Source organism: Schistocerca piceifrons, chromosome 3, assembly GCF_021461385.2.
Source record: "Schistocerca piceifrons isolate TAMUIC-IGC-003096 chromosome 3, iqSchPice1.1, whole genome shotgun sequence".
NCBI lineage: Eukaryota > Metazoa > Arthropoda > Insecta > Orthoptera > Acrididae > Schistocerca > Schistocerca piceifrons.
Window position 1 is genome coordinate 930,546,776 of NC_060140.1, and position 72,089 is coordinate 930,618,864.

Sequence of the window (72,089 nt, forward strand, 5' to 3'; positions counted from 1 at the left end):
TATTATTTGTAATCAAACTGATAGACCCTGAACTGAAGAGGGTTTCTCCAGTTGATGCAGGCTGTGAAAAGGACTGAGCTGTGGCTGTCCAGATTCACCCTCCTGGAGTGCCTGTTGATGATACAAACCCATCTAATGCTGATGGTTCATTCAGACCAAATGCAAATGATAGTCAATCACAACTTGAGCAGGGATGAGGAGTCATTGTGACAAATGATTTACGGATATATACTCGTGTGGTGCAGTCAGTTGCCCTCTATGGATATGAGCATGAATGAAAGACTCTTTTAAAACTGGCACAGTAGTTGTGATTGGTTACAAAGGGGGCATCTGTCTTATTGTTTGTAATGGCCACTGTGACCCTTAGTGGCCGCCCGTGGAGTCTGAGTGCTGGCAAGGTCCTATACATCTGTGTGCCTTCCATCAGAATTGTTAATGGTACCAGCACCAGTTATTGTGATCTTCCCATTTCTTGTCATCCTGTCCTTGAGGGAACAGTTTGTTGGGCCACTTGCATCAAGCTCTTGCAAGCTGTTTCTCATGAGTTTCATCACTGCTAACTGTGCGCTAATCTTGTTCACATGGGCTACCAGCTAATCTGTATTGGTTATGTGTGGTCTGATTCCAGTGAGCTGCTATGCCTCTGTTCTGTCCTTTCTGGGCGTGTCAGCTCTGTTGTTGTGTGCCTCCATGAAAGAAGCACTGTTTTGCTGGCTTCTGCAATGGTTTCAGCTTTATCCATAAGAACACTTAAAAGCATCTCCATGTTTGTCGCCAAAACTGTGTGAATGTTTGGGAGTAGCCGCTTAAGCCACAAGATGAAAATGGCATTCTCAGACAGAAACTCTGATCCTGCTAGTGCTTTAAGATCCGTCAAAAACTGTATGGGGGCCTTGCCCCTTAATTGTTCATAACTGACTAATTTGTGAACTCATAGCTCAGGCATCATTGTAAATTGTCAGATTAGACAATCTTTTACTTCTATATGAAACTGACTTTGCAACACTCCTTCAGCTTGCACAACCAGCATTTCATTTAAATTTTCTGCAACACATGAAATTTGTCTATGTTATCTCTGATGGCCTGCTACACAAAAATGCTTTCAGCTTGAGTGAACCACAATTCCGGTTTTGTTGGCCAGAATGGCAGCAATTTTAAATGGTTAAGAGTCCTACGTCATGTTGCTGCATGAAGTTACCAGAGATACTCTGATTCATTTGTTGAACTTTCTTCAGTTTGGTGTATACTTGGCATTCTTGGTGGCCATTGCTTCTGCTTGCAGCTGTTACTTGCTGCACAGGCTACTACTACAGAATCTTTGTTTGCTGAATGATTTGAGAGTAGTTAGAACATTACACTTTTACTGTACATTCAATTTATACCTTACAAAATGTGACATGGATGGAGTTCTACACTTAAAATAAGAGGACAAAGTATTGAAAGACTAAAGACATCACACACTGAATCAGATTTCACAGTTCATGACCAGTGTGTCGACTGCCAAAGTCATTAAATATTAGTCCTCACAATACCAGAAGGCTATAGTGTAATATAGGAAGTCACTATATACTTTAAAATTTCCAAAAAAGTGTTTATTGTTTTTTATAGAATTCTTCCCCCAGGTCCTATATATGTTTTAATCTTTTCAGTTAAACTTAACTCAAAAATTTAAGCTTAACCAGTATATGTCACATTACTCAATGAATGTCATATTCCTTACTTCCAGGTGCAGGGCCTTACTTACACATCAGTGTCACTTTCAAAAGTATGTTGAGAGTAAAATTTAACAACAGTGAATGAAATTTCCATTGTTTAAGCTTTTTATGGTCATCATACTTAGTATTACATGTTATTGAACATGCATCGATATTGCTGAGAGTGTGCTAAAAGCTATTGATTTTTTTTATGGCCCCTATTTATGCATCAGTACCTATTAAAATATGTTGTTAATATAATTCAGCAACAATAAATGTTTTTTTAATTTTAAATTTAGTGCTAGCATAAAGTACCCCACCTGGGTATTGCGTGTTATGGAAGATGCCTTGGTACTGCTAGGGTTAATGTTCACACACTGAATGAGATACCTTGCACAAAATTCCTTGGAGTCTGACTGGATAACATGCTAAAATGGAGTTAACATATAGATAAACTAATCAAGAAGTCCAGATCAGCATGTGCTGCCCTTAAAAGCATCTTTAATTTCAGACCTAAATACATGTGTGTTGGCTTATTTTATATATTTTAACGCTTTATAATGTTATGGAATCATCTTCTGTGGGAGCACAACTAATGTAAATGAAGTGTTTATTCAGCAAAAGTGAGCAGAAAGATTACCCTGCAAAGTACATAACTAATCTCAGAACTCGTATATTCAATTCCCAACATATTTTCTCCCTAAAAAGTGTTCTTGCTGGCAATAAAAAATCAGTTTCAGCTGAACATGATCTACTCAATCACAACAAAAGACATAAAAATAATTTTCATGTAGACTTTGCCTCCTTGTCTATGGTACTTTGGTGTAAATGCATTTGGCAAGCAAAGAAAAATCAAGAAATTGAAGAATGGAAAATCCAGAATGTTGTTAAAGTATGCAATTGGGAAGTCCAGTTACTTCAAAAGAAAATCTAAAACATATCTAATGATCTACTCTTTCTATGAAGTATCTAAATATCTAGCGTCATAGACTAAAATGTTCTGTTAGCTACATTGCAGATAGCAGCGATCGCTATAAACCTATGTGACAAGTAGCAATGCACTCACGAAGGGGAAGCAGTGTATAAAAATGTAGATAACTATTTTCTTTGAAATGTACCAGTGCAAGTAAGTAAATACTACGCTACAAAAATATATTTAGAATAATGGAGGATGCATCATTTTTTTCCAAAATGGCAGCTTTCTTCCTAATTCACTTTACTAAATTTAGCTAACATACACATTAGTAGCATTACACATTATAGTTACAGTTTATCGTTATTACGATATACAGATCAAGTTTCTGTGATAAGTTGATTTATAGAAATGAATGGTGGAAAATTACAGCAGGACTCTGATACCACAGGCTGGAGTCCATATAAAATGAAGAAAAAGTCTGGTTGACACAGAAAGAAAGACAAGAACTTTATGTTTTAATATCATAAATGGAACACAATAGCTCAGTTTCCTTTTAAAGGACACTGTAAGCTTACCCTCCCTCAGATCACCAACTGATGTTAGCTATTCTAAATAATTGACTCGTTTCATAAGCTTTGATGGGAGTAAGATGTACAAAAAGCTTTTTCACTTTTCTTCATTTTCTGCCAGTTCACTCCAGTTTGTCAAGTCTAGGGGTTGATTCCAGAGACTGAAATTTTTTGACTTTGTAGGTTCCAGATTACATGACAACTATTAAGTAGGCCTGCTGCAAAATTTCTGTTTTTGTACTTTTTTTATTCTATCACATTTTTCTATGTCACACTGTCCTTAAAAGTTCCACTTCCATGAATCCAAAAATTACATTGTTATTGCCAAACATAAAAGCATGTCTGATTCTATCAGAGGCATGCCCACTACTAACTCATTCTAACAATATTCCAAAGAGTTTAAACAAAAAGAGTTTACAAACTGTTTTGAGAAAAGAAGAATCTTCACCAAGTTATATCATCATTTTATAAATGAATTCAGAAACAAATTTAAAAAATATCATCAGATTGCACAATTAATAATAACAATTTTAAGTGTGCCAAATATTTCGTAATTTCAAATGTTCCTAAAAGAAAAGTAATTTTAACTGTATATACAGAGTTAATAGATATCAGTTGTAATAAAGTAATAAAATAATATCTTTCTATACATTTTAGCCAGAAATATAATACATTGTACACAAAATATAACATTCTTTTAGTGAAACAGGTGAGATAATATTAACCTAGTTAACAGGTAGAAAGTAAAAACTCTAGGATGTAAGGTCTGCCAGTTTGGCAAAACACTGTTTTGGTGGATCTTACACCCTACAATTATATTTGCAAACACGGTCAACACAAGGTGCTGCAAATCCAAATGATGAATAGGTAGAAAGTATTTTTGGTATCGATAACTTCTGTTGAACTCACAAAATTTAGAAACAGTGTGCTTACAATATTTTGGGACAGACTATAAGATTTGCCAATCAGTGTACAAAGTAATGCCTAAAGGTAGAATAAAGATTTATAGAAGTGTCTGATACATAACATACACTCCTGGAAATTGAAATAAGAACACCGTGAATTCATTGTCCCAGGAAGGGGAAACTTTATTGACACATTCCTGGGGTCAGATACATCACATGATCACACTGACAAAACCACAGGCACATAGACACAGGCAACAGAGCATGCACAATGTCGGCACTAGTACAGTGTATATCCACCTTTCGCAGCAATGCAGGCTGCTATTCTCCCATGGAGACGATCGTAGAGATGCTAGATGTAGTCCTGTGGAACGGCTTGCCATGCCATTTCCACCTGGCGCCTCAGTTATACCAGCGTTCGTGCTGGACGTGCAGACCGCGTGAGACGACGCTTCATCCAGTCCCAAACATGCTCGATGGGGGACAGATTCGGAGATCTTGCTGGCCAGGGTAGTTGACTTACACCTTCTAGAGCACGTTGGGTGGCACGGGATACATGCGGACGTGCATTGTCCTGTTGGAACAGCAAGTTCCCTTGCCGGTCTAGGAATGGTAGAACGATGGGTTCGATGACGGTTTGGATGTACCGTGCACTATTCAGTGTCCCCTCGACGATCACCAGTGGTGTACGGCCAGTGTAGGAGATCGCTCCCCACACCATGATGCCGGGTGTTGGCCCTGTGTGCCTCTGTCGTATGCAGTCCTGATTGTGGCGCTCACCTGCACGGCGCCAAACACGCATACGACCATCATTGGCACCAAGGCAGAAGCGACTCTCATCGCTGAAGACGACACGTCTCCATTCGTCCCTCCATTCACGCCTGTCGCGACACCACTGGAGGCGGGCTGCACGATGTTGGGGCGTGAGCGGAAGACGGCCTAACGGTGTGCGGGACCGTAGCCCAGCTTCATGCAGACGGTTGCAAATGGTCTTCGCCGATACCCCAGGAGCAACAGTGTCCCTAATTTGCTGGGAAGTGGCGGTGCGGTCCCCTACGGCACTGCGTAAGATCCTACGGACTTGGCGTGCATCCGTGCGTCGCTGCGGTCCGGTCCCAGGTCGACGGGCACGTGCACCTTCCGCCGACCACTGGCGACAACATCGATGTACTGTGGAGACCTCACGCCCCACGTGTTGAGCAATTCGGCGGTACGTCCACCCGGCCTCCCGCATGCCCACTATACGCCCTCGCTCAAAGTCCGTCAACTGCACATACGGTTCACGTCCACGCTGTCGCGGCATGCTACCAGTGTTAAAGACTGCGATGGAGCTCCGTATGCCACGGCAAACTGGCTGACACTGACGGCGGCGGTGCACAAATGCTGCGCAGCTAGCGCCATTCGACGGCCAACACCGCGGTTCCTGGTGTGTCCGCTGTGCCGTGCGTGTGATCATTGCTTGTACAGCCCTCTCGCAGTGTCCGGAGCAAGTATGGTGGGTCTGACACACCGGTGTCAATGTGTTCTTTTTTCCATTTCCAGGAGTGTATTACAGAAGACATATTGATTGATTGATTTTTATTGCCCAAAAACAAAACATTTACAGGGATGTAAGGCTTGCCCCCAGTGTAAAACCTGTCCAATACACCCTCCCCCCACTACCACCTACTCCAGTACTGTAACCCGGAAGGTGTACACTATCAAAGGCAGAGCCACATGTGAAAGCAGCCATGTGATTTACCAACTGACCTGCCTACACTGTGAAGCTTTCTATGTGGGAATGACCAGCAACAAAATGTCCATTTGCATGAATGGACACAGGCAGATAGTGTTTGTTGGTAATGAGGATCACCCTGTGGCTAAACATGCCTTGGTGCACGGCCAGCACATCTTGGCACAGTGTTACACCGTCCGGGTTATCTGGATACTTCCCACTTACACCAACCTGTCAGAACTCCAGAGATGGGAACTTGCCCTTCAGTATATCCTCTCTTCGCGTCACACACCAGGCCTCAACCTCCGCTAATTTCAAGTTGCCGCCGCTCATACCTCACCTGTCATTCAACAACATCTTTGCCTCTGTACTTCCGCCTCGACTGACATCTCTGCCCAAACTCTTTGCCTTTACAAATGTCTGCTTGCGTCTGTACATGTGTGGATGGATATGTGTGTGTGTGCGAGTGTATACCTGTCCTTTTTTCCCGTTAAGGTAAGTCTTTCCGCTCCCAGGATTGGAATGACTCCTTACCCTCTCCCTTAAAACCCACATCCTTTCGTCTTTCCCTCTCCTTCCCTCTTTCCTGATGAAGCAACCGTTGGTTGCGAAAGCTTGAAGTTTGTGTGTGTGTTTGTGTTTGTTTGTGTGTCTATCAACATGCCAACGCTTTCACTTGGTAAGTTACATCATGTTTGTTTTTAGATTTATTTTTCCCACGTGGAATGTTTCCCTCTATTATATTCATATCATTAATTTGAACCCAACAATTACGTTTGTTATTGTCACTGTTGCATTTCGAAATCTTTTCTGTCATGTTACTTTCTCTTTCTGTTTTTGTAAGTAGTTTCACTTTGTATTCACCTTCTCCTTTTTACCGTAATCTACCATACAATTTTATCCCGCCTATATATACTCAATAACACGTAACCCACTTCCAAACCATAATCAATAACAAAAATTTCCGCTTTCAACACTACCACTGCTATAAAATCCACCGTTTCCAGTTCACAAACAGTTCCTTTCACCTATTAAACAACCATTTTGGCTAGTTCTAACAACTTTCACTTTATTTCCATTTCCGTTTTTCCCACATCATTGATCATTTTTGGCCGCTTCCCACAGGTTTTAACGTCATTATTTCTCCGTCAGACAATTGTTAGCCTCATTTTCCTAATCTGCCACCACAAAACCACTCCTTTTAATACATTTACACGCTGTTTTTTCGAAATTTTCCCAAATTTCTCCACCCTTTAACGTGTTTTGGCGGCAACACAACCACCTAACACGTTGTGCACATCGTTGTTTTCCAACCCAAGTTCACCACAGGACCAACATAGCTCAACTTTAACCAACACTTTTTCGACTTTTTTCACACCAAATCTCCAGTTGCTTTCTAGTTCTCCTTTATCTCTCCCCATACATTTTCATTTTCATTTCAGCCTCATGTTACACTTTCCTCCTTCTAATACCATGTCACCCTCACAACATCCCCACAACGACCCCATTAAGTTTTTTTTTACATTCCCTCTGCAAACATGCCTTCGCCCTAGCCAGATTACGTTCCCATATTTTATTTACTCAGGCTTGTCTGACATTTGGCATTACCCCCAAAGGCCTCACACTTAAAGTTCCCATCTCTGGCTGTAACCCTTCTTTCCATCAGTCCCTATACCAGTTCCAAACTGAACAATCCATTGCCCTCACCCACCTAATCCTTCACCTACACATCAACTCAGCCAATGAACACACGCGTCAACTCCTATCCTTAATAAAAGTCCTCAATCTTTCCTCTCCCACACCCACACCGGCTGTTCAGAGCATCCTCCTACAGGCCAACCGCAAATTAGAACAGCATGCCACCCTCCACCTCAAAAAACTATCCAATCTCCTGGTTTCCCACCTCCGGAAAGGCAACTCACTGACCCTCCACAACCTTTCCAGCAAACCTCAACCTCCTCTCATTGCACACAGACACAGTCTCTCCCATCTACTCAATCTCCCACTTCCAGCTCCACTCCCCCCAAAACCTCAAAATTCTAATCAACACAATCTGGAACAACAACACCCTAATTCAGTAGTTAACCTTTCCTCCAAACCTCTCTCCCATTCCGAAACCTCTGTCCTATCCAAAGGCCTCACCATCAGTCCTACTCCCAGAATCAACCAAACAGCCCTTGTCAAAGATTTATTGTCCTACACTCGTTCTCTCTGCTGGAAATATCACTTTGCCACGAAGAAAAATAATCCTAATCCTAGTCCTAATGATCCAACTCCCCAAGATACTATCCAAATTGAACCCTGCCTAGAACAGTTCCGTCCTCCATCACAACAGGACCCACCTCCCCTTCCTCAAAATCACCCTCTCCAAACCTTCCAGGAATTTCTCACTTCCAGCCTTGCCTCTCAATCCTTCTTAAAAAAACCTTAATCCTACTCCCAACATCACCACTGCTGAAGCCCAGGCTATCCGTGATCTGAAGGCTGACCGATCCATCGTCATTCTTCCGGCGGACAAGGGTTCCACGACCGTGGTACTTGATCGTCGGGAGTATGTGGCTGAGGGACTGCATCAGCTTTCAGACAACACCACATACAAAGTTTGCCAAGATAATCCCATTCCTGATGTCCAGGCAGAGCTTCAAGGAATCCTCAGAACCTTAGGCCCCCTACAAAACCTTTCACCTGACTCCATCAACCTCCTGACCCCACCGACACCCTGCACCCCTACCTTCTACCTACTTCCTAAAATTCACAAACCCAATCATCCCGGCCACCCCATTGTAGCTGGTTACCAAGCCCCCACAGAACGTATCTCTGCCTACGTAGATCAACACCTTCAACTCATTACATGCAGTCTCCCATCCTTCATCAAAGACACCAACCACTTTCTCGAACGCCTGGAATCCTTACCCAATCTGTTACCCCCGGAAACCATCCTTGTAACCATTGATGCGACTTCCTTATACACAAATATTCCACACGTCCAGGGCCTCGCTGCGATGGAGCACTTCCTTTCACGCCGATCATCTGCCATCCTACCTAAACCTCTTTCCTCATTACCTTAGCCAGCTTCATCCTGACTCACAACTTCTTCACTTTCCAAAACCAGACATACCAACAATTAAAGGGAACAGCCATGGGTACCAGGATGGCCCCCTTGTACACCAACCTATTTATGGGTCGCTTAGAGGAAGCCTTCTTGGTTACCCAGGCTGGCCAACCCAAAGTTTGGTACAGATTTATTGATGACATCTTCATGATCTGGACTCACAGTGAAGAAGAACTCCAGAATTTCCTCTCCAACCTCAACTCCTTTGGTTTCATCAGATTCACCTGGTCCTACTCCAAATCCCATACCACTTTCCTTGATGTTGACCTCCATCTGTCCAATGGCCAGCTTCACACATCCGCCCACATCAAACCCACCAACAAGCAACAGTACCTCCATTATGACAGCTGCCACCCATTCCACATCAAACGGTCCCTTCCCTACAGCCTAGGTCTTCATGGCAAATGAATCTGCTCCAGTCCGGAATCCCTGAACCATTACACCAACAACCTGAAAACAGCTTTCGACCCCGCAACTATCCTCTCGACCTGGTACAGAAGCAAATTACCAGAGCCACTTCCTCATCCCCTCAAACCCAGAACCTCCCACAGAAGAACCCCAAAAGTGCCCCACTTGTGACAGGATACTTTCCGGGACTGGACCAGACTCTGAATGTGGCTCTCCAGCAGGTATACGACTTCCTCAAATCCTGCCCTGAAATGAGATCCATCCTTCATGAAATCCTCCCCACTCCACCAAGAGTGGCTTTCCGCCATCCACCTAACCTTCGTAACCTCTTGGTTCATCCCTATGAAATCCCCAAACCACCTTCCTACCATCTGGCTCCTACCCTTGTAACTGCCCCTGGTGTAAAACCTGTCCCATGCACCCTCCCACCACCACCTACTCCAGTCCTGTAACCCGGAAGGTGTACACGATCAAAGACAGAGCCACGTGTGAAAGCACCCACGTGATTTACCAACTGACATGCCTACACTGTGAATCGTTCTATGTGGGAATGACCAGCAACAAACTGTCCAATTGCATGAACGGACACAGGCAGACAGTGTTTGTTGGTAATGAGGATCACCCTGTGGCTAAACATGCCAGCACATCTTGGCACAGTGTTACACCATCCGGGTTATCTGGATACTTCCCACTGACACCAACCTATCAGAACTCCGGAGATGGGAACTTGTCCTTCAATGTATTCTCTCCTCCCGTTACCCACCAGGCCTCAACCTCCGCTAATTTCAAGTTGCCGCCACTCGTATCTCACCTGTCATTCAACACCATCTTTGCCTCTGCACTTCCACCTCGACTGACATCTCTGCCCAACCTCTTTGCGTTTACATATGTCTGCCTGTGTGTGTGTGTATATGTGTGGATGGATATGTGCGTGCGTGCGAGTGTATACCTGTCCTTTTTTCCCCCTAAGGTAAGTCTTTCCACTCTCGGTATTGGTATGACTCCTTACACTCTCCCAAAAACCCACATCCTTTCGTCTTTCCCTATCCTTCCCTCTTTCCTGATGAAGCAACCGTTGGTTGCGAAAGCTTGAATTTTGTGTGTATGTTTGTGTTTGTTTGTGTGTCTATCAACCTGCCAGCGCTTTCGTTTGGTAAGTCACATGATCTTTGTTTTTAGATACATTTTTCCCACATGGAACGTTTCCCTCTATATATATATATATATATATATATATATATATATATATATATATATATATATATATATATATAAAAAAAACAATGATGATGTGACTTACCAAACGAAAGCGCTGGCACGTCGATAGACACACAAACAAACACAAACATACACACAAAATTCAAGCTTTCGCAACAAACTGTTGCCTCATCAGGAAAGAGGGAAGGAGAGGGAAAGACGAAAGGATGTGGGTTTTAAGGGAGAGGGTAAGGAGTCATTCCAATCCCGGGAGCGGAAAGACTTACCTTAGGGGGAAAAAAGGACGGGTATACACTCGCACACACACACATATCCATAATGAATATTTGTTGCTGTTTATAAACAAACCTACACAAAAGTATACAACATTAACAAAATATTCATTTATGTTCAGAGAAAGAGAGAGAGAGAGAGAGAGAGAGAGAGAGAGAGAGAGAGCCTCTTTCTCCCATTCCTATGGCCACTGCATCTGCAGGATGTAATTTTTTGTGGTCTTAAACACTTACGCTATTATGGGTTTTCAAGTGTAATGATACATTTTTTTAATGATAATGGAAAGTATTCAAAAACAAATATATCGTGACAAAAATGATTAGTATTATTTTCAGAGCAGTTTTTCACAAAAAGAAGACCAGGAAATGTGCTAATTACAAGGATCGCCACTGGTACTGTGTAATGTCCTACGGAGCAAGCCCAATGTGTAATGTTTGCTGGCCATGGAAGTGAAACTGCACTGTGTCTTTAGACTATTCCTTAAATTTAGCACATTTCCCAGTTCATTTTGTGATATGTTTTGTTGCAAACATGTGAGACACATGTACAAGACACAACTTGTTGGGTACTGACCTGGTTAGCAATCCACCGCATGTGCCTCTGTGTAATGATCTGCAGACAAATATATTTCTGTAGCTACATTCAATTTTATTACACAAAAGTAGTACTTTCGCTGTGAATGATTAAAACTATGAATGTCATGTTTGTGGAAGGAGTATGGAAACTCCAAGAGTTGTATAACTACAAGGTGACTCAATACTGTATAGTGTGGATGATGATTTGTTTTAGAGTACTTATCATCATTATTAGCACCCTTGCAAAATTCTTGTTAGTCAAATGAGCTTCATATTGTTTGGTTAAATTGCAATTCAGTTTTTCTGGTAGATAAAACTTCCAGTTATTGACTTATATAAAATTTATTTAAAGTATATCCTAGGTTCCCCAATCATCCAAGGTGGCTGCTTGCATCAACACTAAGTTGGTGAAAGAGGCAAGGAGGACCATAATGTGTATTAGATTAATCTCTGCCATGAACTGTGTCCAGTATCAGTGACAGCTTTCTGCGTCATGACCAGTGGAGGGATAGCCACTCTACTTGGAGGTGAACAACGATTGTAAATACTGAGCAATCTCTAACTAAAACATACCCAAAGGTGTGTCACAATGGGAGGTGACATCATTACATGGATAAAGGTAGCTCATCAGCATCAATGTAAATTAAGTTAATAGAGCTTATCTTGTAAATACACTGTTGATAGACTCATACGTACATGATGCACTGCATCCATTGTTTGCAGGTGGAGGTTTGACATGATCCACAGATAGTGTACCTGCACACTAATCAGAACAGAAAGAACACTTTGTGAAATAGCTGTACACGCTTCCTGTCTCTAGTTGAAATCCTCCCACTAAGGCACTTTGTGATGTCTAGAATTTTCTTACATTTTACTTTACGGATACACTACTGTGGCAGGCAAGCAAGATTTTCATAAAAAATGTGACCCAGAGAGTGGAGTGACTCATTTATAATGGATTTCCGGTAGTTTAAATTATAACAGCCGTTATTACAATGTAAATAGTGTTTTTATATGTTGTCAATGTAAGACTTGGTATCTTTTTCTTTCCATTCACTCCTTCTATCTCTGAACGTCTCTTATAATTGACAAGTGAAGGTTGCAAGACTGGGAGGGAGGGGGCAGTGAATGATAAATCACAAAACCGCCTAAAAACAGAAAAAACTTCAATAGATGTCTTCATCACGTCTGTAATGGTGTACACAGCAATGCCAAAGAGGGTAATACTTGATTCAGTGGTTCATGGACATTGCATGGGATAGTGTTGTGAATGAAGCTGTCATACTCATTACAACTAACGACCTGATTAATAGAGACATGGGATTTCATGTTAGAAAGGCACGGGAACCAGCACTGGCAGACATGCGAACCTAACGAGTCAACATAGACAGGAAATGGAAGTTAGGACTCTTAAACTGGACGCCAACTCTCGCTGCACTCGCGCTTTAACTGCGTTGCACATGTGAAACTGTTTCCCGTTTTTTCTGCAGGGGGCTCTGTATGTCGAAGTGCAATATTATCCGATGCAATGCCCGTTAACCTCTGAAGCAGTTATTACAAGGGAGAGTCTGAAACAGCACAGGATAATATTTAATTTGCTTCCTTGAAGGACACCATTCTCTTGTTTATATTTGCCTTAGAGTGTGTCTCCTATTTAGTACTAAGACGACTTCTCTGCAAGGAAGAATTTCAATAAAACTAGCAGCCTCCCACAGAACCCTCTTCTGCGCAGGCTCACAATGTTATGCCTACACATATGGTCATAAGCTTCCTTATTATTCATGTTTTTAATTATATTATTATTTTTTAGCTTAAGATTGTAACACAGGTGATGTACACATATCGTTATTTATTTAAAAAATCATGGAGTAAAGCACTCCATGATTCCTGTAGTTAGGTACACAGGAGCCAATACGTCATTAGTAGCTGAGTGAAACTATTATTATTTAACGAAACTGGACTTCGAACGCTAGTTAAATAGCACAGTGGGGAAGTGAAATGAAGAATTATAACAGCCCAACCTTTTGAAACGCCACTTCCGGTAGTAAAAGTTTTTCTGATAACTGGCATCCACAACTGATAACTAAATGTCCTATGTCATGTTGTTAGGGCGAGTAAGGAGTAGAATGCCTATTCAGTGAACGACATATCTAATGAAACCTCCGATAGCTCACCTGATAAATCTACATTAAGACACAAAGGGTTAAAAAATTTCCACGGAGTTATAAAGTGGTGCACTTGCAGCGGTTCGTTACGGTGAGCAAATGTGATATGTGGCCATTACACAACAGGTGATGATGGCTGGAAAGACAGTGCCCAGTACGTAGCCTAGTTAAAATTACCTCTTCACGATGAGATTGGTAATAGGGAAACGCCCAAGTTGTATGGAAGTGTTTAATCTTGGTAAACTTGTTTCCATGGAGAGACAACCATCGCTGGTGCAAGAATGATAGAACGTTCCCGTGTACACAGCGGCGGCTCGAGAGTATACATTCTGGGTGTCCACAATATTTTTAGATTCAGATAAATTTGGGAGAGCGAAGTTCATAGCATCTACTGTAAAACAGTTACGCTTATCAACAAGTTTATATAACTACAGCCACTGCCAATAATAATATTAATATGCATAACTTATCTGAAAAAAAGAAAGAATTGTTTTTGTGGAATTTTGTTGTTTTGTACATAATGAAGGACAGTTAAAGGCAATAACGAAATAATGTGTAAGCTGTCGCAACTCTCCGTTTTGCATTTTTGTGTAAGTAGGAGTTTTCGTGCTTTTCCATTTTTTTCGGACAAATGTACAAGATCCCTAACAGATGTATTAGTTCACGAATTTACTTCCGGGCTGAAAATCAGATATTCTACGTTGCACCCACAGAACAATTTGTGCTAACTGTACAATTCCCTTGTTAGATGTTCGCTTGTAGCCACGCTTATTGATTTCGTCACTCTCTCAATCAAAGGAACTGTTCTCAGAGGCCCTAGTTCCTTTGCGGCTAACTTTTCCTGATAATTTACTTGTATGTTCCCTGAATGACATTTTCACTCTGCAGCGGAGTGTGCGCTGATATGAAACTTCCTAGCAGATTAAAGATATTTGCTGTACCGAGACTCGAACTCGGGACCTTTGCCTTTCGTGGGCAAATGTTCTACGGACAGAGCTACCCAAGCACGACTCGGGACGCGTCCTCACAGCTTTACTTTTCTCTTAGCATTTAAAATAGGTTCAACGTAGTTCATGTTTACACTGCACACGTAACAGCAAACAACCAAATCCAAACGCAAACTGCCGTTTGCGGAATAGATAAAAAACTGATGTTCTAGTAATGTCTACCAACATGGTCACTTTCCTAAGATACAAGTGATGCCTTGAGAGCCAGCTGGGGGGCCGAGTGGTTCTAGGCGCTACAGTCTGGAACCGCGCGACTGCTACGGTAGCAGGTTCGAATCCTGCCTCGGGCATGGGTGTGTGTGATGTCCTTAGGTTAGTTAGGTTTAAGTAGTTCTAAGTTCTAGGGGACTGATGACCTCAGATGTTAAGTCCCATAGTGCTCAGAGCCATTTGAACCATTTGATGCCTTGAGATCCATTGTTGAAAATTGTAACTACTGTTATTTCGAAAGTTTGTCTGCCTGAAAATGTACTGTTGACCCAAGCATATTGCAACAAACGGTGTATTTCTATCGCTGCTCGTTTAGTTTTTATTGCCGTTTCAAATATACCGGTCATTTTTGAAACACCCTGTATTTGACCCATAAGGCAATTACGTCACGTGAGTTGGGCATGCGCAAAAGTGCCTTAAAATGTGTACAACTGAAGGTGTGCTCGCGACCCTGATGCCAAGTTTCACGGAGTCTAGATGTTACGTTTAACAGCATTCAAAGAAAAACAACTAATAAATCCGCAACATGTCGAAAGTTGGGGTGCTCATGTGCTCTTGTGTTCTTACGTAGTAACTGCCACTGTGTGAACAGCAAGTTGAGAGCATCCGAAGCGACAATGTACCGAAAAGGCCTGGCTAGAAGAATTAATTGCAACTTTAACAGCAGTCTCATTCTGCAACACACTGTTGAGTCCAGGAACCTATACAGACAACACTGTACCAAAGAGTGGTACATGTACATCACACTGTCGCTATGGCAGCATCCTGGGAAGTTCCACCGATGCTGGAAACTATTTGAAATTTGAATCCATTCATTTCTTTTGCTGACACCTGAAAATAATTATAGTAATAATAGTAATTTGTTTCAGGAAATAAACTAATCGACAGAGGAATCTCGGGAATACGGTGACTATGAATGTAGTAGTAATGATTCACAACTGGAATCGTGTCTTGAAGCAGCAATTACATCAACTAAGAAATCACCAGAAAAAATGAAGTCCCCCAGAAATGCCAGCATGGAAAATGAAAAAGAAATCACCATCACTAATTGACGAGTCTTTAGAGAAGTTCACTAATATTGTTGACAAGGTGCAGAACGAAGACTCATTTTATCATTTCGAAAAATATGTAGCAGAGGCATTGAGGTAACTTTCGCACCGTTCCGCATTTAAACTTCAAAAAAAAAAAAAAAAAAAAAAAAAAAAAAAAGGTTCAAATGGCTCTGAGCACTATGGTACTTAACATCTGAGGTCATCAGTCCCCTAGACTTAGAACTACTTAAACCTAACTAACCTAAGGACATCACACACATCCATGCCCTAGGCAGGATTCAAACCTGCGACCGTAGCAGCAGCGCAGTTCCGGACTGAAGCGCCTAGAACCGCTCGGCCACCGCGGCCGTCTTAACTTAATTCTGAAGTCAGTTACGGATACCAAACTTACCCAGTAGAGAGAAAGAATGTAGTGAGAATCCTTCTATGTACATTCCATCCTCTCAAATAATGCAACTTGAAGCACATTCGTCAAATGTCCACTATTTTTCATTTGACAGCTTCTGCTCACAGTGACAACAGGACCCTTGATATTCTGAAATAAGTCGTTGCCGTTTCATTTGTAGACAAAAATGATGAGAGTATTTTATTCAAGCAAACACAGACAGTGTTAGCACAAACACTAATTTCAATTAATTTTTTTATTGCTCGAACAGTCCACGGGTATACTGCCGGTTCATAGTATCCAACGGGCAAAATATTTCGGCGATCAGACATGTCGCCATCGTCAGGTGCGCTGACGAACCGGCAGTATACCCGTGGACTGTTCGAGCAACAAATACGCCGAGAGAAACTAAAGAATCACAATTTTTTTATTCCCTTTGCTTGCTGTAAAATATAATTTGTAAAAAAATGTATTTTGATATTGTTCCTGAAAATCTTTTTGAAAATATTTAATAAATAAGTAAATAAGAAAATTTACATGTACAGGGTTTATCATAATTAATGGCATAAACGCATACAGTTGAAAGTATGTAATACTAGAAGCAAAACAGTCTCAGTAAACATAGGGTCGAAAATGCATACCTTAAGAGCTACGAGCAATTTTTCATCTCCGATACTGTGAAACAAATCTCTTCTAGTGTAAGTTCTTTGTTTTCCATATTTTGGAAACTGGTTGTATGGACCGACCCTATCTTCACTGAGACTTTTTGCTTCTAGTATTGTGTACTTTCAACTGTATGCGTTTATGCCATTAATTATGATACGCCCTGTAAATATGGTTTTAAAACCTCTTCAATTGCATCCAGGACTTGTGGATAGAACGTTGGAGATAGAACACTGAGGTATCACCCATTGCCAAATGCCACAGTATTACTTCCAGTTTTGGCGCTCTGTTTTCTTATTTTATCCTCTCCCGTTTGCAGTGTACGGTGGCAGAATAAATAAAGGTCAATTTCGCACCTTACATAAGAGTTTTATACATCACAATAGGAAGGTGAATTTGACACCTAACTTTCTTTGGCAGTAATGAGCTGATTTGCCTACAAGTATGTAATGCAAAAGGGATGACACTCAATCGACGGTATTAACACTCTGCTACTATATAATGCCTGTCAATGAACAGAAGGTGAAAACAAGCAGCAAGAGGAAACGTTTTGTGTGGAAGCAAGCACTGGCAGATGCAGAGGCCGCACCATGGAAGGCACTACAAAAAGCTCTTAATGGGGGGGGGGGGGGGAAGGGGGCAGCCTGCGGCAGGAATCAGCGACCTGATAGGTGACGCATACTGGAGAGCGAGTAACGGGCCAGCAGAAGTAGGACAGAAGGAAGCTTTAGAAAACTGCGTTTCGGAATTCCAAATGGACATGAACAAAACCAGTGACGCAGTTGATCATTCGTTGTTCGTTGTGGTCTTCAGTCCTGAGACTGGTTTGATGCAGCTCTCCATGCTACTCTATCCTGTGCAAGCTTCTTCATCTCCCAGTACTTACAGCAACCAACATACATCTGAATCTGTTTAGTGTATTCATCTCTTGGTCTACCTCTACGATTTTTACCCTCCACGCTGCCCTCCAATGCTAAATTAGTGATTCCTTGATGCCTCAAAACATGTCCTACCAACCGATCCCTTCTTCTAGTCAAGTTGTGCCACAAACTTCTCTTCTCCCCAATCCTATTCAATACCTCCTCATTAGTTACGTGATCTATACACCTTATCTTCAGCATTCTTCTGTAGCACCACATTTCGAAAGCTTCTATTCTCTTCTTGTCCAAACTAGTTATCGTCCATGTTTCACTTCCATTCATGGCTACACTCCATACAAATACTTTCAGAAACGACTTCCTGACACTTAAATCTATACTCGATGTTAACAAATTTCTCTTCTTCAGAAACGATTTCCTTGCCATCGCCAGTCTACATTTTATATCCTCTCTACTTCGACCATCACCAGTTATTTTACTCCCTAAATAGCAAAACTCCTTTACTACTTTAAGTGTCTCATTTCCTAATCTAATTCCCTCAGCATCACCCGATTTAATTTGACTACATTCCATTATCCTCGTTTTGCTTTTGTTGATGTTCATGTTATATCCTCCTTTCAAGGCACTGTCCATTCCGTTCAACAGCTCTTCCAAGTCCTTTGCTGTCTCTGACAGAATTACAATGTCATCGGCGAACCTCAAAGTTTTTACTTCTTCTCCATGAATTTTAATACCTACTCCGAATTTTTCTTTTGTTTCCTTTACTGCTTGCTCAATATACAGATTGAATAACATCGGGGAGAGGCTGCAACCCCGTCTCACTCCTTTCCCAACCACAGCTTCCCTTTCATGCCCCTCGACTCTTATAACTGCCATCTGGTTTCTGTACAAATTGTAAATAGCTTTTCGCCCACTGTATTTTACCCCTGCCACCTTCAGAATTTGAAAGAGAGTATTCCAGTTAACATTGTCAAAAGCTTTCTCTAAGTCTACAAATGCTAGAAACGTAGGTTTGCCTTTTCTTAATCTCTCTTCTAAGATAAGTCGTAATGTTAGTATTGCCTCACGTGTTCCAACATTTCTACGGAATCCAAACCGATCTTCCCCGAAGTCAGCTTCTACCAGTTTTTCCATTCGCCTGCAAAGAATTCGCGTTAGTATTTTGCAGCTGTGACTTATTCAACTGATAGTTCGGTAATTTTCACATCTGTCAACACCTGTTTTCTATGGGATTGGAATTACTATATTCTTCTTGAAGTCTGAGGGTATTTCGCCTGTCTCATACATCTTGCTCACCAGATGGTAGAGTTTTGTCAGGGCTGGCTGTCCCAAGGCCGTCAGTAGTTCCAATGGAATGTTGTCTACTCCGGGGGCCTTGTTTCGACTCAGGTCTTTCAGTGCACTGTCAAACTCTTCACGCAGTATCTTATCTCCCATTTCATCTTCATCTACATCCTCATCCATTTCCATAATATTGTCCACAAGTACATCGCCCTTGTATAAACCCTCTATATACTCCTTCCACCTATCTGCCTTCCTTTCTTTGCTTAGAACTGGGTTGCCATCTGAGCTCTTGATATTCGTACAAGCGGTTCTCTTCTCTCCAAAGATCTCCTTAATTTTCCTATAGGCAGTATCTATCTTACCCCTAGTGAGACAAGCCTCTACATCCATACATTTGTCCTCTAGCCATCCCTGCTTAGCCATTCTGCATTTCCTGTCGATCTCATTTTTGAGACGTTTGTATTCCTTTTTGCCTGCTTCATTTACTGCATTTTTATATTTTCTCCTTTCATCAATTAAATTCAAAATTTCTTCTGTTATCCAAGGATTTCTACTAACGCTCGTCTTTTTACCTACTTGATCCTCTGCTGCCTTCACTACTTCATCCCTCAAAGCTACCCATTCTTCTTCTACTGTATTTCTTTCCCCCATTCCTGTCAATTGTTCCCTTATGCTCTCCCTGAAACTCTCTACAACCTCTGGTTCTTTCAGTTTATCCAGGTCCCATCTCCTTAAATTCCCACCTTTTTGCAGTTTCTTCAGTTTCAATCTGCAGTTCATAACCAATAGATTGTGGTCAGAATCCACATCTGCCCCTGGAAATGTCTTACAATTTAAAACCTGGTTCCTAAATCTCTGTCTTACCATTATATAATCTATCTGATACCTTTTAGTATCTCCAGGATTCCTCCAGGCATAAAACCTTCTTTTATGATTCTTGAACCAAGTGTTAGTTATGATTAACTTATGCTCTGTGCAAAATTCTACAAGGCGACTTCCTCTTTCATTTCTTCCCCCCAATCCATATTCACCTACTATGTTTCCTTCTCTCCCTTTTCCTACTGATGAATTCCAGTCACCCATGACTATTAAATTTTCGTCTCCCTTCACTACCTGAATAATTTCTTTTATCTCGTCATACATTTCATCAATTTCTTCATCATCTGCAGAGCTAGTTGGCATACAAACTTGTACTACTGTAGTAGGCATGGGCTTTGTGTCTATCTTGGCCACAATAATGCGTTCACTATGCTGTTTGTAGTAGCTAACCCGCACTCCTATTTTTTTATTCATTATTAAACCTACTCCTGCATTACCCCTATTTGATTTTGTATTTATAACCCTGTAATCACCAGACCAAAAGTCTTGTTCCTCCTGCCACCGAACTTCACTAATTCCCACTATATCTAACTTCAACCTATCCATTTCGCTTTTTAAATTTTCTAACCTACCTGCCCGATTAAGGGATCTGTCATTCCACGCTCCGATCCGTAGAACGCCAGTTTTCTTTCTCCTGATCATGTGAAAGGCGAATGGTACACATGAGATGTACATATGTAACTTTCAGGCGTCTGGAGCGGGCACAAAACGTCCGATTGGCGGAAACGAACTAGGAAGGAGTAAAGTGCCGAGATTTCAATGCAGTTCAGTGGTAGGGCCCTTGCGACTGGCGGAGAGAGTTTCCACAAAATAAGAGGAACTCTGCTATTGGTCAAAAAAAGCTGTGACGTGGAGAACGAAAGAACCCAGGTGGGGAGACAGTTCGGCTACGAGAAAGACAAGAGTGAAATTTTCGAGGACTCTTCTCTGAACTGACGTGAAGTGCAGAACAGGGCGCAGACGCTCTGTAAGACGCAGAAGAGAAATTTGTGTGAACACTGCATTCACTGTGGCTGACATTCAGCTAGATATCAGCTGTAGCGTCGTTGAGCTCCAACTGTGGAGAAATGGTCCAGCCAGTTAGTTAATTCTTCTTGCAAGGACTGGGAGGGCATTTTAATACGCACGCTGCTCCAGCCATGTGCATGCATATGGCCATATTCCAAGACTAGGGATGAGTACATGTTTTCCCGAATCACGAGAAACATAGGGAGAATTTCTGCTGAAAAAATCAGCAAAGGCTTAATTAGTTTTTATAGGAATGTCAGAGGACGAGTGCAGCCATGCAGACGACAGATCATCGCAGGTAAGATAAATACCGCGAGCAGAGGTGTAGACTAGTTGGTTCACCAGCTTGCGCCCACTGTAAACTCGAGCGACCTTGGGTAATCTTCTGCTCAACTTGTCACAAAACTAACCATCCTCCGTAGACTTGATTGTCATCCTAAATAGTACCGAACTTTGAACCGAAATCGGGTGATTTATCGCAGCGCTGGCCAACATTATTGGATAGTCGTAAGAATAATTTTGTAAAGAAACTTCTAGTTGAAATTTACGATTGTTGTGTTTAGAATTATTTCACTTTCTGAGGACGAGATGCGTTTGTTTGACAACTGTCGTAACAATATGACATTGTTAACTGTGTAAATGCATGTATTTCTGTGATAAGATTGCAACAATAAACCAAAATATTTACAACTTACACAGTTGTTGTTCTGTCCTCAAAACCTTACACCAGTAACGTATCAAAGTTTTCTGTTGTCATCCTCATTATATTTCTGTGGGTAGAAGGACCTTTGCACGATAATTCCCTCAGATTTGCGGAAGCACCATATTTATCCCTTCGCTCTTATCCATTCTTTTTTTTTTTTTGCCAGTAACACAACGCCAGCATTTATGACTTCTTTCAACATTTTACACACTCAGATATATGATACAAGCCGACCAACACTAGGAGACAGAAAAAGAAGTCAGCGACCAGCGAATACAGTAGTGCACCCTCCAACTTTTGACGCGACTTTGTTCACAGTCCGTTATCACACGGAGTGAATTTAACAGCTACGTCCAAGTACGCCAGCGAATGCGAATAAATACGCCCCGTGCAAATATAGCCTTTGGATGAGTGATGAATAAATGAAGATTGCACTGCTTCTTCTGCGCCTGTGATACACTAATTACTCGTCTACCAACATGACACCATAAAGAGCCATTGTTACTTTGGCGGCCATAGCTCCAAAACTTTACAGCGTCACTAGCGTGGAAATTCTTGCATCAACGGTTCATAAATTTCAGAGACGACGTAATAGTGTACGTATTAACGACACACTACTTCATAATTGCAGCTGCTCAGTTTAAAGCCTCTCTGTCTTCCTTCCTGCTTGGTACTATTAACGAAGCCTCTGCGCGTCCCAGCTGCGCAGCCAATCAAAAATGTTCAAATGTGTGTGAAATCTTATTGGACTTAACTGCTAAGGTCATCAGTCCCTAAGCTTACACACTACTTAACCTAAATTATCCTAGGGACAAACACACACACCCATGCCCAAGGGAGGACTCGAACTTCCGCCGTGCAGCCAATCACAACACCGTACTCTCGTTGCTATGAATTTCAGATTTAAGTAGTTGCTTTATAAATCCTGGGAGTTGTGCGATAAAATACATTAACAAAAATAATTATTACAGCTCTGTCTCCTTATTAACAGATATACAGGGTGAGTCACCTAACGTTACCACTGGATATATTTCGTAAACCACATCAAATACTGACGAAACGATTCCACAGACCGAACGTGAGGAGAGGGGCTAGTGTAATTGTTTAATACAAACCATACAAAAATGCATGGAAGTATTTTTTTGAACACAAACCTACGGCTTTTTTAAAAATGGAACCACGTTAGTTTTGTTAGCACATCTGAACATATAAACAAATACGTAATCAGTGCTGTTTGTTGCATTGTAAAATGTTAATTACATCCGGAGATATTGTAACCTGAAGTTGACGCTTGAAACCTCCGACGTTCAGTTGCGTGTTGTAACAAACACGGGCCACGGTCGGCGAGCAGCATCTGCAGGGACATGTTTACGATGGCGACCGTGTTTGCGAGTGTGGCTGTAGTGCACTGTTGTGGTTTGGTCTAGCTGTCGCAGTGTCCGCATGTAGCGCTTGCTGCTATTGTTATTCTGCATTCGTCTCCGCACGCAGACCAATTGTAGTACACCGTGTTACCACACGTCTGTGATAGTGTAGTGTTGTAGGAACCGTGACCATGGCGTATTCGAACTCTGAAAAGGCGGAGATGATACTCATCTACGGCGAGTGTCGACGAAATGCAGCTGAAGCCTGCAGGGTGTATGCAGAACGGTACCCGGACAGAGAGCATCCAACGTGCCGCACATTGCAAAACATCTACCGCCAACTGTATGCAACAGGTATGGTCGTAGCACGCAAACGGGTCCGTAACAGGCCCGTCACAGGAGAAGCGGGTGCAGTTGGTGTGTTAACTGCTGTTGCCATGAACCCACGCATGAGTACACGGGACATTGCGAGAGCCGGTGGACTGAGTCAAAGTAGTGTCATGCGCATACTGCATCGTCACCGCTTTCACCCGTTTCATGTGTCGCTACATCAGCAATTACATGGTGATGACTTTAATCATCGAGTGCAATAATGTCAATGGACATTAACAGACAATGCGTTGCAGTTCTACCTGTTTACCATGAAGCGGGTTTCACAAACCACGGGGCAGTGAATCTACGGAACATGCATTACTGGTCCGTGGACAATCCTCGCTGGCTCAGACAGGTAGAGCGACAGCGACCATGGACTGTAAATGTATGGTGCGGAATCATTGGCGACCACCTCATTGATCCTCACTTCATTGCAGGGGCCCAAACAGCTGCAACATACATCGCGTTTCTACAGAATGATCTGCCAAAGTTGCTCGAAAATGTCCCACTGGAAACGCGTCGACGTTTGTGGTATCAGCATGACGGTGCACCTGCACATTTCGCAATTGACACTAGGCTGACCCTTGACAGGATGTTCGACGGACGTTTCATAGGACGTGGAGGACGCATAAATTGGCCAGCCCGTTCTCCTGATCTTACACCTCTGGACTTCTTTCTGTGGGGTACGTTAAAGGAGAATGTGTACCGTGATGTGCCTACAACCCCAGAGGATATGAAACAACGTATTGTGGCAGCCTGCGGCGACATTACACCAGATGTACTGCGGCGTGTACGACATTGATTACGCCAGAGATTGCAATTGTGTACAGCAAATGATGGCCACCACATTGAACATCTATTGGCCTGACATGTCGGGACACACTCTATTCCACTCCGTAATTGAAAACGGAAGCCACATGTGTACGTGTACCTCACCCCTCATGGTAATGTACATGTGCGTCAGTGAAAAAGATCAATAAAAAGGTGTTAGCATGTGGACGTAATGTGCTGTTACAGTCCCTTCTGTACCTAAGGTCCATCACCGTTCCCTACGTAATTCGGTGCTCTCCGATACACACGATCGAACAGCGGAGGAGTGGTACTCAGGCGTCAACTTTAGGTTACAATATCTCCGGATGTAATTAACATTTTACAATGCAACAAACGGCACTGATTACGTATTTATTTATATGTTCAGATGTGCTAACAAAACTAACGGAGTTCCATTTAAAAAAAACGTAGGTTTGTGTTAAAAAACATACTTCCGTGCATTTTTGTATGGTTTGTATTAAACAATTACACTAGCCCCTCTCCTCACGTTCGGTCTGTGGAATCGATTCGTCAGTATTTGATGTGGTTTACGAAATATATCCAGCGGAAATGTTAGGTGACTCACCCTGTATATTCAGAAACTCGTTACTTTCCTAAGCTTTAAGAAATCTTTGCTTATAGGTCCATATCGAAATTTATCAATCGATCAAAACACATCGAAAATATTTATGGCGAAAAACTTAATATTTTAAAATTTCGTTGTCAAGTATAGTTGTTCCGTTGCAAGACGGAGGCCGACTCTCTCCTGCTGTGGGAAGCATTCCATCAAAGGCAACATATGGAGTTGGGAACAATGCAGACCAACTAGCAAATGTGTGTAACGACGTCAACTCATACCGAAGAACTCCTACAATAACAGCAAGGGACACATCCTGAGATGATGTTGGTCAACCGTGTAGTACAGTCGCCGGTGAAAACGGACCAGTGCTGACCAACCAAGAAGCTCAGACTGATGAAGTGGTCACTAGAGCCGATTATCTGATAAACCGACGAAGTAGTCTGTGCAATTGCCGAAAGATACCAAGAAAGAGACACAACGTGGTCAAAAAGGGTGTCAACACCTGCAGTTTTAACCAGGGTTGTCAGAACTCTCCCCTGCAGCCTGTAAGCAGATAAAAATAAGAACCCACAAAGTATCACTGAGAAAATAAAGTTGCAAACAGAACAACGAAACACAAAGGCTGAAAAGGCACACAACAGGCCTTCAAACAGCATAACCTCTGTCATATGAGGAGCATGGGAAAAAATATCGTAATCTTATGCAGTCAGTCATTTTCATGTCGTTCGTTTTCGGTACTGTTTGTCAGATTTGGACTTGATCTCTAGAAGGCTATCCTGAGACACCATTCCAATATTTTAAAAATTTTACAGGTTAGACCCAGATGCTGTCACGTTGCTTTCGAGTGTTTTGTGTATTCTCGACTGGAAGATTTTAAATTTGCACTAGTGATAGTTCTATTTTTTGTTGAACTTGAACGAACAGTAAGTAGCATCACGGATTAACTTTAATATTATTCCATTTTCGGGACTTGTTTTATGGTTACACCTTCACTACAGCTGATATAAATTGTGAATCTCCGAAGCAAGTAGTTTTAACTAACAGCATTTACGCTCTTCAACACTAAACTTTGGCACAATCGAAGTAGTAGCAATTCAAAGCAAACTAAAGCTTTTTAACAAGTTTAAGATAATGTGCCTCTCTCTTTACCTGTGAAACAAATGATTTAACTAGCAACTTTTATATACTTTAAAACTGAAACTTAGGCACATTTAAATAGAAACAAATTAGTATCTCTTCATAAACAGGATACTCGGTCTTTAGCACATTTAGGATAGGACCCTGCTTAGTATTATGAAGAGAACAGTTTCAAAGTTCAAACACAAATTTTTCAACACTTGAATTATTATTACAAAGCACACACAAGTATTCTGGTTCATACTGGTTTACATATTTGACTTCTAAAGTTGGTGAAGCAGTGGCGCAGTAGTGGTGGCAAGCACGTGGTGACTATCTGGTCTCACCTCTGACGGATTTTAAGCTCTATTTAATTCTTCTTCGCTACGTATTCATCATCTTGAGAGCCTTTCTAAATTCGAGAGCACCATTTTACAGCCGGAACCACATCCGAGGCCATTCCATGACAGATTTGGTTTCAGAATGCTTCGCTTGGCACCTGAGGTGTTGACTGCACAACTGTTGGTCATTGACTGCCTAACGTCCTCTCTCTCTTGCCTCCCAGACTGATCGCCACTTCCACCTTTTATCGCACACGAAGCCCCTTCCGTAATGGAAGGGTTTCCCGACGTCTTTTCTATTTCACAATACAAGATCTGTAAGTAGGAACCAGTTTTCTACATGCAATTTTGCTCTCACAGACAGACATATTTAATAAAGTTTCATTATTTTAGTACTCTGTTAAGTTAAAACAAAATTTACATCACAAATTTCAATTTCCTTCCAACAATTCAAAGGACTTAATGCGCAAAGAATAAACACTTCAGAGTTATCTGCACATAATTACACTGTTCTAAAGTGCGCGTCATATATCTTGGCGGCCGAGTTTAGGTTCGTTCTGCGCACCTGACGTCACAAAACACAGTCAGCCAATGAACAGAGAACGACGTTGCCAGATCTCGACAGCAGTGCAGAGCACGGACGAGTGTCTTCAGTTTTAGAAACGTTCAGTCATAAATAAAGTAATAGAACAAAAGCAATGTCTTGATAGCAGACTTTCTTTTACAGAAAGTTTGGAAAAAGCATTCTTTACACCAATTGCTTCATATTCTATTAAATAATTAAACCAAACAAGCAATAAGACTCCTAATTCAGGCGATAGCAAGGAAAGGTCTTTGTTTCAATCTCACGAACTGCTTTTTCGCAATAAAGAACAGCGGTAATTGTTTATTTCGTATTGTACTTCGACGAAGGGCGAGTAATTCATAGTCATACCAACAGTGTTTATAAGTAGTTGCGTGAGGTGTTATACTCCTTATGGAGTTACACAGTTCGATGAGGTGAGGTAGCGGAACGGTTAAGGTGTTGTGCTGCAAAGTGAAAGGTTATGAGTTCAAACCTTGTGCGGTGCTTTATATTTTCTTTATTTAAAAACAATATTGGAGTGCCTTACTTCACGAATTTTATTCGTTTGAATGAAATTTCTAGTGCTTTGCCTCTTCATTAACTTTTTCACTGCTGCAGACACGTGCTCCCCGCATTCCGCGCTGTGCGCGATTTTGTCATCACTGCACTTCTCGCCTGTGCAGACACATGGTGTTCCCACTGTTTTGACACACTTATAATTCGATTTCACAAAAACTATTTGGCCAAGAAATTTGATTTTTACACGTCTTCTTGCCTGATACCTTCCCCCCATAAATGACTTAATTTTGTTTTGATGTGCAGCATTAAATGTAGTAAACCATTGAACGAAATTTTGAAGAGTTTGCAGAGGTAAAAGTCCATAGCGTATACTTTCCGTATGGTCGATTTTAGTTGCCACAATGTTGAGAATGAAATGTGGACAAGATACCTAAATTTCATATATATTTACTGTATAACAATATCTCATTTAATTTAAGTACCACATAGTTGTCGTATGTAATATTGAGAAATATTCCATCTTTCGCGACTGTAATAAAAGTTTTATATACACACGGCGCGTTTGGCTTTATTTTAAAGCACTTCCATCGGTGAAAGGTATGGCACATACACAATGGTATTCATGTTCTATTTCTTGTTTTTGTTCCACAGTCGCAGTTTTACCAATGGTATTGAAATATATCCCTCTTCTGCAACTGTAATAAGCGACTTATTTAGAACAGACGCGTTTCTCTCTTTTGAAGCATCATAAGAGGACTGTATTTTGTGTCCTCCATTGCCAAGTCACCTTTTGTAGTTTTGTGCTGCGGTAGCACAATATTCAACGTTTGTGTTGGCTCATCAGTGTTTTAGCAAATAAATGCTGTTTGTGTGTGCCACACACAAAATTATATTTGACATAGCTCTGAGCACTTCACTGACAGACGGTATATTCAAGTCCTAATGTTTTTGTAAGTCCACAGTTTTGTTTAATGTATTTTGTCTACTTCCTTTTGATTGATTGAAGTGCTTTAAAATAAAGCCAAACGTGCCCAGTGCAAGTAAAACTTTTGTTACAGTTGCGAAAGGTGGAATATTTCTCAATATTACATACGACACTTATGTGGTACTTAAATTAAATGAAATATATAGGTATCTTGTCCACATTTCATTCTCAACATTGTGGCAACTAAAATCGACTATACGGAAAGTATACTCTATGGACTTTTACCTATGCAAACTCTTCAAAATTTCGTGCAAAGGTTTACTATATTTAATGCTGCATAATAACTGCGTTGAACATTGAAACAAAATTAAGTCATTTATGGGGGGAAGGTATTAGTCAAGAACATAGGTAAAAATCTAATTTTTGAGCCAAATAGTTTTTGTGGAATCGAATGATAAAGAGTGTCAAAGCAGTCGGAACACAATGTGTCTGCACAGGCGAGCAGTGCAGTGACAAAATCGCCCACAGTGCGGAATGCAGGGAGCACGTCTTTGTAGCAGCGAAAGGGTTAATGCGGCCGTGGTGGCTTTATTTCATGAACTGCGCGCTCCCTCCTACACGTAAGCTTGCGAACTATGCTATACTATGGCGCTGCTTCTATTGGCGCGTGCGTCGTGTGCAACGCAGCAATCTCCCGCGTCTGGGCGGGCATGCGCGAGCCGCCAAGATAAAAGAATTGAACTATAACTACTCATAGTCAATAGCCACGCGGGATTAGCCGAGCGGTCAGGGGCGCTGCAGTCATGTACTGCGCGGCTGGTCCCGGCGGAGGTTCGTGTCCTCCCTCGGCCAAGAGTGTGTGTGTTTGTCCTTAGGATAATTTAGGTTACAGTAGTGTGTAAGCATAGGGACTGATGACCTTAGCAGTTAAGTCCCATAAGATTTCACACACATTTGAACATTTTTTGAACATAGTCGATAATGCTATTACAAAGTCTTCGAGCCACTTGTATGTTTGGGAACCTATTCCATATGCTTGTACATCTACATCTACATCATATTCATTCCGCAAGCCACCTAATGGTGTGTGGCAGCATCTACTTTCGGCACCACTATCTGATCCCTTCAACCCAATCCCACTCGTGAATAGTTCGTGCGAAGAATGATTGTCGGTAAGCCTCTGTATTGGCTCTTATTTCTCGAAATTTCTCCTCGTGGTCAATACGCGAGATGTATGTGGGGAGAAGTAATATGTTGTCCGACTCTTCCTGAAAAGTTCTGTCCCGAAATTTCAATAGTAAATCTCTTCGTGATGCGCAACGCCTCTCTTGTAAAACGATCCCCTGACGAAACGCTCCTCGTTGGACCTTCAGTATCTCCTCTATCTGTCCCACCTGACAGGCATCCCAAACAGATGAACAATATTCAAGAATCGGGCGAACAAATTACATGCCACTTCTTCGTGGATGAGCTACATTTCCTTCGTTAACAGTCGGCAGCGTCGAATGCTTTTCGGAAACCTAAAAATATGGAATCTGCTTGTTGCCTTCATCCATAGCTCGCAGTATATCATGTGAAAAAAAGGGCAAACTGAGTTTCATACGACCCATACATTGTGAAACCAGGCTGGATTCGAAGGCATAACTGGTATTGTTGATTTTTGGCTGTTGCAGTATTCCATTTGTGTCTCTTATATTGGGTGTACGCATCCACGGCTGTCTAACAAGTAATCGGGAATTTCATAGGCTGCCCACCATCACTACGCTTCGCCAGTGTCGATCTGTTTTGCTGCCCCAGTCGAACATAGTGCCCATGCTCTGCTATGCAGACGCTAACAGGCCTTCAGGCTTCTCCAGTCTACTTCACAAGCAGTAGGATACAACATAATGAGGAGGATACATGAGGGAACTGAGCAGTTAATTCAGTAGTTCTTCCAATCCCACGTGATTATTTGATTTTCTTACCTCGTTTTCAAACTAAATTAGTAGCAGGGAAAGGAATAAAAGACAGAGAATGAGGACTCAGTAGAAGGAATAAGAGAGGAGAAAATCTCCTTGAAATCTGCAACGAATTTCGGCCAGTAATATCAAATACATTGTTAAAAACTTCACAAAAGGAAGAGATATAGCTGAAAAAGGCTTGGTGACTGCGTTTCATTCTGAGACAGAGATTATGGATTCAGCTACTGGACTGAGCCATTCTCAGGAGTAAGTGTAGACACAGATCACGATTTATATGTGATGAAGAGAGCGACACTGAAACAGTGATGAACTATGGTGTGTATTCGGAGATTTGCGTGGCTGGAGATACTACGATAATGAACACCACAGTACGTAGTCAACTGAAGAGGAGTAACCATTCAGAAAAAAGGTAATCACAAAAGTTTAACAAGTAGATTTAGGCGAAAAAGGTAACTATGAAATGTGGGCAGCATAACGAATATTTCCATTGAATGACGAAAGAAAACAGAAATGTTGACGGAAAAAAAGTACAATAATATCTGTCAGAAAGCAAATCAATAGGACGCGTTCGGAAGCTAAAACGAAACGGATATGGTCGTAGGAAAGGACTAATAGAGATGGGGCCCCTCCACGCCCGCACCAACGTGGTGACCAAACCAAAAGTTCTATTGTCTCCTCCGTAAAACATGTTAGCTATCTAGTAAGTGGATCATAGGATGCTGGGCTGTGATGTTGTCCGTGCGTCTGGGTAAGACAACGCAGCATTAACACGGTCCATCAGGTGATAGGTAGTGGACGAAACGCGAGTGAGGGTAGCGATTTGAAGAGCAGAGGGAAAAAAGTGCCATGGCTCGTGCCGTGGGAAAAAAACCTCTGCGACAGTGGGATGGGTAGTAAGAGCAGTAGTGGCTTACTAGCTGCGATAGCTCATGCAAGGTTGGATTTGTTAGTATGGGTATCATGCATCATTACCGTGATAAGCGATGGTGATGTGTCCCAGTTGCTGCAGCCGCTACATTCCTGGAACAATCAAGATCGTTATACAGTAGTGGGAGATCGGCCATAGATCATCTCACTGTGTGGGGGATGTATGGAGCTTGTTTGCATGCAGTGTACGGTACGGCTTCCCCGTGTGGTGCCAGTTATTCGGGAGTGTATTTCAGCTGGATGTCCAGTAAATGTGTCTGATTAACAGGGGCTCGCCTGTGCCGTTATGTTTGCGTATGCTTGGCCATAGATGTTATGTCCTTGCAAGTATGTCTTTTGGTCTTTTATGTTTCCATCTACGGTTGTGGTCGTAGTTCCACAGATTCAGAATAAACGGGTTCTGCGAATGTCTGGAGTTTCTGTATAGTCTTGTGGTGAGTTTGTGGATTACCTCCGTGAGAGTCTCAAGTCGGTATTCCCGGTGAAGGTCCGCGATGCGTGTGTATCGTGGAGCATTGCTTATGATTTTGAGTACTTTGTTTTGTATGAGCTGCAGACGGCGCAGGCGTGTAGGCGCAGCGTATCCCCAGACAGGAGCTGCGTACGTCATCAGGGGTCTGATAAGTGTCATGTACATGGACCTCGGCACCCTTCTGTTCAGTGTGCTACGCCTGTTGAGCATAGGATAGAGCTGTTTGAGCCTCGCGCTAGCTCGGTTGGTCATGTGTTGTATGTGGTCCCCCCAGAGTAATTTCCGGTCCAGCCAGACACCGAGGTATCTGACTTTCTCGCGGAAACGTATTTGACGTGCATGTAGAGTTATTGGTCTGCAGTAGCGGTGTTTGCGCAGTTGCTTCGGTCTTCTAGTGAACAGAACGGCTTCGCACTTGTCGACGTTTACTCTAACACGCCATTTCTCCAACCAAGGCTCGGCCACTCTGAGTGCAGTCTGTAGGCGTGACGTAATGTTTGATGGTTTCCAATCTTGCGCGAGGATGGCTGTGTCATCCACGTAGATTGCCATCGTTGTGTTGTGTGTGGTTGGGAGATCGTTTATGTAGAGGTTAAACAGCAGGGGCCCCAGGATGCTTCCCTGGGGTACTCCCGCGTGTATACCGTGTCGTGTTGATTGTTTTCCCTGCACTGTCTGTGAGGTATGAGTGTATTAGACGCAGCAGCCCGTCGGGGAATCCCGCGTCGCTGAGTTTGCGGATGAGGCCGTTGTGCCATAGACGGTCGAAAGCCTTTTCGATGTCCAGGAACGCTGAGGAAAGGACTGATTCAGCATATATTGCCTCCAAACACGATTTATATAGGAAAGGACTGATTCAGAATATATAAATCGTGTTTGGAGGCAAAGCGCGTGCCTGGAATCCAAAAAGTAGCGGATCGAATACCAGTCGGGCCATGGGATGTGTCAGTCTTCCTTTAACCCAGCCTTCAAGGAACAGACTTTCCAGGAACGACAGATGGTTCGGGTTTCACATTAAAGTGTAGGTCTTGTCGAAGTGGCATTCCAGTAAAAGACCATTGAACAACATGGACTTATTATTAACGTACAGGAAAGTAAAAATACTGTACAGTACGCGAATGAGGTGAGAGACGTAGTTATTTAGAGCCGACTGGAAGTTATAAATACAGTAACAATGGTGTCTACGTTTACCGTAGTTTACAATGGGGCCCTCCAGTACAGATGAAGCTATAACCAGTGCCAGTCACGTAGGAAACAGGAGTTGGTGGTAAACTTTAAAAGATGTTCAAAAAGAAAAGTGACATTTTGGGGTGGATACGAAATAATAGAAAGAGGGAGAGGCAGACGCTAATTACAAGGGACGCTGAGGCAGAAGGCTTACGGCATGTGCCCTGGAGCGAAGCTAAATTTCAAGAGAGCCAGAGGCGGACTGCTTGAAGCTATCTGCCCTGGAGCAAAGCAGAGAGAGAGAGAGAGAGTCAAGGGATTGTGTCTCTGCAGACAGACCTAGGAGGCAGTTAGGTGGCCTCTCTCTTAAGCCTCATGACTGGTTATTGAAACAATGCTGGGCTGTGCTGTGCTGTAATATGGTCTTATGGGACGTAAATGTGAAACAACAAGCGGAAAGATAATAAAAATGATTTGTAGGGATTCACCTAATGACCGACAACCGAGGTTGTGTAACACCTTTCGCAGAATTTATAAACAGAATTGATAACATTAAGATTGACATAAGAATTCCTCTGTTGAACGCAAATGAAAGAGCGGATATGTGAAAAGAGTGCATTGGAGATAACTATGAGGGGGAGGAACAATGTGCTAACGAAATAGAAGCATAGAGGGCGTCGATATGGATGGCGCATGGGATCCAGTATCTGAATCTCAAACAGCTTTGGTATACATGAACCAAAGCACAAGTCACAGACAACATTCTTTCAGAATTTCTAAGAAAATTGATGAAGGTGGCATCCAAACGACTACGCAGGACAGTGAGTAGAATCTAAGATGCTAAAGACATACCTTCAGACTTTCTGAAGAATAATATCAAAATATGCCACAAAAGGGTGAAGGTAGATGATAGCGATCATAACAAGCTTAATGGATAATGTACACAAATAGCTAATCAGAATACAGTACAGAAATATGGAACAGAAAAATGACAATGCGTTAGAACCCGATCAGTTTCGCTCTTGTTGTTGTTGTTGTTGTCTTCAGTCCTGAAACTGCTTTGATGCAGCTCTCCATGCTACTCCATCCTGTGCAAGCTTCTTCATCTCCCAGTACTTACTGCAACCTACATCCTTCTGAATCTGCTTAGTGTATTCATCTCTTGGTCTCCCTCTACGATTTTTACCCTCCACACTGCCCTCCAATGCTAAATTTGTGATCCCCTGATGCCTCAGAACATGTCCTACCAACCGATCCCTTCTTCTAGTCAAGTTGTGCCTTAAACTCATCTTCTCCCCAATTCTATTCAATACCTCCTCATTAGTTATTTGATCTACCCATCTAATCTTCAGCATTCTTCTGTAGCACCACATTTCGAAAGCTTCTATTCTCTTCTTGTCCAAACTATTTATTGTCCATGTTTCACTTCCATACATGGCTACACTCCATACAAATACCTTCAGAAATGACTTCCTGACACTTAAATCTATACTCGATGCTAACAAATTTCTCTTCTTCAGAAACGCTTTCCTTGTCATTGCCAGTCTACATTTTACATCCTCTCTACTTCGACCATCATCAGTTACTTTGCTCCCCAAATAGCAAAACTCCTTCACTACTTTAAGTGTCTCATTTCCTAATCTAATTACCTCAGCATCACCCGACTTAATCCTACTACATTCCATTATCCTCGTTTTGCTTTTGTTGATGTTCATCTTATATCCTCCCTTCAAGACACTGTCCATTCCGTTCAACTGCTCTTCCAAGTCCTTTGCTGTCTGTGACAGAATTACAATGTCATCGGCGAATCTCATAGTTTTTATTTCTTCTCCATGGATTTTAATGCCTACTCCGAACTTTTCTTTTGTTTCCTTTATTGCTTGCTCAATATACAGATTGAATAACATCGGGGAGAGGCTACAACCCTGTCTTACTCCCTTCCCAACCACTGCTTCCCTTTCATGACCCTCGACTTTTACAACTGCCATCGGTTTCTGTACAAATTGTAAATAGCCTTTCGCTCACTGTAATTTACCCCTACCACCTTTAGAATTTGAAAGAGAGTATTCCAGTCCACATTGTCAAAAGCTTTCTCTAAGTCTACAAATGCTAGAAACGTACGTTTGCCTTTCCTTAATCTTTCTTCTAAGGTAAGTCGTAAGGTCAGTATTGCCTCACGTGTTCAAACATTTCTACGGAATCCAACCTGATCTTCCTCGTGATCGGCTTCTACCAGTTTTTCCATTCGTCTGTAAATAATTCGTGTTAGTATTTTGCAGCTGTGACTTATTAAACTGATAGTTCGGTAATTTTCGCATCTGTCACAACCTGCTTTCTTTGGGATTGGAATTATTATATTTTTCTTGAAGTCTGAGGGTATTTCGCCTGTCTCATACATCTTGCTCACCAGATGGTAGAGTTTTGACAGGACTGGCTCTCCCAAGGCAGTCAGTAATTCTAATGGAATGTTGTCTACTCCCGAGGCCTTGTTTCGACTCAGGTCTTTCAGTGCTCTGTCAATCTCTTCACGCAGTATCGTATCTCCCATTTCATCTTCATCTACATCCTCTTCCATTTCTATAATATTGTCGTCAAGTACATCGCCCTTGTATAGACCCTCTATATACTCCTTCCACCTTTCTGCTTTCCCTTCTTTGCTTAGAACTGCGTTTCCATCTGAGCTCTTGATAACCATACAAGTGGTTCTCTTTTCTCCAAAGGTCTCTTTAATTTTCCTGTAGGCAGTATTATCTTATCCCTATCGATACGTGCCTCTACATCCTTACATTTATCCTCTAGCCATCCCTGCTTAGCCATTTTGCACTTCCTGTCGATCTCATTTTTGAGACGTTTGTATTCCTTTTTGCCTGTTTCATTTACTGCATCTTTGTATTTGACTGTAGGAAACGTAGAGGCAACCAAAGATGTAGTTATGTCGTTACACTGGAAAAGGAAATTAGACTTGAGTAAAACTGAGGTACTTACATAATGTTTGTTGACGTAGATAAAGCGTTCGTCATCGTAAATCACTGCGAGGTATTCGAAACCAGTAGAGAAAGATGGATGATATACAACTAACCGGAAAATGCTCCGACATGAGTGAATTTGTCCCTCTTCAAAAGGCTCTGACAGAAAAGTGCCATTGCCCCATTCCGCCTTCGTCACCAAATATTTTGCCATGCGAATGTATTCGCTCTCTTTTGACACAGAACGTTCCAAATCTTTTTATACAGTCTCTCATTGCACTGAAACTTTCATACTCAGCTCTACCTCTCAGAGCCCACTGTCTCTCTCCCACTGTCTCCTTTTCCTGTTATTCACAGTTTTTCTTGTCTGTCTCTTCTACTATCACTGTCTTCATTCCTTTCTCTCGCTCTCCCTTACCACTGTCTCCTTTTCTGCCACTTTCACTGTCTCTCTGTCCCATTGCCACTACCTCTGTCACAATTTTTTGTGTCCCATTGCCACTGTCTCGTTCTTTCTCACATACAGTCAGCTGTCTTTCTCTTCGATAACCATTGTCCTTAGGTAGCGTCTGCTCGGGGTTTAACATGTGGGTATATGGGATGGGGAAAGTGAGTAAATTTTTTGTGTTAAGTTTCTCACAGTTTATATGTATACTATGACACAGTTACACTCTTTCACACATATAAACAACAGACAAATACACATAAAGTAATGTTAAGACAAAATCGTTTCCCATGCTACACAAGTTCAATTTATGCTGCTTTACAAAGAAATGCACAAGATTTTTGGGCTACATATACAGTATACCAAAAAGTAAGTTGTTTGACTTGCAAACGCAAAGAATTTCGTACGACAAAGTTATGTTTTGTGTCACGTTTACGCCTCTAGTTGGTACCATCGAATAATTTCCGGATCAAGACAGCCTGTATCTAGTTCTGTATGATTACTCTGCAGTTAACAATTAAGTGCCTGGCAGAGGGTTCATCGAACCACCTTTAGGCTACTTCTCTACCGCTACGTATACAGTATACCAAAAAGTAAGTCGTTTGATTTGCAAACGCAAAGAATTTCGTACGACAAAGTTATGTTTTGTGACACGTTTACGCCTCTAGTTGGTACCATCGAATAATTTCCGGATCAAGACAGCCTGTACCTTGTTCTGTATGATTACTCTGCAGTTAACAATTAAGTGCCTGGCAGAGGGTTCATCGAACCACCTTTAGGCTACTTCTCTACCTTCCACTCTCTGACAGCGTGCGGGGAAACGAACACTTAGATCTTTCCGTGTGAGCTCTGATTCCTCTTATTTTATTGTGATGATCATGTCTCCTTTTGTATGCGGGCGCCAACAAAATAGTTTCACACTATGATGAGAAAGTTGGGTCCTGAAATTTCATGGTAAAGTCGTGCCGCAGCGAAAAACGCCTTTCTTTTAATGTTGTCCAGCCTAAATCCTGCATCATTTCTGTGACACTCTCGCCCATATTTCGCTATAATACAATACGAGCTGCCCCTCTTTGAACTTTTTCGATGTCCTCCGTCAATCCTATCTGCTGCGTATCCCACAGAGCACAGCAGTATTCCAGAAGAGGGCGGACAAGCGTAGTGTAAGCAGTCTCTCTATTAGAGCTGCCAATAAATCGCAGTCTTTATTTCTCTTTCCCCCTCAACATTATGAATGTGTTCTTTCCAATTTAAGTTTTTCGTAATTCTTAACCCTAAATATTTAATTGAGTTTACAGCATTTAGATTTGTATGATTTATTGTGTAACTGAAATTAAGCGGATTCTTTTTAGTGGTTCTGTGGATGACTTCACGCTTTTCATGATTCAGTCAATTGCCACTTTTTGTACCATGCAGACATCTTGTTTAAATCATTTTGCAATTCGTTTTGATCGTCTGATGTCTTTACATGACGATAAATCACAGCATCCTCTGCAAACAATCTAAGAGGACTACTCAGATCCTCTCCTAAATCGCTCCTAAATCGTTTATACAGATTAGGAACATCAGAGAGCCTATAACACTTCCACTTCCTTGGCGAACGCCAGGTATTACGTCTGTTTTACTTGATAACTTTCTGCCAGGAACTGTGACTTTTCTGCTAGGAAATCATGAATCCAGTCACACAACTGAGACGATATTCCCTAGGCAGGCTATTTGATTAGAAGTCGCTTGTGACGAGCGGTACCAGGAGCAGGTAAAATGAGTTTTGCAACAAACATAACATGATAATTGAGTACCAGTTTCTATAGCTTGGAAGCAAAACAAACCCGGAGGACTAAGGAAAGAGGACATAAGAAGCAGACTACTGCAGACAAGGAGAGCTGTCCTCGAAAGACAAGTCCACTGATATGACACGCAGAGAAAGTAATTTGTGAGAATCTACGTAGTCTACATGTGGAACATAGCATTTTACCATAGTGAATTACACACATCAAAAAACGTTTCGCATCACCTCGGTCCCGAGAGTTCCGGAACCTGTACAGAAAATTGGAATAGAGATCAACCTAAATATCATTTCCGCCCATTTTACTGCATATGAAAACCACCATACAGCGAGACCTTCAGAGGTGGGGTCCAGATTGCTGTACACAGCGGTACCTCTAATACCCAGTAGCAAATCCTCTTGCATTGATGCATTCCTGTATTCGTCATGGTATACTATCCACAAGTTCATCAAGGCACTGTTGGTCCAGATTGTCCCACTCCTCAACGGCGATTCAGCGTAGATCCCTCAGAGTGGTTAGTGGGTCACGTCGTACATAAACAGCCCTTTTGAATCTATCCCAGGCATGTTCGATAGGGTTCATATCTGGAGAACACGCTGGCCACTCTGGTCGAGCGATGTCGTTATCCTGAACGAAGTCATTCACAAGATGTGCACGACGGGGGGGGGGGGGGGGACGCAAATTGTCGTCCATGAAGACTAATGCCTCGCCATTATGCTGCGTATATGATTGCACTATCGACCGGAGGATGGCATTCACGTATCGTACAGCCGTTACGGCGCCTTCCATGACCACCAGCGGCGTACGTCGGCCCCCTATAATGCCACCCCAAAACAGCAGGGAACCTCCACCTTGCTGCACTCGCTGGACAGCGTGTCTAAGGCGTACATCCTGACAGGATTGCCTCCAAACACGTTTCCGATAATTGTCTGGTTAAAGGCATATGCGACACTCATCCGTGAAGAGAACGTGATGCCAATTCTGAGCGGTCCATTCGGCATGTTGTTGGGCCCACCTGTACCGCGCTGCATGGTGTCGTGGTTGCAAAGATGGACTTCGCCATGGACGTCGGGAGTGAAGTTGTGCATCATGCAGCCTATTGTGCACAGTTTGAGTCGTAACACGACGTTCTGTGGCTGCACGAAAAGCATTATTCAACATGGTGGCGTTGCTGTCAGGGTTCCTCCGAGCCATAATCCGTAGGTAGCGGTCATCCACCATCCACCGCAGTAGTAGCCCTTGGGCGGCCTGAGCGAGGCATGACATCGACAGTTCCTGTCTCTCTGTGTCTCCTCCATGTCCGAACATCACTTTGGTTCATTCCGAGACGCCTGGACACTTCCCTTGTTGAGATCCCTTCCTGGCACAAAGTAACAATGCGGACGTGACCGAACGGCGGTATTGACCGTTTAATCATGGTTGAACTATAGACAACACGAGCCGTGTACCTCCTTCCTGGTGGAATGAGTGGAACTGATCGGCTGTCGGTCCCCCTACGTCTAATAGGTGCTGATCATGCATGGTTGTTTATATCTTTGGGTAGGTATAGTGACATCTCTGAACAGTGAAAGGGACTGTGTCTGTGATACAATATCCACAGTCAACCTCTATCTTCAGGAGTTCTGGGAACCAGGGTGATGCAAAATTTTTTTAAGTGTTTATATACTCTGAAAAAAACGGAAAAAGTAGGATTCTGAGAGCGCCGTGGACTGATAAGAGATAAAGAGGTCTCCGCATAATATGTAAGGGAAGAACCATGTGAACAATACTTAACTGGAAGAAGGAGCAGGATGATAGAGCATGTGGGGAAGACGTCAGGTAATGACTTCCATATTACTATAGGGAGCTGTAGACGACAAAAATTGTAGAATTGTGTAGAAACAGGAAATATCCAACAAACAATAAGGAAAGTTGGTTGTAGGTGTTGCCTTGGGATGAAGAGGCTGGCACACGAGAGAAAAACGGCGCGTTCCGCATCAAATCTCTAAGAAAAATAATGACAAAAACGAATACTATAACTTTGCATATACGTCTTAGACCACTTTATCAGAATGTGATCCTGATAGTGTATAGACTTGCGTGATGAAGATGCAGTATCTTTTGTTTATTTTTAAGACAAGTCAAACTACTATGTCTCATATTCCTCCAACAAATCCTAAACCCGAATTTCTCCTCTGCTCTGTTACTCTGTAGTGTAACATAAGTCCTGATCCTCTCTCTATTTCTTCGTTTCATCGTTGCTTTTCTGATAACCCTGTAATATTCCATTCGATGTTATTTAACTCCTTTTCGAACTTAACTATCCTCAGAGCCTACAGTCCTATAAGTTGTTGTTGTTGTTGTGGTCTTCAGTACGAATACTGGTTTGATACAGTTCTCTACTCTGGCCAGTCCAGTGCAAATCTATTAATCTCTGCATAATACTGCGATCTACAACTATTTTAAGTTACTTACTGTGTTAGAGTCTACATATACTGTTACATGCCAAATCTTCGATTGCCCCTTAGGTGTTTGACAGAAGTTTCTTAAAACCATTTTTAAATTATTTCTCGATCGGTCCATTCTCGAATAGCGTATGTGATAAATGAACAGCTAAATCTAATTTATCTCTCTCTCTCTCTTTTTTTTTTTTTTTTTTTTAACGGCCATTTCTTCCTATGCAGATGGGAGTCAACAAAATATTTTCGTGTACGGAGGAAGCAAATGATGACTGGAATTTCGTCGAAAGATATCGCCACTGTGAAAAGCCCTTTTGTGTTGATTGGCATCTAACTCATGCACCATAACTGTGACGGTTTATCCCCTACTTCACGGTAATACAAAAAAGAGCTGCCCTTCTTTGAACTTTTTCGATGTCCTATACACGTCCACCCTGTATAAAACCGGAAAAAACTTCAACTTTTTGGTGCGAAGACTACCGATTACCACACAATGTCATCATTATTTCGAAACTGTCACTGGAATAAAGAAAATGCGAGAATTTAAGCTCCAGAGAAACATCTTTGTAAAGCAATTTCTTTCAGCATGATGGACAAATTACACGACTTGAGAGTTTCTCTCGTATTCAGTTCAGTGTCTCTAAATAAACTGTCATGCACGTGTGTATTACAGAAATTTCTGACATGTGAATTAAAATTAGAGAATATAATCTTTCACACCATTGGCTCACATGTCGGAAAAAAACATCTTTTAAATTTGACAGTGACATGCTATAATTCAAGAGGACGTTGCTGTTTTGTACACCACGGCAAATCCCGTTTTACCAGTGTGAAGCTATATCACACCTGCTTTTACGAAACAAGTTGTGGGAGCCTGTTTTGTAATAGAACGATAATAAGATTTTACCACATCTATCTCTCTCTCTTCCATTACATTGAAACCAATTACCATCTGCATACTTACATTTGACATTTTTGCTTCATAACAACCGTCTATCAACATGCCTGTAAACTTTCTATCATACAGTAGATTATTGTCTTCTACTTCTGTAAACAATTTTGTCATCACTGCATGTTTCACACGATCTACTCACATGTCGCGAAAGATTAGATACATCCGATTTCTATTACTGTAGTTTTGAGAGAACTATCTCCATCGAAATTTTAACAAATTATACCATTCCTTATAATAGAACCTCCTATAAGATTTTTGTCCCGTGTCCCTCTTCTGATATATCGAAAAAGCAAGTACTGTTTGAGTGTTGCCATCGAGCAAATTACATATACACGTGTCCAGTGTTCGAAGCCGCTTGCACAGATCTGCGTAAAGTTTTGTCGGCTGTACTGGAGGAAGACCATATCCTGCAGACTATCAATCACAAGAGAGGGTTTCTGTATTGGTCCTTCATAAGCAGTTTAATACATTGTTTTTTCGGCTGTAACACATCCAAGCAGGGTAAGACTATAGTTTTGCACGCTGCCTTAGACTTTTTTTATATACCATGACTGTGAGGCCCGTGTCAGATGCGAGAAGGCATTAACAGGTTTCAATCCTTTGGCTCTCACAGAAAGCTGAACATCGCATGGTGTAAACCATGCAGCTTCCACAACACAAAGGTCAGTGAAATAAAATACAGATGCGATGTTTCTCACTGACAAAAATTTGGAAGATATCACAACATATAGAAACTGGAAGACAGACAATTCTGTTGGAGGATCATCCAACATCCGCAACTGAGCATTGTACCAGAGATTGAAAATATCGCTTCGGTTGTAAAGATCTTTTATTATCACATGACCGGAAGATGGAATTATAGGAGACCGAAATCGGTCGTGTGATAATAAAAAAAACTTTACGACTGAAGTGGTATTTTCTACCTCTGGAAACTGGAAGAGTTTGCCGCTTTGTAGAGCGTTTCCAACAGCTATCCAAAGGTGATGACCTATACAGTTAACCTCATCTTCCACAGCGATGGGGTAGCAGATTTCTCGGTGTTCCGTTTCTATGAGCATTGTTTCCTCATTTTCTCGTCATGTATATGATTACTGGTCTGGTGTTGACCATCATCACAAGGTGCCATTCACAACACGGGCGAGGTAACAGAAATAAAAAGAGGTACTCTTATCTCATTGGTGAAAGAGATAAATAAAAATACGTGGAGGGCATCACAGTATATGGAAATAGGACGAATCTACAGCACTGAGGAACGCTTCCAAACAAGTCTGAAAGTGATAGCCTGTACGTTTAACCCTATGCTCCACAGTGACAAGTAGCAGATACCCAGAGTTCCGCCAAGGCTCCCTCCATCTCAACCAAGTGGAGTCAGTCAATCATTGTGTAATAATCAACAGTGTACTAGTGGACGGACAGGATGGGAAAGACACTGTTGATATGGGATGATGCACTGTAATACACACCACACTTGATAGCACAAACAATTTCAGAAATTTTACCAGTTGTTCCGTAAATTCAGTTCCAGCCAACGATATAGCATAATGCATCCTAGTTTCTGTATCATCACTAAATCACCTCTCTACTACTTTGCAAGTACCAAATAATAGACTGTGAATACAGCTAGATGAGTGTGCAATATGTCCATTCGAACATATACACCAAAGTACAGGGCTATTACAAATGATTGGAGCGATTTCACAAATTCACTGTAGCTCCATTCATTGACATATGGTCACAACACACTACAGATACGTAGAAAAACTCATAAAGTTTTGTTCGGCTGAAGCCGCACTTCACGTTTCTGCCGCCAGAGCGCTCGAGAGCGCAGTGAGACAAAATGGCGACAGGAGCCGAGAAAGCGTATGTCGTGCTTGAAATGCACTCACATCAGTCAGTCATAACAGCGCAACGACACTTCAGGACGAAGTTCAACAAAGATCCACCAACTGCTAACTCCATTCGGCGATGGTATGCGCAGTTTAAAGCTTCTGGATGCCTCTGTAAGGGGAAATCAATGGGTCGGCCTGCAGTGAGCGAAGAAACGGTTGAACGCGTGCGGGCAAGTTTCACGCGTAGCCCGCGGAAGTCGACGAATAAAGCAAGCAGCGAGTTAAACGTACCACAGCCGACGGTTTGGAAAATCTTACGGAAAAGGCTAAAGCAGAAGCCTTACCGTTTACAATTGCTACAAACCCTGACACCCGATGACAAAGTCAAACGCTTTGAATTTTCGGCACGGTTGCAACAGCTCATGGAAGAGGATGCGTTCAGTGCGAAACTTGTTTTCAGTGATGAAGCAACATTTTTTCTTAATGGTGAAGTGAACAGACACAATGTGCGAATCTGGGCGGTAGAGAATCCTCACGCATTCGTGCAGCAAATTCGTAATTCACCAAAAGTCAACGTGTTTTGTGCAATCTCACGGTTTAAAGTTTACGGCCCCTTTTTCTTCTGCGAAAAAAAAGGTTACAGGACACGTGTATCTGTACATGCTGGAAAATTGGCTCATACCACAACTGGAGACCGACAGCGCCGACTTCATCTTTCAACAGGATGGTGCTCCACCGCACTTTCATCATGATGTTTGGCATTTCTTAAACAGGAGTGGAAAACCTATGGATCGGTCATGGTGGAGATCATAATCAGCAATTCATGTCATGGCCTCCACGCTCTCCCGACTTCACCCCATGCGATTTCTTTCTGTGGGGTTATGTGAAAGATTCAGTGTTTAAACCTCCTCTACCAAGAAACGTGCCAGAACTGCGAGCTCGCATCAACGATGCTTTCGAACTCATTGATGGGGACATGCTGCGCCAAGTGTGGGAGGAACTTGATTATCGGCTTGATGTCTGCCGAATCACTAAAGGGGCACATATCGAACATTTGTGAATGCCTAAAAAAACTTTTTGAGTTTTTGTATGTGTGTGCAAAGCATTGTGAAAATATCTCAAATAATAAAATTATTGTAGAGCTGTGAAATCGCTTCAATCATTTGTAATAACCCTGTATACCAGACAGCGTCCTATACCTAAGCAGTTACGTTATCTACATATTTCCAGCGCATCGATCATAGTGCAGAATATGCGATTACGACTGGCCATCTTTCCCTGTGTTGATGGGCGTCACAGAGTATTCACGCATGCGTAAGACGAAGTCAGAGATTGGCAGATCACTCCCACATTGTCCTTGATCAATCCTCGTTGCAACACCAATCTTACGCATAGCACCCATCTAAAAGCACAAGATATCTCCAGATGCGTGCGTTAGAGGAGGGTAGCACCTCTTATCGGTCTGTAGTAGAAATGGGAGTGCTGCAGTGATATAACAGACGGTTAAGAAGAAGCGTGTGGTTTATGCATGATAAAGCTCCAGAAGGACAGAGTTTGAAACATTTCATGTAAATCTGAAGCATTATTCCACTGTCTGGAGTCAGTACCAGGAAGGTACCGGCATGAGAGAAATGATCATAGAACATAGATACACACTCCTATGGTCACACGGTTCTGCACATAAAAAATACTATATTGTTAATGCCGTAGGGTTTCTGAAGTATTAGTCGTGCAAAAAGCAACGCCCTTAATACTCTAATCAGGAGAACTTTAAAAAGATAAAACTACGTCCTTACACACTATTCTGGTGTCCTAGGATAGCATCGTCAGTGTATATCCACTGCTCGAGCTGCTTATAAACTAACTAGAATGAAGTCCGGAGACTGCCTTCCTGTCTCTTAGGAATTTAATTGATTTAATACGTCTTTTTAAGTCGGAAACATAGTACACTCAATCACACTTCGCGTATCAGTCGCGTTTATAATTAGTAGTTGCATCGGTTTTGATGGATGTGGCTACGTCTCACTGGGAAATGGAGCGAGGAATAACCAGCATGAATATTTTGGACAGCTGATACATTGAGGTACAGCCCGCACCTTGCTGCACGAAAATGCTCCTGAAGGAGCAGCACAATCAGTAAACAAAGGAGATGTAACAGGCTTATTGTTGTTTACAGTAGCATCACCACAGCTCAGGCAGCATTCCTGTTACACAAAGAAGTCCTGGTCTGGTGTTAGGAAGTTTAGCTCGTGTTTAGAATAGTATAACAATTTCTCCTAATACCACATCTATTGAGTACACCCCCGTCACACTATTCAAGGTGATACACGTGACATCTCCCACAGAACACTCTAGGGAATGTCTTTAATCTGATAAATGCTTCGTTTCTTCTCCTTAATACTAAAGGAATAACATTGATGGTGAAAACCGGCCTTACGTCGGGGATATCCATATTTGACTGCATGTGTGAGAACACAGTTATGGTTTGGGTTTTTTACGTTTTTCATGTCTAAACCACACATTTCTTCTTAACTGTCTGTTATATCACTGGAGCTGTCCCATTTCTACTACAGACCGATAAGAGGTGGTTCACTCATCGACACGCACGCATCTACAGATATCTTGTGCCTTCTGATGGGTGTTATGCGTAAGATTGGTGTTGCAAGGAATATTGGTCAAGGACAATATGGGAGGGATTGACCGATCTCCGGCTTTATCTTAAGAATGCGTGAAAACTCTGTGACGCCCATCCACGTAGGGAGAGATGGCCGGTCGCAGTGGTAAATTCTGCACTATGGTGGATGTGCTGGAAATAAGTAGATAACGTAATTGCATTGGTATGGGACGCCGTCTGGTATAATTTGGTGTATATGTTCGAATGGACGTATTGCACAGTCATCTAGCTGCATTCGCAGCCTAGTATATGGTACCTGCAAAGTAGTGGAGGGGTGATTTAGCGATGATGCAGACACTGGGAAGCATTCTACTGTATCATTGGCTGGAGTTCAAATTACGGAACAACTCAGATCGCAATATAGAAGTGATGAAGAGTAGGCTGAAGTTAAAGACATTAGTTAGGAAGAATCAATACTCAAAAAAGTGGGATACGGAAGTGCTAAGGAATGATGAGATACGCTTGAAGTTCTCTAAGGCTATAGATACAGCAATAAGGAATAGCTCAGTAGGCAGTACAGTTGAAGAGAAATGGACATCTCTAAAATGGGCCATCACAGAAGTTGGGAAGGAAAACATAGGTACAAAGAAGGTAACTGCGAAGAAACCATAGGCAGCGGAAGAAATACTTCAGTTGATTGATGAAAGGAGGAAGTACAAAAATGCTCCGGGAAACTCAGGAATACAGAAATACAAGACGCTGAGGAGTGAAATAAACAGGAAGTGCTGGGAAACTAAGACGAAATGGCTGCAGGAAAAATGTGAAGACATGGAATAAGAAATTATTGTCGGAAGGACAGACTCAGCATACAGGAAAGTCAAAACATCCTTCGGTGACATTTAAAGCAAGGGTGGTAACATTAAGAGTGCAACGAGAATTCCACCGTTAAATGCAGAGGAGAGAGCGGGTAGATGGAAAGAGTACATTGAAAGACTCTATGAGGGCGAAGATTTGTCTGATGTGACAGAAGAAGAAACAGGAGTCGATTTATACAAGGTAGGGGATCCAGTATTAGAATCAGAATTTAAGAGAGCTTTGGGGAACTGAAGGTCAAATAAGGCAGAAGGGATAGATAACATTCCATCATAATTTCTAAAATCATTGGGGGAAATGGCAACAAAACGACTATTCACGTTGGTGTGTAGAATGTAAGAGTCTGGCGACATATCATTTGACTTTAGGAAAAGCATCATCCACACAATTCCGAAGACAGCAAGAGCTGACAAGCGCGAGAATTATCGCACAATCAGATTAACTGCTCATGCATCCAAGTTACTTACAAGAATAATATACACAAGAATGGGAAAGACAATTGAGGATGCGCTAGACGATAATCCTTTTGGCTTTAGGAAAGGTAAAGGCACCAGAGAGGCAATTCTGACGTTGCGGTTAATGATGGATGTAAGACTAAAGAAAATTAAAGACACGTTCATAGGATTTGTCGACCTGGAAAAAAGCATTCGCCAATGTAAAATCGTGCAAGATGTTCGAAATTCTGAAAAAAGTAGGGGTAAGCTATAGAAGCTATAGGGAGAGACGGGTCGTATACAATATATACGACAACCAAGAGGAAATAATAAGAGTGGACGATCAAGAACGAAGTGCCCGTATTAAGAAGGGTGTAAGACAAGGCTGTAGCCTTTCGCCCCTACTCTTCAATCTGTACATCGAGGAAGCAATGATGGAAATAAAAGAAAGGTTCAGGAGTGGAATTAAAATACAAGGTGAAAGGATATCAATGATACGATTCGCTGATGACATTGCTATCCTGAGTGAAAATGAAGAAGAATTACATGATCTGCTGAACGGAATGAACAGTCTAATGAGTACACAGTATGGTTTGAGAGTAAATCGAAGAAAGACGAAGGTAATGAGAAGTAGTAGAAATGAGAACAGCTAGCAACTTAACATCAGGATTGATTGTCGCGAAGTAGACTAAGTTAAGGAATTCTGCTACCTAGGCAGTAAATTAACTGATGACTGAGGGAGCAAGGAATATATCAAAAGCACCCTAACTACGGCAAAAAGGCATTCTTGGCCAAGAGAAGTCTACTAATATCAAATATCGGCCTTAATTTGAGGAAGAAGTTTCTGAGAATGTACGTCTTGAGTACAGCATTTTATGGTAGTGAAACATGGACTGTGGGAAAACGGGAACAGAAGAGAATCGAAGCATTTGAGATGTGGTGCTACCGATGAATGTTGAAAATTACGTGGACTGATAAGGTAAGGAATGAAGAGGTTCTACGCAGAATCGGAGAGGAAAGGAATGTGTGGAAAACACTGATAAGGAGAAGGGACAGGAAGATAGGACATCTGTTAAGACATGAGGAAATGACTTCCATAGTAGTAGATGGAGCTGTAGAGGGCAAAAACTGTAGAGAAAGACAGAGATTGGAATACATCCAGCAAATAATTGAAGACGTAGGTTGCAAGTGCTACTCTGAGATGAAGAGGTAAACACAGGAGAGGAATTTGTGGTGGGCAGCATCAAATTAGTCAGAAGACTGATGACAAAAAAAAAATTGCTTTTGTGTTGATGAAGGACCGACGCATGAAGGCGGCCAGCGTCCGTGGGGATATTCTAATTTATCTACTTAGTTCGTTAACGTCAATAGGTATTGTTCTGTTTAAAAAAAGCATTTGTTTGCACAAAAAATACACTTTCTAGGTATTATCACAATCTGTTTATTGGCTAACAGTACGAACCACTGACTACGAATCCAGTCTATGAAAATCCAACAACAGTAGAACTTTCCTTTTCCGCAATATTTACGGCGCGAGTTTTAGGTGAATCATGCTGCATATGACATAGTTAGTCTCATGTCCCATAGATCATTTGAACGATTTATTTACCCAAATGACGTGTGAGGAGTCAGTTTTTAGGATATGTACACGAGATTAGTTCCAACATGATTAGTTTGAACTCTAACGAACATCTTTTTTTTGTTCTACTCATACAACTACACTTAAAAGGTCTTTTTTCGTTTTTTTTTACGAGTTATCCGTTTTTAAATAAAATTCCATCTATGGGATAGAAGAAGCTGTCCTAAAGATATGTAATTTCTCCATTAGATTTAAAACATGGTTTGCTACCTGACGGACATTGTACGTTATCGCACAAATAATTAAAATTTTTTATTAGTGTACATTAAATTACTTTCCGATCAACTAACAGCATTAATAACGATTCACGAAGGACTCTTTTATTGAACGAACTGAGGCAATTATCAAGGATAGAGTCAGTGTTGCATGTTACGAGTATGATGTCTGCTGAGCATGAATAAATTTCTTCAAGTGTTCTTATCTTCATTAGTGCTGAACATACTATTGGAAAAATGCTCCTTTCGAAGAACGGAAAAGGGGACTTTACACTTATCAGCCAGGACATTATGACCATCGACCTACTATCGATATACACTCGTTCAGGCGATAGCAGCCTCACCTCTCGAGGAATGACTACTAGTCAGACACTGGCATCGAGCATGTAGGACCAGTGAGCGTGCTATTCGTATGTAAAATGGGGAAGGCGCGGGATGTGTCTGAGTTTGATCGAGGGCAGATTGTGATGGCCCTGCGGCTTGGGAGGAGCATTGCGGAAACTACTCGATTTGTCAGGTGTTCGAAGCGAGCTGTGGTGACTGTCTTCAATACGTCTCGAAACCAAGGTGAAACCACGTGCAGACGTCGTGGGGTTGACAGCCACCCCTCATTACAGATGTCGAACGTCGGGGGCTGAGCAGCCTGATAAAACAGGACTGGTGTTGAACTGTGGCGGAACTAACATCAGACTTTAATGCTGGGCAGAATACAAGTGTTTCTGAACACACAGTGCACCGAACACTCCTGACGATGGACCTCTGCAGCCGAGGATCCAAGCAAGTGCCGAAGTGAACACCACCACAGTGGCAACTGTGGCTGAAATGGGCAAGTGACTGTCGGCACTGGATGTTGGCACAGTGGAAGAGCTTTACATGGTCTGATGAATCCTGATACCTTCTTTACCGATGAGAGGGCGCGAATCTGTCGTTTTCAGTGGGAACAGCTCCTTGACACCTATACTGCGGGACGGAGACAAGCTTGCGGTGGCTCCATTATGCACTAGCCGGCACCTGCGACCGAGCGGTTCTAGGCGCTACAGTCTGGAACCACGCGACCGCTACGATCGCAGGTTCGAATCCTGCCTCGGGCATGGATGTGTGTGATGTCCTTAGGTTAGATAGGTTTAAGTAGTTCTAAGTTCTAGGGGACTGATGACCTCAGAAGTTGAGTCCCATAGTGCTCAGAGCCATTATGCACTAGGGAACATTTACGTGGTCTTCCATGGGTCCAGTGGAGCTCGTGTAAGGCACCATGACGTCTAAGGACTATCATACACTGGTTGCAGACCACGTCATGTTTTCCGAAAGCAGTGGCATTTTTTGACAAGCTAATGCATGTCACAAGGCTCTGAGTGTGATTGAGTGATTCGAGGAACACAATGCCGTATTCCAGTTGATGTGCTGGCCCCCAGCTCTCCAGATCTGAACCCGATCGAACACATCTGGGGTGTGATTAAAAGTGACGTCAGAGCTCATAACCCCTCCCCCCCCCCCCTCTGAATTTACTGGAATTATACGACTTGTGTGTGCAGATATGGTGCCGACTCCCTCCAGTGAAAAAAATGGTTCTGAGCACTATAGGGCTTAACATCTGAGGTCATCAGTCCCCTAGAACTTCGTTGTTGTTGTGGTCTTCAGCCCAGAGACTGGTTTGATGCAGCTCTCCATGCTACCCTATCCTGTGCAAGCTTCATCTCCCAGTACCTACTGCAACACACATCCTTCTGAATCTGTTTAGTGTATTCATTTCTTGATCTCCCTCTACGATTTTTACCCTCCACACTGCCCTCCAATGCTAAATTTGTGATCCCTTGATGCCTCAGAACATGTCCTACCAACCGGTCCCTTCTTCTTGTCAAGTTGTGCCACAAACTCTTCTTCTCCCCAATTCTATTCAATACCTCCTCATTAGTTATGTGATCTAGCCATCTAATCTTCAGCATTCTTCTGTAGCACCACATTTCGAAAGCTTCTATTCTCTTCTTGTACAAACTGTTTATCGTCCATGTTTCATTTCCATACAAGTCTACACTCCATACAAATACTCTCAGAAACTACTTCCTGACACTTAAATCTATACTCGACGTTAACAAATTTCTCTTCTTCAGCAACGCTTTCCTTGCCATTGCCAGTCTACATTTTATATTCTCTCTACTTCGACCATCATCAGTTATTTTGCTCCCCAAATAGCAAAACTCATTTACTACTGTAAGTGTCTTATTTCCTAATCTGATTCCCTCAGCATCACGTGACTTAATTCGACTACATTCCATTATCCTCGTTTTGTTTTTGTTGATGTTCATCTTATATCCTCCATTCAAGACACTGTCCATTCCGTTCAACTGCTCTTCCAAGTCCTTTGCTGTCTCTGACAGAATTACAATGTCATCGGCGAATCTCAAAGTATTTATTTCTTCTCCATGGATTTTAATTCCTATTCCGAATTTTTCCTTTGTTTCCTTTACTGCTTGCTCAATATACAGACTGAATAACATCGGGAATAGGCTAAAAACCTGTCTCACTCCCTTACCCACCACTGCTTCCCTTTCATGCCCCCCAACTCTTATTACTGCCATATGGTTTCTGTACAAATTGTAAATAGCCTTTCGCTCCCTGTATTTTACCCCTCCAACCTTCAGAATTTGAAAGAGACTATTCCAGTCAACATTGTCAAAAGCTTTCTCTGAGTCTACAAATGCTAGATACGTAGCTTTGCCTTTCCTTAATCTATTTTCTAAGATAAGACGTAGGGTCAGTACTGCCTCACGTATTCCAATATTTCTACGGAACTTAGAACGACTTAAACGTAACTGACCTAAGGATATCACACACATCCATGCCCGAGAGAGGATTCGAAGCTGCGACCGTAGTGGTCGCGCGGTTGCAGACTGAAGCGCCTAGAACCGCTCGGCCACTGCGGCCGGCCCTCCAGTAAACTCACGGCCTTATTGCTTCAATACCATGACGCGTCGCCGCTGTTATCCGTGCCAAAGGTGGAAATACCGGGTATTAAGTACGTGGTCATAATGTTCTGGCTGATCAGTGTATTCCTCTTTAAAAACTTTGGCAGAAAAGTGGAGAACCAGCTGCTTCAAAGCTCATTTCGGCTTTTTCGACAAAAAAAATTGGCATGAAAGTATTTTCATGCTCTTTTCACCCAGAATATTCGAAATCCTTCTACACAGTCTCTCTTTGTAGCGAAACCTTCATACTCAACATCTCCCTCTTATTGCCACTGTCTATAATGTCTCTTTCCCATTGTCTCCTTTTCTTCCATTGACACATTCTCCTGTCTCTGTCTCACACTGTCCCTGTATTCACCCCCTTTCTCTCGCTCTTCCTTACCATTCTTTCCTTCTCTGCCACTTTCACCACCTCTCTATTGCTCTCCATGGCGAGGAAGGCTGAATAAGGAATGGGGCAGCTAGTTCCCCACTTTTCCGTCACAGTCTTTTAAAGAAAAAGGTGTTGACCTTTCTTGTGTTCCAACAAGAGCATTTTCTCGCTTGCTCCCTCCTTTACCCTGCTATAGTTTTGACAGTTTCTTTACATACTTGAACATATTTATACACTTTGACTGATGTAAATAACAAATAAGTACACATAATACAAGGTTAACACAAAATCGCTTGCTTTACATTTTTTCTGGATACTTTCTCGCACATCGGACTTCATCAAAAACGATCGGCTTCTGATTTTATGTTTAATGAGTAGAAATGTTATTAGAAATATCTTGCTGAATTTGCAGTCTTTCCAATTTTACATAATATTTGGCGGTCGTTTTAAGGTCTTTTAAGGCCATTTTTAGCCCTTTTTTGTCATTGTTGTACCACTTTAGGCATGTTCGAATGCCTTCTATAAGTGCAATAGCAAAATATTAGCATGTGATGTACATTTCAAGCAAGGATCGGCTGAGCTACGTCCATTATTACGGTTGAGGGTGTATCTGAAATGCAAGTAAATTTTGCACAGACACCAGCTATAATTAGGAATGTGACCGGTATACCAGTAAAAAATGCAAACTTTTCTGTCGCACACAAAATTTACGATTTATGACGGGTATATCCGGTAAAAAACATCTTTTCCTGGCATAAGTTTCCACGTTTGAGCAAGTTTTCACGGCTCAGACGTCGAGAAGCTTTTGTCTTGCGACTCATCAAACGTCCGGAAGCTTTTCCTAGAACACCGAAAAGGCATTCGTTTCGTCCAAATACAAATGTAACAAGCGCTAAATAGAAAGTAGAATAAAAACAAAAGGGTTTGACGCGATATTACGAATGTATGGTGTAAAGTGAGCACACCACATAATAGATGCTTCCTCTACATGAGGCCATGGCTCCCATTCAACTAAACTCACTTTACGCTACTTTACATAAAAATGCAATACAATTTTAGACTACATCCACAGTGCACAAAAATTGCGGTGTTTGATTACAAGTACAAAAAATTTCTTATGATAAATTAATTTTTCTACGTCACTTCAAATTACATTTACTCCTCAGACCGGATATTACGTCCACATTTTACGTCCATAACTACGAAAATTCTGAACCTCTGGATCTCGGTAATGGATACTGATATTGAAAAAAGTTTCGAGGCTTCCCGAAAACATTATTTTAAAAACATATGGCAAAACTTTCGATGATTTGCCATGAATAGAAATTACAGAAGCGGCCATAATCACAATTGGTGCTTTTGGTACGCAAAAATCATAGTTTATCGGGTGTTTCTAGATAAGGGACAAAGAATTTTGAGAACGGGAAAACGGCGTTTATACACAAACGTCTATAGAATACGATGTTAAAATTTCAGCCTCTTTACTCTATATTATTATTATTTAGATAATTGCGGTACACTGTGCAAAAAGGGCTAAAAACCGATTTGGCGGTTTTCTCAGCTCGTGTCAATGAAAAAATGGTGGTCTTATAGGCCAACTAAGGCTCACCATAGATCACACCTAACGCAGAAGAATCAGCTGATTTGCGCCATTTGCCTGGTCTGGAGGACGTGTGTGATTTTTAAAGTTTGACCCTGTACGGTAGGATAGAAAGGATGTGCCTGTTTTTCTGATAGGTATACAAATGGTCGCTAGGCTAATGGCTGTCCAAAACACTTAACTCCTTATCTTGGTGAGAAACTGAACTTGATATATGACCCCCTGAAAAATAGCAATTTCGCGTGCGGCTTTTTGGAACATATTGCTATCTTGCACTATCATGCACGGAGCAATAGACTTATTAAATCAGGTGGATCGTTTTGGAAACCACCTACACTGCCCAAAACAATTAGGGGATCAGGTGAGACATCATACACAGTATGCATATGGTAACGTATTTTACTCACATATCGGTGTGTGATAGAGTACGATATTTTTCTGTCGAAACTCTTCACTTGAGGTTTACATGGCGTTTACTGAGAGCGAAGCACCAAGGGGCTAACATAATAGTGAAAGAGTCATTCTCGTTGCCCTTTAATGTGGTGTGTGATCATCTCGGACGGCCTTTACAGTACAGTTGCACACCTGCTTGGCATGGACAATATGAGGTTATCAATCAGCTCTTGAAGCATGTTTGGCTATTCTTCAACGAGTGCAATATCTAGCTCTGCAACCGTTGTGGAAGGTGCTGGCCTACCTACAATGCGTCTGCCGAGTGCATCCCAGACATGCTCAATAAGGTTTAAGTCTGGTGAACAAGCTGGCCTCTCCATTGGTTCAATTCCCTCAGCTTCAAGCATTTTGTCCACCAGTGCAGCTCTGTGGGAACGGACGTTATCGTCCACCAGATGTAACCCATCTCCTATGGAACCAGTGTAGGGCACAACAAAAGGTCGAAGGATCTCATACGTGTACCTCTGCGCAGTCAAAGCGCCATTCTGGACCGTATTGAGGTCCGTACGTCCACCAATACTGACTCCTGCCCACAACATTCGTCCACCACCACGATATAGTGATGTTTCCTGCACATAAGCAGAATTGTTCCGAGTTCCACGTTATTTCTGGATGAGGGAACGACGATTGTCCTCATGAACACAAAATCGTGACTTATCTGTGAACAGTACCCGTCGCCATGCGTTACGACTCCAATCCTAATGTTCCTCCACCCAGTTTCTGCAGGCTAAACGGTGTCGCGGCTTTGATGGGACACACACCATAGGCCTCCTTGTGCAGAGGCCACATTCCCGAAGGCGATTTTGGACTGTTTGTGCTGATGCTGCGCGTCCTGGCACTGCCTGGAGCGTGCGTTGCGGCTGAGTTGCATTCAGCCTCCTGTCTCGACGGGCTGTTCACTGGAGATGACGGTCATCTCTTGCTGATGTTACCCGTGGATGACCTCGGCCTTGCGTTCTTTTAACTGTTCCTGTTGTCTGAAATCGCGTCGAGGTCCTGGAAATTACACTTTGGGACACTCCAATAGCTGCAGCCACCTCCTTCTGTGTCTGTCCCGCTTCCAACCACCCTATGGTTCTCCATGCCACAGCTTCGAGTAAATCACGTTGTTGTTGCATTGCGCTACCTGCTCACTATACCATCTGAACCAAACTGCTTGTCTAATTCATTTCGTAGAGTAAAGACAAGTCAACACAAATCCCTCTGCAGCAACTTTCCGTTATTAATTTTGTGACTGACAATTCGCAATTTTTAACAACACAATTTCAATGATGTAAGTTCACAAGGTTGATGACTGAACATAGATACGAAAGGTAACAATAACGAAAAATGTCTCCTAATTGAGGCAAACAAAAGTTGATTTCTTATTTTCCACATAGGTTCGTGGTAACACACTCACACACTAGTAACAGGCCAATTCCGAGACGAAGATGTAATCTTCGACGGTTGCAGTACACGAGGTCGGCATCCGGCGTGAACTGAACTTCAGGCCTGGTTCTAGCCCCTAGAAAGCTGTTTCCAGCCAATCAGATTTCGGCGTAGTGATACTTCCTGCAGGCCGTGGCTCGAGCTCCCCTTGCAGGAAGTAGTCCTCGGAATGTCTGTTTCCATTGTCTTGTGTCTAAATAGCCGGTGCTTACCATGGTGTTTTTAGGTACGCCTTTGGGCATAGACAACCTCATCCTCTGTGGTGTTATAAGGGTTGCCGGCCCTCAGGGGCTACCTTGGCTCCGGTGTAACAATTACCACTCGGTGACCGTAATCTTGTCGTCTCCACTCCGTAGAACCGATAGAAAGGCGTCGAACCATTTTAGTTCATTCTGCCGATGACAGTACTTCAGAACCTAGATATCTCAACTGATCCCCTAGTTGTTTTGACCAGTGTAGTATAAAATCCCATTGTGTAGATGTATCTCCCTAATCTCAATGGTAGTGTCATAATGTATTGCTTGTACTGTAAATAGTTTTTGTTAAGTGTTTGAATATATAGTAAAGGAAGTCTTATTGAGAGTAGCTGTTATCAGCTGGGAGACTGTGGGCAACTCTTTTTCTGTGACGTCGTCTTCCAGTCGCGCTGCGTGAGAAGGAGCCGTGCGGGGGACAAGTTGGGGGCAGTAAAGCAGCGCAGCGCCCGCCGAGTGCGTCCGGTGGCGGGGGCGGTGGCGGGGGCGGGGGCGGCGTCTGCCCCCCGCCGCGCGCCCTGGAGGAGCCAGCGCCGCTATCGCTTATCGTTAAGCGCCGTGAGCCGCCATAAACACTCCATAAATCGAGCCGTAAAGCCGGCCACCGGTAATTGCGGCCTGACGTCAGGCTGGCAGGAGGCCTGCCACGCAGTAGGAGGGGGTGCCAGAGTAGTCTGGAGTACTCTGCCTGACCTTATCACGTTCTGATAAAAGCGTTACCGGCGGATACTTCATACGGCGGCCCGGAGCCCGTCTGGATGCGTCCGACTGGCCATCCAAGTTACCCTCTGATACTCCCACAAGGCAACTCAGAGGTAGCACCGGATGCAAACACGTGGGTTGCCGGAACCATTTCCTCGTAGCGCTATCATTACAGAAAAGTTTACTGCGTTTTTATCGCTCTAGGTCAGTGGTTCCCACGGTGGTGGTAGTTACCCCTGAGGGTAAAATGAATTTTTCTGAGGGGTAAAAACGAAAGGGTTCATTTATATTTCAGTTATGAAACTAAATGATTTTTGAAAGCTAATTACTGCTATCACTATTTCATAAGACTGTAATCTTGATTACGTAAATTATCAATAGATATTTAAAAAAAAATGCTAGCATTAATGCGTGACGCAAATGTACGAACATCTTCCTCACATAGTCCACCCACTACACACATACTTGGTTTTTGTACCACGCATCTATAATGTCTATTCCTGGCGAATCATCGAAATTTTTACCATATTTTTTAAAGATGTTGTTTTCGGGGAATCTTGCAACTTTTTTCGATATCGTTATCCATTACCGAGATCCAGAGGTTCAACCTTACCGCTTACGCAACTAAAATATAGAAGTAATATCAGGTATGACGTGTAAATAGCGTTTTAAGTTACACAGAAAAATTATTTTGCCATGCGAAATTCTTTGTACTTGCAATCTTCAAATTTTATAAAACACAATTGTATTACATAAATCATGTTATTTGTCTCTTCAAGGATTTCTGTGCAGTTAATAGGTAACAAATAAGAACTAAAAGCATGTAAAATACATTTAATCAAATTTTCTGTCTCCTCTTTGTTATCCATTCCAATTTTTATTTGTATTCCTGTTAAATTTTTTAGTATTTTTGTTACCCCAATAAACATACATTAATAAACTTTTATAAATAAGGAAACAACTATTTTGTAACGAAGCTGTTAATTTTTCTCTCGTTTTAGCTGCTGGAACCCTATAAAAGAGGGTTTTTAATAATATTTTCTATTATTTTTTTAAATTCTAAAGAGTGTGTTAATAGAACGAATTTCTATTCCTGGCGAATCATCGAAATTTTTACCATAATTTTTAAAGATGATGTTGTTGGGGAAACTTGCAACTTTTTTCGATATCGTTATCCATTACCGAGATCCAGAGGTTCAAAGTTACCGCTTACGCAAGTAAAAAGTGGAAGTAATAATGGGTATGACGTGTAAATGGCGTTTTAAGTTACACACAAAAATTATTTTGCCATGCGAAATTTTTTGTACTTGCAATCAAGGTCAGATTTCTTGTAACGTTCCCTTTGAAAAATTAATGAATTACTGTGCTGATAAACATCTTATGTTATTTGATTTTCAAACAGATGAGCAAAACTGAACGTGCACAGACATTTCTCTCTTTACTTATTCAGATCATCAATAAACTGACACACAATATTTTTAGCACAACGCAATCTGACCTTCAATAATCCCTACAAAAGAATGGCCCTGACTAACAATAACCCATACCTTTCATGAATCACTTACCTCACAAAAATCGTCGTCACTCGAACTACTGCAATACAGTGAGCGCCACTACTGCCAGCTAAATAAAGGATTCTAACTACTGAAGGCACTAACTACTGATAGGCGTAATTAGCAAATGAAAAATTTTGATAGAGAACAAACAATGTATCTACCTTAATAGCGATCAAAAGTCATTTTTTATATATATATATATATATATATATATATATATATATATATATATATATATATATATATATATATATATATATATCAGTTCATGACATCCAGTCTTACAAATTTACTGTCTCTGCCCAGATCATCCGCTCTCAAAACTCCGCCATCTCACTCCCCACATCCACCACTGCTGGCGGCTCACCTCCAACTGCGCAACGCTACGAGCTGTTCACATCCAACTGCCCAACACTACAATAGCAAACAACAATGCAAACCAGCCACAGACTGCACACAGCACAGCCAGTGATTTTCATATAGAGCGCTACGTGGCGTTACCAACATAAAAACCTAAACAGCCTACTTACATTCTTTTACTATAGGTGCAGTCTATAAATATTGTGCATTTTTCATTTATGTTTTGTAAAGTAGTGGAAACTGAACTTAAGTTGGATGGGAGTAGTGTTCTCACTTTGAATCAGAGGACGCAATTATTTTGTGGTGTGCTCACTTTATATCGCCTTAAAACCTTACGTATTTACTCCTCAGGTGGCAGTTTCAGTTTCTTTTTTTTTTTCTTTTTTTAATTTAAATTAAGACTCAGTTAGTATTTGGACCTAACGAACGGCGATTCCTCTTTGGACGAAAACAACGCTCCTTCAATGTTCTACGAAAAGCCTGCGGAACTTTGAGATACCTAAACTTTCATAAACGTGGGAAATTATGCCAGTAAATCAAAATTTTGTATTTTTACCGTGTATACCCGTCGTAACTCACCGTAAATTTTGTCTGAGATAGAAGATTTTGCATTTTTTACTCGTAGACAAGTCGCATTTTTAATTATGGCTGATGACTGTGCAAAATTTACTTAGCATTTCCGATCTGACCTCAACTGTAATGACGGACGGACATGAGTGGATCGTTGCGTGAAATTTTAAATCACATCCTATCGCATTGTATTGTATTGTATGGAACTGGGGACCTAGAAACGACGGAGAGGCCTCGTCCCCGCCATAGCCCTCAGTGGTTCAGAACCCCAAAACAGGCTACAGCAGTCCACTCATCCCACCGCCGCCCCACACCGAACCCAGGGTTATCGTGCGGTTCGGCCCTCAGTGGACCCCCCCTCCCCCCCCCCCCCCCCCCCCCCCCCCTCGGAACGTTCTCACTCCAGAGTGTAACCCCAATGTTTGCGTGGTAGAGGTAATTAACGTGTACGTGTACGTGGGGGAGGTGTTTGCGCAGCAACCGCCGACATAGTGTAACTGAGGCGGAATAAGGGGAACCAGCCCGCATTCGTCGAGGCAGAGGGAAAACCGCCTTAAAAAACCATCCACAGACTGCCCGGCACACCGGACCTCGACACTAATCCGCCGGGTGGATTCGTGCCGGGGACCAGGCGCTCCTTCCCGCTCGGAAAGCAGTGCGTTAGCCTGCACGGCTATCGCACTTCTATCTGGTATTCAAAGAGACATGTTTCATTCATGAAAATCCCTTCCCTGAATTGTAAGAAGTTCCCGCAGTAGACCAAATATTTCTTCATTATGCACTTCACAAGAATGAACGAACTAATAGGCAGTACAAAACAACAGTAGTTACACAGTGATTACTGCACTGCTGTGCGCCGTACACATTAGTACTAATATTATCATTATTAGTGACAGTGGTCAGACACAAAGCATTAGCACCCTGAAGTTTTCCAGTTTTTGTCACTACAATTTGAAACATCGCCGTGAGTCAGCAACGGTACAAGAATATGGCGAGTATAAAACAGCCCACGATGCAACAAAATTAACTTTTGCAGTTTTAGAAGCAAGGGGTCTAGCAGGCAGGTGATTTACAAACAGTAAGAAATAGAGCACACATTTTAATCTTGGTCATTTTAAGTGGGGCTGCGGGCTGTGGTCGAAGCAAGCATCTCTAGGGAGAGCAATGACGCAGAGGAAATATGCTTTGTAAAAAAAGCGTCTGCTCCAAACGTTAGCTTTCTTTTCTGAGTAAGAGCTGGAGGTACACTCGAGATGCACTGAAAATTGCTTCGTCATTCTATAAAAGAAAGGGTGGTAGAAATAAGTAGTACTAATTGTCTTGTTGACTCAGTAGTTCGTAGTTTAATAAAACACCTACAAAAACTAAATATCATTTATCTTTTATGTATATATACGCTGAAGAGCCAAAGAAACTGGTCCACCTGCCTAACATCGTGTAGGGCCCCCGCGAGCATGCAGAAGTGCCGCAACACGACGTGGCATGGACTCGAATAATGTTTGGAGTAGTGTTGGACATCACGAGTTCTCCAGGGCTGTCCATAAATTCGTAAAAGTACGTGAGGCTCTTCTGAACAGCGCGTTGAAAGGCATCCCAGATATGCTCAATAAAGTTCACGTCCTGAGAGTCTGGTGGCCAGTGGAAGAGTTGAAGCTAACAAGAGTGTTCCTGGAGCCACTCTGTAGCAGTTGGGGTGAAGCGTTCTCGTCCTGGAATTGCCCAAGTCCGTCGGAATGCACAATGGACATGAATGGATGCAGGTGATCAGACAGGATGGTTACGTACGTGTCATCTGTCAGAATCGTATCTATACGTATCAGGGGTCCCATATCACTCATACTGCACACGCCCCACACCGTTACGGAGCCTCCACAAGCTTGGACAGTTCCCTGCTGACATGCAGGGTCCACGGATTCGTGAGGTTGTCTCCATACCCGGACACGTCCATCCGCTCGATACTACACTCCTGGAAATTGAAATAAGAACACCGTGAATTCATTGTCCCAGGAAGGGGAAACTTTATTGACGCATTCCTGGGGTCAGATACATCACATGATCACACTGACAGAACCACAGGCACATAGACACAGGCAACAGAGCATGCACAATGTCGGCACTAGTACAGTGTATATCCACCTTTCGCAGCAATGCAGGCTGCTATTCTCCCATGGAGACGATCGTAGAGATGCTGGATGTAGTCCTGTGGAACGGCTTGCCATGCCATTTCCACCTGGCGCCTCAGTTGGACCAGCGTTCGTGCTGGACGTGCAGACCGCGTGAGACGACGCTTCATCCAGTCCCAAACATGCTCAATGGGGGGCAGATCCGCAGATCTTGCTGGCCAGGGTAGTTGACTTACACCTTCTAGAGCACGTTGGGTGGCACGGGATACATGCGGACGTGCATTGTCCTGTTGGAACAGCAAGTTCCCTTGCCGGTCTAGGAATGGTAGAACGATGGGTTCGATGACGGTTTGGATGTACCGTGCACTATTCAGTGTCCCCTCGACGATCACCAGTGGTGTACGGCCAGTGTAGGAGATTGCTCCCCACACCATGATGCCGGGTGTTGGCCCAGTGTGCCTCGGTCGTATGCAGTCCTGATTGTGGCGCTCACCTGCACGGCGCCAAACACGCATACGACCATCATTGGCACCAAGGCAGAAGCGACTCTCATCGCTGTAGACGACACGTCTCCATTCGTCCCTCCATTCACGCCTCTCGCGACGCCACTGGAGGCGGGCTGCACGATGTTGGGGCGTGAGCGGAAGACGGCCTAACAGTCGTGTGAAGTTAGCACCCCTTTTTCGAGAAATATACATTTTTTTCAGAGTTCTTGATAGATATGGCATAGTTCTAGAGTTCTTTGTACAAAATTTCAATAGTTCTGCAGAATTTAGCGAAGAAAACAACAAAATTCGAAAAAATGTTCGTATCGAAAACGTTCTTTGGCAATTTCCGCAAAATGTAAGTAAGTACAAGAGTTCTGAGCACAGTTCTGAACAGAGCTCCAAGAGTTCTTTCGTAAATCCACGTAACATTTTTTTGTGCAGCTAATAGTTTACGTGATAATTGCATTTTAATGAGAAAATCTTTTCACTTACTGTGAAGTTGGCACCCTTTTTTTTTTAGAAATATATGTTTTTTTCAGAGTTCTTGATAGATATGGCATAGTTCTGGAGTTCTTTGTACAAAATTTCAATAGTTCTGCAGAATTTAGCGAAGAAAACAACAAAATTCGAAAAAATTTTCGTATCGAAAACATTTTTTGCCAATTTTCGTAAAAATTAAACTTGTACAACAGTTCTGAGGACAGTTTTGAACAGAACCCCAAGAGCTCTATCGAAAATCCCAACAACATTTTTCTATGGCAATAATGGTTTGAGATAAATTGTTTTAATATGGGACACACTTTCTTTTCGGAAAATATAAATATATTCGTACAACAGTTCTGATGACAGTTCTGGACACCACGTGAAGAGTTCTATCGAAAATCCTACCGAATTTTTTTTGTGCAGGTAATAGTTTAAGAGGTAATTGCAACTTAATTAAGAATTCCATAAGAGCTCCTACTGTGAAGCTGGCACCCTTTTTTTCACAAATGTATACTTTTTTCAGATTTCTTGATAGATATGCCATAGTTCTAGAGTTCTTTGTACAAAATTTCAATAGTTCTGCAGAATTTAGCGACGAAAACAATATTCGAAAAAATTTTCGTATCGAAATATTCTTCGTCAATTTTCGCAAATTGTAAATAAGTACAACAGTTCTGAGCACAGTTCTGAACAGAACTCCAAGAGTTCTATCGAAAAGCCAAGTAACATTTTTTTGTGCAGCTAATAGTTTACGAGATAATTGCAATTTAAGGAGAAAATCTTTTCACTTACTGTGAAGTTGGCACCCTTTTTTTCAGAAATGTATATTATTTTCAGAGTTCTTGATAGATATGGCATAGTTCTACAGTTCTTTGTACAAAATTTCAATAGTTCTGCAGAATTTAACGAAGAAAACAACAATACTCGAAAAAAATTTCGTATAGCAAACATTCGTTATTAATTTTCGCAAAAAGTAAATTCGGACAACAGTTCTGAGGGCAGTTCTGAACAGAACCCCAATAGTTCTATAGAATATCCTAATTACAATTTTTTGTGCAGCTAACACGTTACGATATAATTGCAATTTAATTAGGGAACCTCTTCACTTACTGTGAAGTTGGAATCCTTTTCTTCAGAAATATATATATATTTTCAGAGTTCTTGATAGAAATGTCATAGTTCTAGAGTTATTTGTACAAAATTTGAATAGTCCTGCATAATTTAGCGAAAAAAACAACAATACTCGAAAAATTTTTCGTATCGAATACATTCTTTGTCAATTTTCGCAAAAAGTAAATTCGTACAACAGTTCTGAACAGAACACCAAGAGCTCTATCGAAAATCCTAATAACATCTTTTTGTGGCGATGATAGTTTATACGGTAACTGCTTTGATGTTAGACCCACTTTCTCCAAAGAAAAAGTAAATTCGTTCAACAGTTTTCATGAACAGTTCTGGTTAACACGTCAAGACTTCTATCTATAATCATAATAACATTTTTTGTGGTTGTAATAGTTTGTATGGTAATTAATTAATTGTGGGCACTCTTACTCAAAAAAAAAAAGAATTATGTCTGTTCGTAAGCTCTGATGCCAGCTCTGGATAGCATTGTAAGAGTTCTATCGAAAAAACTAGTAACATATTCTGTGCAGGTAATTGTTTACGTAGTAACTGCCATTATTAAGGAATGCTTATGAGCATTTCCCGTGAAGTTTGAACCCCTTTTACGATAAATATAAATTTTTTTCACAGTTCTTGATATATATGCAATAGTTCTAGATTTCCCTGCTCAAAACACGAATAGTTCTACAGAATTTCGGGAAGAAAACAATAACACGGTAAAATTTTGGTATGGTAAAAAATTATTTGTCAGTTTGGAAAAAATAAATTTGTATAACAGTTCTGTTGGCAGTTCTGGATAGCACCGGAAGAGTTGCATTGAAAATGATAAGAACATTTTTGTGGCGATAATAGTTTATACAATAATTGTTTTAATCTGATACTCACTTTATCTAATATAGCAAAATTCGTAGAATAGTTCTGATGACAGTTCTGAATATCACCCACAGAGTTCTACCAAAAACTATAATAACATTATCTGTGACGATGACATTATATGAGATAATTAATGTGGGACTCACTTTTGTCATGTAAAAGTAATAAATTCGTACAAAAGATCTGACGGCATTTCTTAATACGACCCTAAGAGTTCTACCGACAACTGTAATAACATTTTTTGTGGGGATAACAGTTAATGAGATAATAGCATTTTCGAGAGACCCACTTGGTCTACATTATAATAAATTGGCACAACCCTTTTGCTGCCAGTTCTGGATAGCACCGAAAGAGTTCTTTTAAAAACCCTCATAACATTTTTATGGTGCCAGTAGATTATGATATAGATTGTGTGTTCACTCTGCAGTGGGTGTGCGCCGATGTGAAACTTACTGGCAGATAAAAACTGTGTGCCGGACCGGGTCTCTAACCCCAGGCTGTGACCAAAGAATATCGTCACAATATCCTTTCGTCCAGGAGTGCTTCTTCTGCAATTTTCGTAGGACAACTTCTACGAAATTGGGAACGCAGGAGATGAAGTACTGCTGGAAGTACGGCTATGAGGACGATCGTAAATTCTCACTTTTAGTTTGGAAAACCGAAAATCGAAAACCCGGATGTATATTCTACTAAATACAAAAAGTCTAAATGTTCAGCACTATACAAATGCCAGTACACCTTCTTAAGACTGACTGTAGTAACTGTAGGTGGAAGCGTGGGATGTGCACGCTCAGATGATTCAAGGAGAGAAGGCTCGTCAGTGCAAAACAAACAGATGGCTGAGAGAGCAGATACATTCACACGCGCCACTAACCAGATGGTGTCACACCTGTCGAGAATCGCACCAGAGGTACAATGAGCTGTGGTGGAGTGCTGTTGGCGTGGTTACTATGCAACTTACTTGATGGGCATCAATACACCGTTATATTAATGTACAATACTTGAGAAACAATGTCATTCACACACTCCGAGTTCCTTATCACTCAGTACTAGAGTAAATTACCGGCCTGGTGATAAGCAGCCTATGTACCTCACCGACTACACATCTTCGTGTTATAAGAAAAAAAAGAGAAAAATACCAAGGGACACAAAATATGAATCCGGATAAACCGGAAATCCGGATTATTGAGGACCAAATAAACGAGGTTCTTATTTACAAATTTCGAACTTCTTATTAACTTTAATACTGTATCCCCTCAACATTATAACACCTCTATCGGTCATGTATTGAATTAGGATTTAAACATACTACTTAGTTCGTTTGTACGATATATTCAGTAAATATACTTACATTTCTATACATTGTAAAGACTTTTAACTCTCGCTGTAGTGTAACTCATCAAACTTCCACACTTCCTTTCTAACTAGAACAAATGTTTGCAACAATATTAACGACATCAATTTCAAATTTATTCGTTACACACAGCACATGTTTTTATGTATCCTAGCGGCTGGTGATGTTGCAATATAACTTTCATCCATGAGGGTCCTGGGCATATTTTTAGCTGTTAGTGGGTCCTGGATGTCATGAGAGTTCAAAACAATTACTGTTTTACGTGATAAAATTCATCTGGTTCTTCCTGATTCTAAAAATATACACTTCATGTGTGCCTTTCATTGTTGTATGTATGATTCAGTATCGACGCTAATGCTCTCTTGATGAGATATGAGCCGGTTGCTCGTTTTTATCCACTGTGCCCTTTCGTATTTCATTTCAGCGATTAGTTTATTTGTTTATCAACGTAGTAAGTAGTACAAAGCTAATCCAGAATGTAAACTGCACTTAAATTCTGTTTGAACTGTTTAATAGTCAGTGTCCGCTGTCTGAACGTCAAATATCAGATTAATACACTGCGCCTGGTTGCGTTATTTTATAGGAATTTTATTATTTTAAGTGGGAAGTACTAGATAATGTTGAAGAAATTCGAAGCATATTGTTCGAAGAGCATAATATTATTCGAAATTTACCTGTACCAATAGGTGCAGCCAAAGCAGCATTTGTGATGCTGTAATTACCTCATAGATAACGATATTTGTCTATTGTAGTTTTGTATTCCAATCAGAATTTTGAGAGCATCAAAGCGTCATTTCAGCGTGAGAGAGGGGTAAAATCAATAGATGATATTGAATTGAAAGCCTTCATCAGTCTCTTGTTTTTAATTGTTGTTAACAAAAGTAACAGATAAAGCCTGGAAGATCTTTGTGGAACTGATGGTGATGGCATTGAAAAATTTCACCTCGCAAACGAACATAAAACGTTTCAAATTTATTCTGGAGAGCCTTAGATTTTACAGTCGCGCTATTCGTGATGAAAGGAGACAATTAGACAAGCTAACAGCTATTCGGGAAATATTTACTGTGTTTGTACGCAACTACCACAAATCTTACACCCTTGGAGAAAATGTTACAGTAGGCAAGAAGCTGGAGGGATTCTGTGGAAGGTACAGTTTTCGCCAATATGTATCAATCAAAACAAACGAGTATGGATTCTTAAGTGTGGATTCTTAAGTATTTTACCTGTACAATTTGGAAATATACGCTGTGTTGCAACCAGAAGGATTTACCAACTGAGCAATAAACAATTTGAAGTTGTTCTGTGACTGTGTAAACCTATATATCAGTCAGGTCGAAATGTGAAAGCGGACAACTGGTTTACTAGTACTGGAATGATAATAGAGCTATGAAGGGAGAGTTTTTCTTTTGTTGGCATGATGAAGAAAAACAAGTGTGGAGATTTCTCTAGAGTTTGCTATCAGTAAAAGAAGGGCTGCCCACATTTCCTTTTTTGACTTCCACAAGACTGAACTCTAGTTTCCTCCGTACCTAAAAGGGGAAGTGAGTGATCCAGGCATCACGTTTGCATGAAGATAATTCGATAGATGCTGACATTGTAGATAAACGGAAGCCATCCACCGTAAATTTTAAAATAGCGTTAAGTGCAGTATTTTCACAGCGGATAAGCCGAATGCTTTGTACAACGCTGCAAGAAATGTGCGCCGCTGGTCAATGGTTGTATTTTTGTAATGATCAGTACAGTTGGAATCTATGCACAAGTGATTTATTGTGGCAACAGGAAGAATTGTATCAAAAGGAAAGGGTTCCTGAATCAGCTTTGTTATACAATGTTGTTTTCTTCGCTAAATTCTGCATAACTATTGAAATTTTGTACCGAGAACTCTATAACTATGACTTATCTATCAAGAACTCTGAAAAAAATATATATTTCTGAAAAAAAGGGTGCCAGCTTCACAGTAGGAGCTCTTATGGGGTTCTTAATTAAGTTGCGATTACCTCTTAAACTATTACCTGCACTAAAAAATTCTACTAGGAATTTCGATAGAACTCTTCACGTGGTGTCCAGAACTGTCATCAGAACTGTTGTACGAATATATTTATATTTTCTGTAGAGAAAGTGTGTCCCACATTAAATCAATTTATCACAAACTATTATCGCCATAGAAAAATGTTATTAGGATTTTCGATAGAGCTCTTGGGGTTCTGTTCAGAACTGTCCTCAGAACTGTTGTACCAGTTTAATTTTTGTGAAAATGGACAAAAAATGATTTCGATAGAAAAATTTTTTCGAGTATTGTTGTTTTCTTCCCTAAATTCTGCAGAACTATCGAAATTTTGTACAAAGAACTCTAGAACTATGGCATACCTGTCAAGAACTGTGAAAGAAATATACATTTCTGAAGAAAAGGGTGCCAACTTCACAGTAAATGAAAAGATTTTCTCCTTAAATTGCAATTATTTCGTAAACTATTAGCTGCACAAAAAAATGTTAATTGGGTTTTCGATAGAACTCTTGGAGTTCTGTTCAGAACTGTGCTCAGAACTGTTGTATTTATTTACAATTTGCGAAAATAGACGAAGAATGTTTTCGATACGAAAATTTTTTCGAATATTGTTTACGTCGCTAAATTTTGCAGAACTCTTGAAATTTTGTACAAAGAACTCTAGAACTATGGCATATCTATCAAGAAATCTGAAAAAAGTATACATTTCAGAAAAAAAGGGTACCAACTTCACAGTAAGTGAAAAGATTTTCTCCTTAAATTGCAATTATCTCGTAAACTATTAGCTGCACAAAAAAATGTTACTTGGATTTTCGAAAGAACTCTTGGAGCTCAGTTCAGGACTGTGTTCTGAACTCTTGTACTTATTTACATTTTGCGGAAATTGCCAAAGAACGTTTTCGATACGAAAATTTTTTCGAGTATTATTGTTTTCGTCGCTAAATTCTGCAGAACTATTGAAATTTTGTACAAAGAACTCTAGAACTATGCCGTATCTATGAAGAACTCTGAAAAAAATATATCTTTCTGAAAAAAAGGGTGCCAACTTCACAGTAAGTGAAAAGATTTTCTCATTAAAATGCAATTATCTCGTAAACTATTAGCTGCACAAAAAAACGTTACTTGGATTTTCGAAAGAACTCTTGGAGCTCTGTTCAGAACTGTGCTCAGAACTCTTGTACTTATTTACATTTTGCGGAAATTGCCAAAGAACGTTTTCGATACGAAAATTTTTTCGAATATTGTTGTTTTCTTCGCTAAATTCTGCAGAACTATTGAAATTTTGTACAAAGAACTCTAGAACTATGCCATATCTATCAAGAACTCTGAAAAAAATGTATATTTCTCGAAAAAGGGGTGCTAACTTCACACGACTCGGCCTAACGGTGTGCGGGACCGTAGCCCAGCTTCATGGAGACGGTTGCGAATGGTCCTCGCCGATACCCCAGGAGGAACAGTGTCCCTAATTTGCTGGGAAGTGGCGGTGCGGTCCCCTACGGCACTGCGTAGGATCCTACGGTCTTGGCGTGCATCCGTGCGTCGCTGCGGTCCGATCCCAGGTCGACGGGCACGTGCACCTTCCGCCGACCACTGGCGACAACATCGATGTACTGTGGAGACCTCACGCCCCACGTGTTGAGCAATTCGGCGGTACGTCCACCCGGCCTCCCGCATGCCCACTATACGCCCTCGCTCAAAGTCCGTCAACTGCACATACGGTTCACGTCCATGCTGTCGCGGCATGCTACCAGTGTTAAAGACTGCGATGGAGCTCCGTATGCCACGTCAAACTGGCTGACACTGACGGCGGCGGTGCACAAATGCTGCGCAGCTAGCGCCATTCGACGGCCAGCACCGCGGTTCCTGGTGTGTCCGCTGTGCCGTGCGTGTGATCATTGCTTGTACAGCCCTCTCGCAGTGTCCGGAGCAAGTATGGTGGGTCTGACACACCGGTGTCAATGTGTTCTTTTTTCCATTTCCAGGAGTGTATTTGAAACGAGACTCGTCCGACCAGGCAACATGTTTCCAGTCATCAACAGTCCAATGTCGGTGTTGACGGGCTCAGGGGTGGCGTAAAGCTTTGTGTCGTGCAGTCAGCAGGGGTACACGTATCTCCACTTCATCGCTACCTCGGAGTGCTGTGACCCATCGCTCATGTGCCGACTATAATACCAAGTTCAAACTCACTTAAATCTTGATAACCTGCTATTGCAGCATCAGTAACCGATCTACATGTCTTGTTTAGGCGTTGCCGACCGCAGCGCTGTGTTCTGCCTGTTTACATGTCTGTATTTGAATAAGCATGCTTATACCGGTTTCTTTGGCGCTTCGGTGTGTATTTCTTCATTTTAAAATTGATACTGTTCAAAGAAAATTCTTTTTCATTCTTAAGTTTAGTTAGGCGCTAATGTCCATTATGATGGGTGTAACGCAGGGGATCGGGGGGGGGGGGGGGGGGGGGGGGGGGGAGAGGGTGGGAGGGGGATGGGGTACGAACTAATATCTGATGCATTCATGAGTAATGGTCTCAGAATGGTTGGAAGCCACTACTCTAGGCGAATGCTGGAATGCGTTTTTAAAGTGGACAAAGAGTTTATTCATTCCCAACTGGACTACCGCTCGATCTTTACCGACACGAGCGGCGTTGGTGATGCTGTAATAAGACAATGAACTCGTACTCAGGTGGATGGCAGCTCAAATCCCTACCAGCCATCCAGATTTAGGTTACCCATCTTTCTCCTTAAGTGCTTAATGGTAATGCCTATTCAGTTCCATAGATAAGGACACGTCAGAGTTCCTTCCTTCCTCATCCTTCCTAAGGCCGTGATCGTCATATGTCGTTGATGCGACGTCAAACCATAATCTTCCTTTCTTAGTGCCTTATGAAACCATCAAGATCAACTCCATTCTAAGAGTGATATCACACCAGAGGAAGCTGATGTCTGATCGACTTTAAACTAGATGGTCGATCGTGTATCACGTCCACTGTGTCCATCAACGCTGGAGTAAAAGGAATAATTACCTCCCTGAAAGAATGATCGTCGATTACTATAATTTTGTCATCACCTAGGTTTCTATGGACTACAGTATATGTGATCATCATGTCAAGTCATTTATCGATTGTTACAATTCAGTCGAGCAGTCTATAACACCTATACGTACGTTCATCTACATCTACATATACATTTATACTCCGCGAGCCACCCAACGGTGTGTGGCGGAGGGCACTTTACGTGCCACTGTCATTACCTACCTTCCCTGTTCCAGTCGCGTATGGTTCGCGGGAAGAACGACTACGACTGTCAGAAAGCCTCCGTGCGCCCTCTAATCTCTCTAATTTTACATTCGTGATCTCCTCGGGAGGTATAAGTAGGAGGAAGCAATATATTCGATACCTCATCCAGAAACGCACCCTCTCGAAACCTGGCGAGCAAGCTACACCGCGATGCAGAGCGCCTCTGCTGCAGAGTCTGCCACTTGAGTTTGCTAAACATCTCCGTAACGCTATCACGGTTACCAAATAACCCTGTGACGAAACGCGCCGCTCTTCTTTGGATCTTCTCTATCTCCTCCGTCAACCCGATCTGGTACGGATCCCACACTGATGAGCAATACTCAAGTATAGGTCGAACGAGTGTTTTGTAAGCCACCTCCTTTGTTGATGGACTACGTTTTCTAAGCGCTCTCCAAACGAATCTCAACCTGGTACCCGCCTTACCAAGAATTAATTTTGTATGACCATTCCACTTCAAATCGTTCCGCACGCATACTCCCAGATATTTTACAGAAGTAACTGCTACCAGTGTTTGTTCCGCTATCATATAATCATACAATAAAGGAGCCTTCTTTCAATGTATTCGCAATACATTACATTTGTCTATGTTAAGGGTCAGTTACCACTCCCTGCACCAAGTGCCTATCCGCTGCAGATCATCCTGCATTTCGCTACAATTTTCTAATGCTGCAACTTCTCTGTATACTACAGCATCATCCGCGAAAAGCCGCATGGAACTTCCGACACTATCTACTAGGTCATTTATATATATTGTGAAAAGCAATGGTCCCATAACACTCCCCTGTGGCACGCCAGAGGTTACTTTAACGTCTGTAGACGTCTCTCCATTGATAACAACATGCTGTGTTCTGTTTGCTAAAAACTCTTCAATCCAGCCACACAGCTGGTCTGATATTCCGTAGGCTCTTACTTTGTCTATCAGGCGACAGTGCGGAACTGTATCGAACGCCTTCCGGAAGTCAAGAAAAATAGCATCTACCTGGGAGCCTGTATCTAATATTTTCTGGGTTTCATGAACAAATAAAGCGAGTTGGGTCTCACACGATCGCTGTTTCCGGAATCCATGTTGATTCCTACATAGTAGATTCTGGGTTTCCAAAAACGACATGATACTCGAGCAAAAAACATGTTCTAAAATTCTACAGCAGATCGACG